The sequence below is a fragment of the Furipterus horrens genome, unplaced genomic scaffold (assembly GCF_987537825.1).
Source record: "Furipterus horrens unplaced genomic scaffold, mFurHor1.1.pri manual_scaffold_4, whole genome shotgun sequence".
NCBI lineage: Eukaryota > Metazoa > Chordata > Mammalia > Chiroptera > Furipteridae > Furipterus > Furipterus horrens.
In genome coordinates, this window is record NW_028327174.1 from 65,681,328 (window position 1) to 65,753,416 (window position 72,089).

Below are 72,089 nucleotides of genomic sequence, written 5' to 3' on the forward strand. Positions count from 1 at the left end.
GGACCCCCACCCCCGCAGAAAATGCCTGGTTGTGATGAATGCACAGGGCTCTGCCCCCTATAGTGTAGGAGGTGTGACAGCCCTGCCCAGGAAACAAAGGTAAACACAAAACTGTTCAGAATGGCACAGATCATGTAGAGATCCCAGTGATGCAGCTGACCAGACAGCAAATTTCTAATCTAACAAAGCAGCAGATAGGAAATCTTTCTGAGGCACAGTTCAGAGCTTTGCTTAGAAAAGTGCTTACACACATAACAGCAGATCTTAAACAAGACAGGGAAGGAATGAAGTCTAGTCCTGCTGAAATGAACAAAATCACATATGAAACTAGTGGTGAGGGCAAGGAAACCAGGAATTAAATCAACAAATTGGAACATAGGGAAGGAACAAACAATCAACCAGTGCAGAAAGAGGAAATGAGAAATGAGCAAAATGAGGAGAGGCTCAGAAATGTATCGGACAGCTATAAGTGGGCCAACATCTGAATCATAGGGTTGCCAGAAGGTGAAGAAGAAGAACTAGAAATTGAAAATTTATGTGAAAAAATAATGAAGAAGAACTTCCCTAACTTGGAGAAGGAAACAAAGTTACAGGTGCAGGAAGCAGAGAGTTCCAAAAAAACTGGACCCAGGGAGAACCACACCGAGCCACATTATAATCAAAATGTCAAAACTGAAGGATAAAGAGAGAATCTTAAAAGCAGCAAGAGAGAAGAAGAGAATTACATACAAAGGAGTACCAATAAGACTGTCAGCTAATTTCTCAAAACAAACCCTGCAGGCAAGAAGGGAGTGGCAAGAAATATTCAAAGTAATGAAAAGCAAAAACCTACAACCACAATTACTCTATCCAGCGAAGCTGTCATTCAGAATAGAAGGGCAGAGAAAATGCTTTCAGGACAAAGAAAATCTGAAGGAGTACATCAGATCAAAACCATTGTTCTATGAAATGTTAAAGGGGCTTGTTTAGGAGGAAGGGGATCAAAACTATCAACATTAAAATGGAAACTGTATTACAACAACCAATAACAGAAGCTAGGGAACCGAAACAAAGGCATACTAAGTGGGAAAAGAATTATAGGTATGGGGAACATTTTGCGGGGAGGTCAGCAGGGAGAGGAAAGGGGGGAAAGAGAGGGCGATAGTATAGGAATTAAGAAGTATAGTTGGAGGGAGTGGAGTACATAGGAAGATGTTGAGAAGACTGTATGCACAACCAATGGGCATGGACTAAGGAGGGGGACAACTGGAGGAAGAGATGTCACTGGGTGGAGAGGAACAAAGGGAAAAGAAATTGGGACAACTGTAACAGCATAATCAATAAAGCATATTTTAAAAAATGAAAACTGTATCACCACAGCCAACGACAGAAGCTAGGGAATCGAAACAAAGGCAAACTAAGTAGGCAACGAGAGTAGGAAAAGAATTATAGGTATGGAGAACATTATGGAGGGGGGATCATCAGGGAGGGGGAAGGAGGAAGGGAGGGAGATGATATAGGAATTAAGAAGCATAGTAGGCCCTGGCTGCTGTGGCTCAGTGGATTGAGCGACGGCCTGCGAGCCAAATGTCGCTGGTTCAATTCCCAGTCAGGGCACATGACTAGGTTGCACGTCAGGTCCCCAGTTGGGGGCGCGAGTGAGAGGCAACCACACAGTGATGTTTCTCTCCCTCTCTTTCTCCTTTCCCCTCTCTCTAAAAATGAAATAAATAAACAAAGAAATAAATAAATTATTTTTTTTTAAAAGAAGAAGCATAGTACAAGGGAGTCGAGTAGACAGAAAGATGTTGAGAAGAACTATATGCACAACCAATAGGCATGGACTAAGGGGGAGGACAACTGGAGGGAGGGGGCACTGGGTGGAGGGGAACAAAAAGATAAGAAATTGGGACAACTGTAACAACATTATCAATAAAGTATATTTAAAAAAAGAGAGAATGAGAAAAAATAAAAGATATGCAAACAAACAAAAAGAGAGTGCTTATTTCTTAGATAATACTAGGGTATTTATGGATAAAATTACTAGACCCCAAATTTTCTTTAAAATAATCTGGGGTGGAAGAAAGGTACAAGTGAACCAAAATTGTCAGATGTTTGGAATATTTTAAGCTGAATGCCAAGTGTATTAGGCTTTGTCTGTTTCTTTTTTTGAATAATAGTTTCTCTACTTTTTTGTAAGTTTCAAGATTTTATAATAAAGAGATGAGAATATTAATAGAAAGAAAATCCTTGATAATTTCCTTTTACTCTCAGAAAAAAATTCAAACTCCCCACTCTGTCCTCCTAGTCCAGTGGTTCTCAGCCTTCCTAATGCCACGACCCTTTAATACAGTTCCTCATGTTGTGGTGACCCCCCAAACATAAAATTATTTTTGTTGCTACTTCATAACTGTAATTTTGCTACTGTTATGAATTGTAATGTAAATATCTGATATGCAGGATGTATTTTCATTATTATAAATTGAACATAATTAAAGCATAGTGATTAATCACAAAAACAATATGTAATTATATATGTGTTTTCCGATGGTCTTAGGCGACCCCTGTGAAAGGGTCGGTCAACCCCCAAAGGGGGCATGACCTACAGGTTGAGAACCGTTGTCCTAGTCCTACATGATCTAGTTTCTACATGCTTCCCTAACCTCATCTTGTACCATTCTCACTGTTTATTATGCTCCAGCCGCACTGACCCCTTGGCCATTTCTTGAGTACTCCAAAGTCTTCCCCATTTCAAGGTCTTTGCAGTCACTGTTTCCTTGACCTCAAAAGCTCTTTCTCCAGAAACTCACATGGCTGTCTCAACTTTGATCTTTCAAGTCTCAGCTTAAATATCAATGTCATTTCATCTCAGAAATCTTCCCTGAGCATCCCATCTAAAATAATCCACTCACCTCATTCAGCTATTTTTTATTATATTTCTCTGGTAATCTCCTTCATAGCATTTATTACATTCTGAAATTATCTATTTTGTTGTTTTTGTTGTTGTTGTGATTGTTTTTTGCTTATTTTATGACTCCTCATTAGATTATAAGCATCTTGATGGTTGGGGTATTGTCTCTTTTCGTGGCTATTTTCCCAAATTAGAACAGTATTTAGCATGCGATGATAACTCAATAAATGTATGTTGAATAAACAAATGATATATTGAAAATGTTCAAGTAGTGAAGAAAAATCAGTATTAGTTTTTTCTGTCTCATTTATTTTGCTTAGCAGGGTATCCTCAAGATAAATCCATGTTGTTGCAAATTACAATACAATATTTCATCTTTTCTTATGGCTGAGTAGCATTCCTTTGTATATATGTACCACATCTTTTTTATCCAATCATCTATCAAAGGACACTTCAGTTTTTTCATGTCTTAACCAACATGAATAATGCTGCAATGAACATAGAGGTAAATATATCTTTCTGAATAAATGTTTTCAAAAATTTTAGGTAGATACTCAAAAAAGAGGTTGCCATAACATATGTTAACTCTTCTCAATTTTTGAAATTGAGAAGAAATTTTATGAAAACAGTTCCATACTGTTTTCCTTAGTGGCTGTACTAGTTCACACTCCACCAGCAGTGAATGAGGGTTCCTTTTTCTCCACAACCTCTCCAACTCTTATTGTCACTTGTTGTGTTGATGATAGCCATTCTTACAAGTGTCTTTTTGATTTGCATTTCACTAATAGTTAGTGAAGTTGAGCATCTTTTCATATATCTGTTGAACATTTGTATGTCTTCTAGGGAGAAGTGTCTGTTCAGGCCCTCTACCCATTTTTTAATTGGATTGTTTGTTTCTGATGTTGAGTTGTATGAGTTCTTTATGTATTTTAAATATTAACCCCTTATTGAAGGTGCTTTTTGCAAATATCTCCTCCCATTTGCTTGGTTGAATTTTTGTTTTGTTAACAGTCACACAACATGAATAGACCTTGAGACTATCATGCTAAGCAAAATAACTCATAATGAAAAAGTCAACAACCATATGATTTCACTCATATGGAATATAAAACTGAAAACAACAAACAAGAAAACAAGACAAGCAAATAGAAATCATAAACACAGATAAGAGTATGATGGTTACCAGAGGAGAAGAGGGGTAGAGGGAGGTAGTAAAGGGTGAAGGGGGTCAATTATATGGTGATTGAAGGATATTTGACTTTGAGTAGTAAACACACAATGCACTATATAGATGTTGTATTATAAAATTATACACTTGAAACCTATATAATTTTATTAACCAATGTGTTCTTGTGTGCCTCATAAACTCTCCACAGTTTAGCTTCTTCATCTGTAAAGAGAGTATAATAATGGTATTATTATGTGAATTATATTGGTTAATAGCTGTTGTGTTTAAACAGTTCCAGTCCCACAGTATGCCATGGAAGGATTTTTGCATAATAGTAGTAATAATAATAATAATAAAAGGAGAAAGAAATTTAGTCCACAAAAAGGGAACAGAATGCAGGCTCCCAGAGTTGATGCTTTGACACACCAGAAGAGCCATGATATTTGTTTTTAAGCCTCCATCTATTCTGATTTGTTTGATATTCATTCTGATTGACCAAAGCCCATGCTCTAAGTTTCAACTCTGATCCTTGCAAATGTTTCTGACAAGAGGGAATTGAAAGACAATAAGTCTAAAGTTTAAAGAGCAAGTCCAGTTAGGGAAAGAGTATTACAAGATGAGGTCAAATGAAAATACACAATACCCAGAAAGCCAGTACCAGAATGAGGGTGAGGGCAGTGAGGTGAATAGGGTCAAATGGAAGGAGACACACTCTCAGGATCAGGCGAGTACCACTTGCACAATGCTGAAAGTGACTTTCTCCTTAAAATTTGCGTAGCAGTCACCCCACCAACTTCATCCAACTGCCAGCCCTGCTGGAGGCCATTTTATGAGCTTGCTTATTACGATAAGGGCAGTAACAAGCTATTGAAGGATTTTGAAGGGTGAGGGAGGTAGTTGCTATGATAGTATTTGCATGTTGACAGGTTTCCCCTGGCTATCTAAATGGAAGAAGCTAGCCAAGAAGATCCAGGGTGGGCAGCTAATAGTGCTTATAAGAAGCAGTGCCTGGCTGGGAATCCAGAACATTCACTCCTCCCAGAGGATTCTGGAGTGCTACAATGGTGATATGTGGTCTTTGGAACAAATTGCCCAAATGTGCTTCAGTGGCCCCACAGCTAGTCCTCACAGTTCATTCAGACTTTAAAAGTTGTCTCCTAGGACTTAGGTAACTTGGGTTCAAGGCTACCTGGGACCCCAGCACCCAAGCCAAGAATAGTCCTTGGCAGCCAGAGGGCCTTAGAAACTTGGTCCTAGCATGATGGGACATCATTAGTATCAAAAGAGAGCACAATAATGTGGAAATAAGGACAATAAAGAACCCCTCAGAATAATTCGGAATCCGAAAAATTGTACCTAGGTTCACAGATCCCTTGTCTGTGAGGTTTGAAATCTAAACTGTACAGTTAGAATTTTGGTTGCAATCAACAAAAACTTCTATTCAAATTGGCCTAAAACAATAAAGAAAATTAATTATAATACCTGACTACAACATAAAGCAGGTTGGGGCATAGTTTAATTTAGAATCTAGCTTCAATTCTTCATGATTTTCTAAACTTTGGCCACCTTGTATTGGCTCCATTCTTAGGCTAAATTTCTTCATGGTAATGAGATACCAACAACAGTAATTTATGTTACAATCTTTTCCACTCACATTAGGAAGAGATAGTATTCCTTCCTTCAATTATAGATCAAAATTTATGAGCTAAAAATTATTATACTTTCTCAGGCTGAATCTTCATGGCCAGATTAATTGCATCAGTCCTGTGTTGACCAAACCATTCATTGTGGCGAGGACATTAATGAAACTCTATCCTTATCTTTCCCCACTTCCTAATCTCTTTATCTTGTTTTATTTTTACTCTATAGTTCAGATTATTCAAGTTATTATATAGTTGTATTTGTTTATTTGTTGCCTATTTCCCATTAAAAAATGTAAGCTTCATCATATTAGAGACTTTGTTTTATTCCCTGTGCCCAGAACTGTGTATGGTACAAATAAATATTGGATGGAAGGACAGATGGATGGATGATTTGGAGTAGTATGAGTAGCAAATGGTTATTAAAGAAGCAGAGGACAGGCATGGACTGCTCTTGCAGGAAAGTTAGCTATAAATGGAAGAACAATGAGCTTGTGGCAAGAGGTTGCAGGTAAAATTACAAGCAAGATTTTTTGGTTTTGTTTGTTTGTTTGTTTTTGTTTTTGTTTTTGTAAAGAGAGATCTCTATATATTTACATGCTTAGAGAAGATCCAGGGAGAGAGAAACTTTAAACTGCACACTTTTTTTGGATGTAATGTAACTGGAGAAACAAATTGGCTTCCATCTCTTATTTCAAGAAGCAAAGCAAATCAGTCTTAACACTTATCTTGTTCTCCTTGAGTGACTTCTAGAGTTAGATAAAAAGTACCAAATCTTTTCTTGCTCTGCTTCATCTCAAGATTATCATTTGTGTGGATTGGTGTTTCCCAAACTATTTTCTGTGAAACAAAGACACAAGATGTTACTAAGTGATAAACCTAACATAGTCTTAGATCAAACAACTTCTGGAAACTCAAGGTATACAAAGTTAATGTGTTGTTTTAATGCAGAACTTCTCCAAATCTTTGATATCCCAATGTGTACTATACTTCTCCAGGTAGAAAATATACTTTGCATGATTTTTTCACACTTGTTAAAAAATAAAACACTTTTGTAAGTTTTTAAAAAACTATTAACATGTTGGGCAAACACTAATAGTCTATGGAAAAGAGTGACAAATGCTAGTTTCAGTCTTGTTTGCGTCTTTTCTTCGGAAGGAGGTACCCCTTAGTTTGTGTTTAATGCTTGCTGTCAGGTCCAAGGGATCTGTATTATTATGATGACCACATATTCTTGATTTGATATCAACTTCAATTTCTTGGTCCCATCATCCATCTAAGCACCTTAGAACTAGGGAGAGCATAGCAAATGGGCCAACTGTACATATTAAATCATGAAAGCAGAATAAGCTTGTCTTATATGGTGAAATTTTTTTAATAGAGTGGTCTCAAGGGAAGTATACCCGTGAAGGGCTAGTGAGAGATGGATTTGTAAACTCATTCAGTCTCTTATTCAACAAATACCTGTTGAGTACTTCCTGCATGTGGAACTTTGTGTCAGGAGACTGGTGAGAGTAGAGGATCTGATGGTGGCCTCTTGAATGTCAGGCTAACAATTTGGAAAATATTTATGATACTCCATGGAGTTATTTTCAGGATTAACAAAATAGTGTACTCAGAGTGCTGTGTAAGCCATTACACACTATGATATTGAAACCAGAAAAGCTGCTGTTTATGCTGCCTGTCATCTATCAGACCCAATAAGCGGTGATAGGGATTGAATCTTTATGGGCGCTTTATTCAGATGGCCAGTGATCTGAGAAGATGGCAGGTTTGTACCCTAACAAACCATCTTAAATTCCATTACAAATGGACCTTTTTCATAAAGAGAAGAAAAGTGTAATTAAGGTGTTTTGAATTCAGGGAAAAAGTTAATCAGCTAAAAGCTGCAGCATTCCTCCATCTGTGTCCTGGGAGGTGGCCTTGTGCCCTGGGTGGTGGTCTTTGTACCCTGGTCGGTGGTCCTTGTGTCCTGGGTGGTGGTCCTTGTGTCCTGGGTGGTGGTCCTTGTGTCCTGGGCGGTGGTCTTTGTGTCCTGGGCGGTGGTCTTTGTGTCCTGGGCAGTGGTCGTCTCACCCTGGAGTACAATGGCTCAGATACCGTCTTGATTGCTTGCAGTCCTCCTGGGACACAAAGATGTAATTACTTAAGGTCTCCTGGAGTCAAGGTGGGTCATACCTCCAGTTCCTGAAACAATAGCTTTTTACATACATTGATTACTAAGCTTATATTAGCTATTACCTGAAACTAAATATTTTCCAACATTTGATTCCCCCATCAATATTATACACCTGTATCATTACTCTGCTGGATATTGACCTGGTGAAAACCTCATGTGAGAACACGCATTTAACCAGGTGGCTCCAGACAATGTAGTTCTGAATATCACACAGTGCATGTGTCAGAATTTAGAAAGCATGGTTCTGGAGATGGTAGACAAGCCATAAAAGAGGCTTTAAAAATAGAAACTGCAAAAAATAAGTGACAAACTCAATCTCTTCCAAATTAAACCAAACTCTAAAAATAAAATCTGTTCTGAAACTAATAAAATATCCTTCACTTACCTCATTTAGAAGCTACTGAGTGGAATATTACAAGTGACTAAAAGAAACTGATAGCTGTCTATAAGATCCAAAATCTACTAGAAATTTATAGAGAAAGCAAACTTACATCATGTTTCTCAGTGTACTCTTCTGCCACAAAGTAACCAGTTTAATAGCAAAAATTACTTTTCTCAAAACATCTCTTATTTTGAGAATTATTGCTGTTATCCTCAAAAAACTGATTATGCCTCTTTTCATTCTGACAAATGTGCCACAACCTTTACTACAGGTAATACACAATGCCTCATTAATTCATTCCTATGAGCTTTTTGAGCCCCTACTATGTTCTAGATTCTCACTAAATGTTGGCAGTATAAAGATCAATGAGGCATAATCTCTATTCTTAATGAGCTCTTGATTCGGTGAGAAAATTAGACAAGGGAGTCAAAGCTTGCAATATGGTATGATAAGTGGCATATCATAAGAATTTTGCAGGTATCATGGCAACCAGAGAAGTCATCTAAGTAAGCCAGGGGCAGGAGTAAGAATAAGAGTGTCCCACCAATGAATACATACGTAGAATCATAAACTATTTAAACAAGACTTCTATTTTCATAAAGATGATCAGGAACATCATCTGGAAGGAAGGGACACATGGGCTGAGGCTTGAATGAAAGGAGCCAGCTATGCAAAAAAACTGGAGGAGGCTGTTTCATGGAGAGGAAGTAGCAAGTATAATGCCCTCAGACAGTGAATTTGAATGTCTCAAGAACAGAAAGGTGAGCAAAGAGATGCGATCAGTGAGAGAAGTCAGGCAGGCCATATAGGGCCTTCCAGGCCAGATAATAAAAGTTTTTCTCAGTGTAAGAGAAGCGACTGAAAGGAAGGGACATGCTTTGGCCTGCACTTTTTAAGTTCTCTCTGGAAGCTGTGAAGAGGTCGGGTTCAAGGGCAGGAAGTGAATCAGACAGGAGTGGGGGTTTCTTTTGCAGAGATACCAGTGACATGAGCCAGGGTTTACTGAACAAGATAGAAGAATGAGGAGGATTTGGGAAATAGAACTGAAGGACACACTGATAAATTTGGTCTGTGACATGAGGGAAGAGAAGAAATCAAGGATTACTGTAAATTATTGGCTTTAGCAGTTGAGTAGGTAGTAATTTATCATAAATAATAACCCATAATTTATAGTTTTTATTATGTGCTATCATGACTCTAACCACTTTGCACATATTACCTCATTTCATCATCATAAACTGCTGTAAGATAGTCGTCGGCAGCCGTCCGTCTCGAGAGACGATGGTGTAGCTTCTTAAGAGTCTATCTGCACCGCCAAGAATGGCTGTGCAGTCCGACTCGGGAGTGACATGGTATCTGTCTCCTCCCGTGTTGAATCGACATCATGCGATGACGCTGAAGCTACAGAGCCTGGGCAGGGTGATATGGAGGGTCTGCTGTTGCCCATGCAGCAGACCCCCCCTCTCTTCACAGCTGAAGGGTCCAAGGGAAAGACGGAGTCGATACAGCTTGGCTTCAGGTGCGCCGCAGGAGTTGCCGGTGTTGACTACAACGTCAAACCGCCTTAGGGACTCCGGCTCCGGATTTTCTGTCGGGGTTTACTCCCTTAGCCTTTCCCCTGAAGAGGTATGCCGCAAGGCAGCGGAGGTTTTTTGGAGTCAGAGTTTTCCTTCTCTGATGTACCCTGACTGGAAGATCGAACCAGCGACACTTAGCTCGCAGGCCGACGCTCAATCCACTGAGCTAAACCAGCCAGGGCCACGTAAGATAGTACAAAATAGGTAACCCATCACCCATATTGCATAGTGAAGATTAGAGAAATTAAGCTCACTCAGCTTTTACATTACAGCCTATATTTGAATTCAGGCTCTATTGGTTCCAGGGTCTGTGTGCTTAACCATGGTGTCATTCTGTCTTGTACTTCCAGGTTGCTGAAGGTTACAGGATGAACTGATTTTAGAAAGAGAAGTAAAACTTCTGGTTTTGATATAATATGTTTGAGATGCCTTATATGGAAATGTCAAGGACTCAGTTGGATGTGTGAGTATAGAATTTAAGGGATAGGTCAGCCTGGAGACATTAATGGAGTAATCAGCACATGATAGTACTTAAAGCTGTGGGATTGAATAGGGTATGCCTAAAAGCAATCTCTAATTGAGATTAGCAGAGGCCCAAAACCAAGCCCTGAGGTAATCCAATTTTTGGTTTTCAGGTATAAACTCACTTGAAAAACTGAAAAGCAGCATCCAAGTGAGATAGAGAGAACCCCAGAGTAACATGGGTTTCCAAACACAGTGATTAAAGTGTTGGCTTGATTCTTAGTCAGGCTTGTCCGCACAGCGGGGACATGGCTGCAGGAGCTCAGCCTAGATCCTTTCAAACTCAAGGTTTACGGAACAGAGAGACTCTCTTCCCAGGAAGCAAATCTGGGAGTTAACTCTGATTGGACCTTCTTGGGTCATGGGCCCATGCCTGAATTCTGCACCAATCATTGTGACTAGGGAGCCCTAGGATAGGGTCCTACCCATAATACATGGGTGAAAAGCTGGGACTCCGCCATCTACTATAGCTTGTACTTTGCATGAAGTTATTACTGGAATTTTGAAAATGACCATGGCTAAAAGGTATTAGAGGGACCTGATTTCTATGAAGACAATGCTTTCTCCCCAGTTCCACAGAGTCTCAAAAGGTCATCTTATGGTGCAAAAGGGAGGACAGAGTGGCTGTCCCTACCTAAGCCCCAGACACACTTCCACAGGCTGAGGCACCTGAAGCCTGATCTAGACAAGGCAGGACTCAGTCATAAATAAGATGGGCAAATGGAAAATAGAAAATCACCAGAGCATCATTTCGAATCAACAGCTTTGAAACAGTTCTTTTCAAAGGAAATGTAACCATGTGGTTTGGAAGTTATTTCAGCAACTCCCTGGCAAGAGCTTCTATCCTGTCATAGAAGGTCAGGTTAGGAACCAGCCATGGTTAAGATTTTCAGCATTCCTGGATCCTTCCCCTTATCTCTGAACACACCACCACTCATTTATTTATTCAACAGCAGTTTACTGAGCACCTACTTGGATAAGGTACTGTTTAGGTACTGGAGACACAACAGTAAAGAAATCATACAAAAATCTCTCTCACATGAAACTTGCATTCTAGTACAGAGAGGTAGGTGACACTAAATAAAAATAATATGTAGGTAACTTATAGAGTATGTTAGAAGGCAACACATGCTATGAAGAGAGGGCAAAGGGACTGTGGAGTGTCACAACAAGAGATGCACGATTTTAAAGAGGATGACCACTTCTCAGATACTTTTGTGTGTGTGTACCAACTACCTTTGTTTAGGAAGATTTCCCCCCTAATTAGTTAAAAACATAAAACCAATGGTGCATAAATACATTAAATGAAGGATGAAGGGCCCCAGAGGACACCAAGCTACCATCCCCAGTCTTCAAAGGCTGCTAGAAGTGCATGGATCAGAGTTTATTCTTGGGAAAGTGGAGCAAGCATGACTCATCCCAAATAAACTGAAATTACAGCTGTCTTGTTTTGGGGGTTCTGGAGCAGAAGCATTTGAGGGAAGCTTTGGACAGGAGTTGAATAGGCAAGTGGGGGCGCTTTAGCCTGGAGGATTCCCAGCCCCTGTCTTTACCTCCACAGCAGAAGCAAACAGCTACATTTATGGCTGGGCTTCTCCCTCTCCCTCAAACACCCAGAGCGGCAGAGAGTTGGAGTAAAGCAATCCCCAATCTCAGATGAGGGACACAGGGAGAATCTACCCACATAGCAATCTCTTACTGGGCAACATGGAATATGGCTTGTAGGACATTTGGTAGTATATATCACAAAAAAAGAAAATGTAAATGAAGTATGCATGTGAAAAGATGGTCAACTTGTCAGGGAAATGCAAACTATAACAATGCGATGCCATTTTTAACCATCAAGCTGGCAAAAAGGGAAATACATTGATAATATCCAGTGCTAGCAAGAATGTGGGGGAAATTAGCAACACAAGAGTTACCATGAAAAGCGATGTGCCAGTATTGGGCATATCTTTGACCCTTCAAACTTTCTTCTGGAAAGCACTCATTAAAATAAAAGCAGGGAATAGGATATGTATACAAGGATGCTCATTACAGTCTGTTTTGTGTGGACTAAAACCCAAAACAACAAACTGGAATGATTAAATAATTATGCTCTACTTATTACAAGAAATACATTGCAGCTATTTAAATTATATATTTTTTCCATATGTACATTTGAAAAGATGTCCCTGATGTGCTAAGTGAAAAGAGCTGGTTGAAGGGTAGAACAAATAGTGTTATACCATTTGTTTCTAAAAAAGAAAAGATATATGTATGTATGTATATGTATGTTTGTTGGTGATAAAAAGAGAAATTATGGGAAGAGCCCTAGCAAAGCATCCTCATGGGCTCACGTGGGCAAGTGAAAGTAGAGAGGCAGAGAGATATGGGCTTTTTTATATATGCCTTGATATTATTTCCATTTTACAACAATCATATATATTATTTTAATAACTATTTAAAACCCTAATAAAATATAAAAGAAAAGCAAGGGAATTACCATGAAAAAAAAAAAAACATGGCTGCAAGAACCCAGCAGGAATTCATTTGCAAGTGAATAAACTCCAGTTATTGAAAACACCCAAATCTCTGCCATTTGAGAACAGGTGGGAAATTGAAACCATTTAGCTCGGAGAAGAGAGTACGTGGGAGCAGATGGGGAAGCTGAGATGAAAGCAGGAGGCAATGATGGCTGTTTGCAAATATTAATATGTGGTTGTGTCATCTAACGTCCATTAGAACCCTCGGCTTCTAACTGGATGCACTGCTACCTCAGATAAAGATTACATTTCCCATCCTTGCAGCTGAGCATGACTAAATTCTGGTCCTGGTCTGTGAACACACAGGGTGTATATGACTTACAGCTTGAAGATTTAAAAGGAAGGGGCAGAGCCTCCTCTTCCCCAATTTACCTCTTGACTAATCCACTCATCCTGTGGTAGATGGAGCAGAATTATTCTACACCCCACATTTTGGAACTAGGAAAAATATATGATACGTTTCAAGAGGTTAGATTTCAGACCAGTAGAAACAATTTCCTAAAACACAGGGTTATGGAAAAATAGAGAGGGCTCTTCCAGGAGGTATTTAGTCTTTCTTAGTTGTAAGTGGTCAAGTATATGCCAGATGGGAGCAGTGTTATTAAGAAGGTTCTGGTATAAGATACAAAGTTCAACAATATGGCCTAACTAGTTCTTTCAAATTATGAGATTCTATGCTCCTATAAAGTCCAAACGTTAAAACATTTGTGTGTTTGGCCAAAAGGAAATGCTAGAATCACATTACAATGCATTTTTTTCTGAGTGCTCACTTACTACAAATCATTGGAAAATGTAAAACCCTAGAGTCATGCTAGACTACATCCTCAGCACCAATCCCCCTCAACCAGTTGCTCACGGAGTTCTATAAATTTTACCTCCTAAACATCTCCCAAACCCATTTTCCTTTTTGTAGCTTCACTGCCATCATTTTCTTCCCATGTTTCATTCCAAAGATACTTACTGAATTCCTGATATATGTTAAGTACGGAGGAAACAACCCTGAATAAAATGCAGTCTTATTTAAGGGAGCAAACAAAAAGTCACAACACATGATAAATTCTATCCTAAAAATATGCTTTGTAAGAGGCATCAGGCCCAGCCTGGGAGTGGGGTCTGGGAGAGGGAATCAAGGAAGGCTTTCTGGAAGAAGCAACACCTGGGTTGAGTCTTAAGGGCTAAATTACCTCAAAATTCACCTTCTCAGTGCAGTGTATCCTGACCCACAAACACCACTTTTTATAGATCCCCATTATTGCTTGCATTTCATGGTGTGATTATCTTCCTATCTCCCTTCTGGGTCCTAAATTGCTAGAGAGAAACTATGAGTTTTATTTAACATTATTATCTCAACCATGGCCATGTGACTAGCAGATAGAAAGCATGCAATAACTGTTTATAGAATTAATTGGGGGGGGGGGGGGTTATTGTTTGTTTTTGCTCCAGATTTTGAGAATTTTATTGTAAAATATAAAACAAAAACCTCACCGACAAATACATAGCTTAATAATATAAAATGAACAGAACTGTAACCATTATTCAGGTCAAGAAACATTGGACACCTACCCTGGAAGCCTCCATGAGTCCCTTTCTATTCCCAAGTCTTTTCCCTTCCCCAAAAGTAACCACTATTCTGACTTTTATAAAAACTACCAATGAGGGCACTGACTAGTGTGGCCCATTTGGTTGGGCATCGTCCTGCAAAGCCAAAGGTTGCAGGTTTGATTCTCGGTAAGGGCACATGCCTGGGTTGCAGACACGTTTCTCTCCTCTTTCTCCATTCTTTCCCCTCTCTTTAAAAATAAATAAATAAAATGTTCTTTTTAATCACCAAGGAGGAACTTTTTATTTTGGTTTGAGATGAAGAGAGAAGAAGCAATAATAGAATTGACTAGTTTTTGTTTTGTTATTAAACTCACAGCCCTGGTGAAGGACCCCACTTTTACAATAAATTTCATGATGTGTAGTAATCCGCAGCACAGCGGCCTCTGCTTTCTGCTACTCCTGCTCAGCCTGACTAAGCTTTCGCTTTTTGTTCCTGCCGCCATGTGTACATCTAACCACTCCAGAAGCCTGGCTAACAAGAAAGATAGCGACTCCCATAGCTTCCCTCTCTGGGAAGCTGAACTGACAATGCTGCGTGGGCAGAGTTGCTCTCCCAGAGGGCTGATGGGGGAAGGCCAAGGGCTGTCTGCCGTCCGGCATCATCTGTCAAGAGCCACAGTCATCACACCATGGAATGACTGACTGGGTGAGCGTGCTTTCGTACCTCAGTCTCTGGAAACAATGACAGGGGCTCTGAAACTAGTTTGAAACCCAAACATCGTGGCTTGACTTTTTCTAAACTGGTATCTGTGGGTAGATTAAAATGATCAAATTTTAATTTTCAACTATTTCTAAGTTGGACCCGAATGAGGCAGTGGAAACTCATTATAATGCAGTGTTTCCCAATGTATGAGACACATTCCACCTGGGGTTGCAAGATGATTCTACATGGTACACAAATGAACATGGTTTAGTTAAGAACATATTTGTTTAAGGTTAATAACGTATATAAAGAATTATATATTTATTTACAGTTACCTTTTATTCAGGACAAGTAAAAAAGATGTTGATTTGAACTCACTGTTATGTAAATAATGATACAGATGCTCTTAGAAGACTCACACTGGGAAGCACTATTATATTACATTCCTTAAGGTTCACACCAACCAGTGAAATTGTGGCAGAAGAGAATGCCAAAGCTGGAAGAAACCTTGGAGGCTATCCAATTCAATGTACTATTTTATTTACTTATTCATTCAATAAATATTTATTAGGCACTTACTATTTATAATATAAGGGTCTTGGCAGAACTTCAGTGAATCAGAGAGGGACTGTCTAATAAGAGAGACAGACATTAAATGTATACCCAGTAATTATAATTATGATAGGTACTATGGAGAAATAAAGCATATATAAAACTATTAATAGTAGGATGTTTGAATGAAATCTTAAAGGATTAGGAAGAATTAACCAGGCAAAGCAAGGCTTGAGGATGGAGTTGGAGCGGGTAGTGGGAAGAGGGAAGAGTGTGTGAGAAGTTGAGAGGGCAGTGTAGCTGAAATACAGAAGACCACAGTCCCTCATTGTGCAGATGTCTGTGTAGATCACCTGTGGTAGCTAATTCAGTCACAACCAACCCAGAAATAGAGGCCCAGGAGGCGAAGTGACTTGACACTGGCCACACATCCTAAGAACTGCAGGGCCAAGGTCTCGATCCATTCTTTTACGGGTTCATACACTGACCACATACTTAGGTAGTGCCTTGGGTTCAGGCTTTGCTCCCTACAGTCCTGCCACAGAGCCTGTATTCTGATATGGTGGAGACGGTCAATAAACAAACAAGTCAATAGAAGCATGTCAGTGGAGAGAAGTGGTATAGAGAAAAGTGATGAGGGATGAGGGGTTGGCTTGGGAGGGAATCCATATTTCATATGAATGATCCTCTGCAGGCAAAGACCTCAAGGAAGTTGGGACTAGCCAGAACTCTTGACCTTACTGAGGGTTTGTTCTACCACTCCAGGCTACTCACTGGCACTCGTGTTCCTTCTGCTCTACCCTGTGATAAGAACAGATTCAATTTCTCTAGTTCTGATTATATGCTGACAGACAAAATATTTTAATAGGAAATTTATCTCTTAGGTATGATCCAGGAGGGATCTACCAGAAGGAATTTTTCCTAAAGATTTGAATGGCATTGGGATTCATAGAGCATCTCATGAGCATTTAGGGTATGCGCCCATGTCCCAAAATGTAATCACCTCTGGTTCTCCTAAAATCCAGAGTGGGACCTGTAAATCAGAAGGAAGACTTTACCTCAAGCCCATAGTGACCCCACTAAGCACACTTTTCTCACTATGCACAAGAATATCAGCTTCTGTCTTCTTAGCTATCTTTTCAATATACCAGTCTTTACTCAAACACACTAAAACCATGCTGTTTTCTCGTGACATTTGAAAAATTGTTTGTTTGTGAATAGGTACCAGCACATGGATACTGGTTTTTACTTGGTGATGATTCTTAAATCTCTACAGTGCTTCTAACTGAGTTTAGCAGCCTATTGATTGTTCTGGACAAACCAAAGTATTTGGGAAACAATCAAACAAATAAAAACATTTAATTCAATCACCCAAATATATTTGGGGACAAAAATGAAATTTTATCCCTAAAGACCTGAAATTTGCTGACCAGTAAACAAATATTTCTCAGCCCCTCTGATGTCTAGAGTTTCAAAGTAATGGGGGAGTTTAAGAATGGTTTGTAGCCAAGACAGAAGACTCCAGGCTAAGAGAATGTACCTGTTTCTAGAAACACCGAGAGCCCTAAAAGTGAGACAATGAGAGACTTTGAATGTACTGCCTCCTCTCAGGTCCATGGCAGAGCCAGGGGGTAGATTTCTGATCCCTTCTACCAAACGTTCCTCAGGAAACAAGGCTGCCCATTACTGATGGCCCAGGATCCTGTACTGGGAACCCAGAGATCAGCAATATAAGATAGAGTCCTTGCCAATCCCTTATGCTCACTACACCTTTTCCTTCCTGTGGATTTGTCTAAGAATTAGGGCCCAGATAGAGATAAGACATGAGACCACAGAGTGTTGACAGGAAGGAGGAGGGGTGGGGACAAAGAGGTAATTCTAGAATATGAGATCAACCACAAGAGAGTAGTCCCTAGTGAATAGAATAATGACCATAGTATTGAAAAGAAGAACTGGATGGTGGGAGAGCAAAGAAGAGAAGAGGTACTGAGAACAAAATCCACAAAGGCCTTGGGGAAGCCTAGCCTATTCCTATCACAAAACACCAAATCACAGTGTTGTCTATGCACAGCAGGAGCACAATGAATGCTTTGTGGAGGCCACCTAGCTTTCATACAAATTGCTGTCTAAAGCTGCCCATGCCTAGTACACCAATAGACATGAAGCAGAGTCTGTTTAATGCAAAACAATGGTCAGTCCACATTATTCATTTAACTGAAGGCCTAGATGTGCAAGTAAGGTTTTTAGACAGTATGAGAAGTTTGCTGCTGTGGCATCTGAGCTGCATTTACTTTCACTTGGCCTCTATCAACTTTCCTAATTGTACAGCACCCAGAAGAAGCATTGTCAAACTCAGGCATCACCTGTGGTCTTTGTGGCTTAAGTTGTCTCTCAAAAGCATTCCTAGTAAACCATTCTAAGAAGTTAGTTGACTTGGGTGTCCTACTTGATCTGATCTGGTTGTTACCCATTGTATTTAATTAAATCCTAGCATTCTGTCATAGAAATGATACTCAGGAGAAAGAAACAGTTTATTTAATTAAACTTAAAATCTTTTAGGAGCTAAGTTCTCACTGGCATAATTAGTAATCATCAAATATTCAAATCATTATAAATATATAGTCTACTACATATATGTGGCATTTTTTTCAGTCCCAATAACATTATATTATATCCCATAAGTCTGTCTTTTCTCTTAACAACTATTACATAAGTTAATTATGGTTATATACCTTTAAACTAAATTTATTCACAGACTTACAGCCAAGATGGAGGCCTAGACGGACACACTACATCTCCCTCCATGACTAAGAAGGAATACAACTACCTCAAAACTAGGGAAAACAAGAAATTCCAGAAAATTGAGCTGCATGGAAGTCCAACAAACAAAGATTTAAGAAAAAATACTCATCCAGACAGGTAGGAGAGGTGGAACCTGGATGGAGAGGAAGTTGTGTGGTGCCAGCAGCAGTGGCAGTGGCAGGCTGACAGAAAGCACAAACATTTAAAAAGGTAGAGAGGGACACCTGGGGAACACTCCCAGCACCAGACCAGATCAAACAGCTCACGATTCCAGCACTGGGGACAATAAAGCCTCATTGCTTCTGACTGTGCAAACTAGTGGGGGTTGGGTTGGAGGCAGAAACTGCTGGTCTCTCAGCAGAATCTGCTTGTTTAAAGGGCCCCCACAGTCCTAGAATGTCCGCAGAACCACCACTCTGGGAATGATGGCCAGGGCAACAGCTAGAGAGGCTCCAGTCCCATACAGAAGTGGGAGAAGTGCCTGGAAAAGGGGTGAGTGCTGAGTAAGTGGCATTGTTCCTTCTCAGACTCATCCCCTATACACAGTGCCACAATGTGATGAAACAAATCACCCTGTACTAATGAATACCTAAGGCTCCACCTCTTACAACATAACAGGAGTGACAGCTCTACCTAAGACACAGAGGCAAACAAACACAGGAGCCTGTCAAGTTCAGGAGACAGAGAAGTATAGCCCAAAAGAAGAAGCAGATTCAGGTTCCAGTGGGAAAACTTAGCGATGAGGATATAGCCAACCAAACAAATGAGGAGATAGCCAACCTGACAGATGAAGAGGTCAAAACACTGGTGATAGAGATGCTCACGGACTTGATAGATATGCTTAAGTGTGGCAAATGCATAAGGGAAGAAGTAAAGGATATGCTAAATGAAACGAAGGAAAATCCACACAAAACCAATGATGAAGAGAAATAAATCTAGGTTCAAATCAATAATTTGGAATATAAGGAAGAAAAAAACAATCGCCCAGTGCAAAATGAGGAAACAAGAATTGAAAAACATGAGGAGAGGCTTAGGAACCTCTGGGACAACTTTAAACGTGCCAACATCTGAATCATAGGGGTACCAGAAGGGGAAAAGGAAGAGCAAGAAATTGAAAGCTTATGTGAAAAAATAATGAAGGAAAAATCCCCAAATTTAGTGAAGAAAATAGACATACAAGTCTAGGAAACACAGAGGGTCCCCAACAAGCTAGACCCAAAGAGGACCACACCAAGACACATAATTAAAATGCCAAAGGTTAATAATAAAGAGAGAATCTTAAAAGCAGCAAGAGAAAAGCAGAGAGTTACCTTCAAATGGGGTGCCTATAAGACTATCAGCTGATTTCTCAAAGAAAACTTTTCAGGCAAGAAGGGACTGACAAGAATTACTCAATGTAATGAAAAGCAAGAACCTACAACCAAGACTACTCTATCCAGCAAAGCTATCTTTGGGAATGGAAGGACAAGGTAAAGCTAAAGGAGTTCATCATCACCAAGCCATTATTATATGAAATGTCAAAGGGACTTATTTAAGAAAAAGATCAACACTATGAACATTAAAATGACATCAAACTCACAACTGTCAACAACTGAATCTAAAAACTAAAAATAAAACAAACTAAGGAAACAACCAGGATAGGAACAGAATCATAGGTGTGGGGATTATTTGCAGGGTTATCAGTTGGGAGGGGGAAGGAGGAAAAATGAGGAAATGGTGCAGGGACTAAGAAGCATAATCAGTTGGTACAAAATAGACAGGGGAGAGTTAAGAATAATATAGAAAAGGGTGAAGCCAAAGAACTTATATGCATGACCCATGGACATGAACTAAAGGGGGTGGGATTGCTGGAGGGAAGGGATGTACTAGGAAGAGGGAGCAAAGGGAAAAACATTGGGACTAGTGTACAGCATAATCAATAAAAAATACTTTAAAAAATAAAATAAATTTATTCAATGTGCTTGAGGATAACAAAACATGTTCAGAATGAAAGCACTCAAACTTTATTTTGTCAAATTTCTCTATTCTGAATCTAAATTGATGTCAGTACTACACACAAAATTTTAAAAAGAAATATACTTATAAATTTATTGATAGTTGTTCTCATTATATTTCAAAGTAAAAATCAAATGAATGCACTTGATTTCTTGCATTTACTTAATACTTTCCAGGAATTGTTTAATCCAGGAAAGAAGAATATCCAGTTCAGCGATGGCTTTATAGATTCCTCTGTTTCCAATCTGCAGATAAAGTAGAGATATAAAAGCAGAAATCTTTCAGATTTAAAACAAAACAAAACAAATTATTCAAAAACAAGGATTTGGAATACTTACCCCATAAAATGTTCTTTTTATCTTGGTAATGGATTTCACCTCTCTAGCTGACAAAGCACAGGATATCTAAGAAATCAACAGCAAATACCAATAAAATGTTAAAGAGGTACTAAAAACACTCTTTCATTGATTCACTAAGCATTTATTGAGTAGGCATAAATTTATGGGTATGGATATGAACTAGAAATAAATAATGCATGGCCTCTGTCCTCACAGAGTTTACAGTTTTGTGGTGGATGCAGATAAATAAGAAAAGAAACAAAAATTAAAGTTTATAAAATACAGTTAAAGCTGTGTCTGTAATGCACAAGACTCTATGATAGAGATTTACAGGAATGACCTACTTTCAATGGCTCAGAGAGGGCTCTCTTGAAGAACAATATTTAAATTAAGATCTGAAAAATGAAAATGAGCCAGCTATACAAGGAGCTAAAGAAAGATGGAGGCAGATGAGGAGGATGCACAGGAAAGCATAATTCAGGATGAGGGAAAAGTGTCAAAGGCCCTGAGGCAGGAAAGGCTAAGTAGGTTCTTTCTAGAAAGAGAGAGAGAGAGAAAGAGAAGAGAAGGAAGGAAGGAAGGAAGGGAGGGAGGGAGGGAGGGAGGGAGGGAGGAAGGAAGGAAGGAAGAAAGAAAGAAAGAAAGAAAGAAAGAAAGAAAGAAAGAAAGAAAGAAAGAAAGAAAGAAAGAAAGAAAGAAAGAAAGAAAGAAGAAAGAAAGAAGAAAGAGAGAGAGAGAGAGAGAGAGAGAGAGAGAGAGAGAGAGAGAGAGAAAGAAAGAAAGAAAGAAAGAAAGAAAGAAAGAAAGAAAGAAAGAAAGAAAGAAAGAAAGAAAGAAAAAGAAAGAAAGAAAAAGAAAGAAAGAAAGAAGAAAGAAAGAAAGAAAGAAAGAAAGAAAGAAAGAAAGAAAGAAAGAAAGAAAGAAAGAAAGAAAGAAAGAAAGAAAGAAAGAAAGAAAGAAAGAAAGAAAGAAAGAAAGAAAGAAAGAAAGAGAAAGAAAGAAAGAAAGAAAGAAAGAAAGAAAGAAAGAAAGAAAGAAAGAAAGAAAGAAAGAAAGTAAGAAAGGCTGGAGCAACTGAACAACGGAGATGTGGGTAGCATGGGGGATGTAAGAAGGACAAAAACATTTTTACACTTTGAAAAATCACCCTGACTGTTATGTACATTACACAGTACAATATTCAGGTGTCAACTGTCAGGAGAAATTGACCAATAAATTAATATGAATTTCTAAATTAAGAAAAGGAGAAGGCTAATTTCCTGTAGTCTGGCCAGAGGAAACTACCAGTCTCCTTTGAAAAGGTGAATTTTCAAATCCTATCTGAGCATAAAATTGCCTAGGAGATATGTAGGAAGAAATTAACATCACCTTCTATTCTCCCACAAATTTCCTTCGAGTTAACTAGAGAATAGGAAAGGAAGGAAAAAAGTGAATATATCTAAATTATCTATTTAGTTTTTACTCATAAAACCTTAGCTCTGGAATAAACCAAGGAGATTGTATAGGGCAATTCTTCTCAATTTATAGGAAAGGAAACCAAAGTCCAAATAGGTTATCAATCACACAAGGTGTCACAGAAGGTCCTAACCTAGTGGTAAAATAGTGTTGGGCATATCAATAAAGATAACAATTAAAACTCATGAAATGGAAGCAGCTAAATGACAACATCTATTACAACAAATGAAACATGGCCAATGTCAACTAACAGGTCCCTTTAGGTGAGAATGCAAAGAGGAGAAGTGGGTACAGGGACAGCATTCAGGCTCTTTTTCTTATCAAGAGAGTATAACTGAAATGACTTGACAGCTATATCCTGAATGCTGTTTTTCGGCCTAAAAGTGGTGATGGTGTCATCACATTGCCTTCAGGTCAGACCCTGAATAAAGAGAGATCCCCATTGTGAAAGGGGCTTTGATGATCCAGTACAAAAGAGCTGCAGACCAAGAGTACTCAGATTAAGGTTCAGTCTGTGGGATTCACAAGCACAGGGCTGGACCTCCCTGTGATAAGAGCCCTGAATTAAGAACAGGACATTTCAACCCAGGCCAGTCTTGTGAGGCCAAAGCTATGCATGACAGACCCAGGACATTGGTGGTCAATATCAGAGAATACAGTCAGAAAGAATTCAGTCATTCCTTTAAAGAAACATTCCCCAAAGTTCTACTATGTGTCAGGCCATCTGTTAGGCACTAAAGACATAATGATGAGCAAGGAAGTTAGTGAAGAACAGTGTGGTACTTGTGGGTGGGAGGGGAGCGTAAGGAGGATGAATGGTAAGGGGAAAGAATACAATAAAAAACATATTTTAAAATAGTTGTAGATAGAAAAATTAACAAAACACAGGATCAATGTAAGAAGGTTAAAGTTCAGCATTTCAGGAGCTCTCTTCTTTATCCAATTCCCCTTGAAGTGAAGGCAGAAATATGGAGAAGATGGTTAGGTAAAACTAGTAACGGTCAACGTGTAATATGTTAGTTCTATGTCAGGCACTAATCTGAAGGCTTTAGTTGTATTAATTCATTCAGTTCTCACAACAACCCTCTGAGGTAGGTACTGTTATTACCCTCATTTTGCAGATTGGGGAACTGAACCATGGAAGTTAATATTCTGCCTATGTTCACACACTAAGTGAAAGAGCTGAGGCCAAACCCAAGTATTCTAACTCTAGAGTCTGTATTTAAAAGCACTATATTATGCTAAAAAATAAAACAGCATAACTTGAAAAAGATATTCCAACTAAGCCAATTGTTGAAAACCTTCAAAATCCAATTTTAAAGTGAGATTAGCTCAAAGATCTCTGCTCTACATTATACAAGAGGAAATGTCAGGAATGGCTTTTAAAGACGGAGCTGATCAGCAGAGAGAGAGAGATTTCAACCTGAAAATGGACAATGTGATAATAAACAAAAGAAGAAACCCCACATGTGGTATGCGAGGAATGCATATGTGTGTTTTGTTCTCTTTGTTCATTTGTTTTTCAGATTGGAACTACAAAAGAAAATTCTAGAAATATCAAACCTAGTGTCAGCTAAGATAGTGAGTATGGAGAGAATTTACAGAAGTCTGCCCATTATTTTATAAATCAGGAGCTTGGTTAAAATTCTAGCCTAAAATTATCTAACATAAAAGTAATTGGCCCAAATCTTGCAAATGGAAAAAAGGGAGACTCAGTAAAAAAGAGAATCAACATTTGTCTAATTCTGAGACACCATATCAAAGTTCGCAGATGCGAGGGTCAACTATAAGGCACAGAAGACTCAAGTCACATGGCACAAAATTAAATAGGCAAGTGTTAGGATTTAAAGATTTAGCACTGAAAGTGGGAAACCAAAGAAGCCAACCAAATCCTGGGCATTACAAAAGTGAAGTATCATTCAGGCTATACCCTCTGCCCAGGACACTTCATCAGCGGTGCATCCCACAGCAGAGTGGGAAGTGCATAAAGCCTTCTGCCCTCACTCCATCGAGGGCAATGCTACCCAAAGTAGAGCAAGGAGAGTAGAAAAGGAGATAAACAAGATTTGGGAATAAACAAACAAACATTTACTAGTAGTAGTGATGCCACTAGAGCTCTGCTGGTTTATAGGAGGCTTTCTGGTGCCTTGAGCTTCATTTACTATAAATGACCCCTGGTAAAGCTCTGACCCAGAAGGTTCTCATTTTCCTGACTGTGGTCTGTCAACATGTCTACAGACCTGATTTTACTACCATGATTCCAACCACATTGTTTGAAAGGAGAGTTTTATAAAAGAACGGTTCCTTTTACTTTATATTTCAGTGTATAGGTGCATTTGCTGAAAACAGAATACACAACAAAGGTTGGGCAGTTGTATTGTAAGAAGTTCTGAATTATTTGACAAACTCAAGCAAAGAAGATATGATATAGACTAAAGGCAGTTTCTTAGTAAGGCTGGAATAACTAGGGACCAGCTCAAAGGCAGGTGTGAGACAGTCACACAATAACAAACACAAGGCTTAATCATTCATCATTAGGTCAATACATTTTGATCTGTATTTCTCATATGCTAGGCATACAATGGCATTGCTGCCCATGAGGCACTGATTTATAAAAGTATCCTAACATGATGAAAAGTGCCTTAGGGCGCAAAAGATAGCTCATCTACTGAGACAGGCAGTGATGCAAAATTACAATACTATGTGATAAATACTGTGATTAAAAAACAACACAGCTTCTCTGGGAGACAGGAAAAAAGCAATCCAACTGTGGAATCCCAGAAGGAGAAAACAAGTGAATTGCATCCTGCAGGAAAAGATGGAGTGGAAGGAGCAGGGACAAGGGACAAGTAGGCAGAGGACGCATGATGCTCCAAGGCTGGAGAGAGTAGAGGTGATTTAAACATCCTCAGGGGTCAGCTAAAATCCCAACTCAATTACCTGTGGCTCAGCCCTCAACCTCCATCTGGGCTGCAGCACATCCTCCTGTGCGCCCCCTTCCCAGCACCTGCCACGACCTGAGACTAGCTGAAATCGGCCGAGAGCATTTTCAAGGAGTTCTATGAGGACAGAGATACCTGTCCGTCTTTGTTGAATCCCCAGCACCTTGAATCGTGTTCAGCAAATACTAAATACTCAACAAATGTGTGTTTACTAATAGAATTTCATTCTATGAATGAAATGCAAGCATCAGCTTACAGTTTCAGGACACTGGTTTAATAATAGTTTGAAGCATGTCCTAGGCATTAATGAGCATCAGAACTCTGTTTAAAACAATTGGATAAACAAATAACACAATCCTTAATTTGTGTCCCCAATGTCCTCATGTAGTTGAAAACTCATTCAAATTTCTAATGTGTATGATAGTTAAAGTGAAAATTAAAAATCCTTTTCCACTGAAAATTCTGGGAAAATGAAATACACGGGTCGGCTCTCCATATATCATCTCTCAGAGAATTAATTACTCATACTGTGTTCTTACACAAAACAACCTTAATCCTTTCTGCAAAAGAGTTTTATTATATTATCTCCTATTATAAATATATGCCATATTCTTACAACCATTAAAGGAGTATAAAATCAAATGTAATATCTTATATATTTTATTTACCTCCACAAACAACTGATTATAAACATCCCTTTTTGTTTTGTTTTGTTTTGTTTTGTTTAAGGTTTTTGGTTTGTTTTTTGCTGTTATTTTATTTTATTTTATTTAGTTAAGCTTCATGGTTAAGACAGTTTCAACTTTGGCCATGACCTTAGTTTCCTAAAACTTTTTACCCCAAAAATGTAAGTGATAGAGAAGGCATTAAAGATTAAACTAATTTTATTTTATTGTATGGCAGCAGATGTAGGTTTTGTAGCAACTCTTATTAACTTTTTGGAGTTTTTCATGTAAAGTCTTACAAATATTTTCTAGGTGCATTTAAAAATACAATTGAGAAAAGTATATCAGTTTAGCTTATTTTGAAAACAGATTTTTAAAAATTTTATGCTAGCTTAGCAAAAATGTGGGCACTAGGACATTAACACAAAACTACTGAGACCAGACAGGTTTATAAGAAACTTAGAAAGAAAAAATTTAAATTAGCATTATTAGAAGAAAATATAACTATGTTGCAACCAATTAGGCTGCATGAAGGAGGAAAGAATGAATAAACTATTAGCCAGTGTCTCTCTTCAAAAGCATGTTCATAACCAGACATTTAATTTTAAAAAAGCAAAAGACAGATATCCAATACCTAAGAAAATATATATCACAAAAGTATTATTCTATTTTTGTATTCTTTATAATTAACAGAATCATTTGCTATACATAAGTATATATAACCTCACTTACCTCCAGTTATCTTAGACCCTCATAAAAGATTTCCCCATGTTCCAACCATGGAAAAAACTAGAAAGAGTTTCTAAATACCTTAAATAAAGAGAGATACCAGGGGTAGGATAACTTTATTGAATTTTTTTTTTTATTCTCAGCATAATTATCATTCATCAGAATGAGTCCATGCATGGATGTTACTAGACTTATTATGGTGATCATTTCACAATTGAAACAAATATCAAATATTATGTTGTACATCTGAAACTAATATAATGTTATACATCAACTATATTTCAATAAAAAGAATAAGTGCATGCAATTTTGCACATGAAGTGATAGAGCTGTGCCCCATAACTTTGACAGAGATGTTACATATCACTAATGAAGAAATAAATTTGTCAGCAAAGAGATTCTACAATATAATTAAAAAATATCTTTACCAAGATTAAAACCAATTACTCATACATGATCTCTTTTTCTTTAAATTAAAATGCCACTATAAATTATACCCATAATGCAAGTTAACATTAACAATAGATACTAAAAGGGTATTTGATTGTTTGGAGAATCACTCTTCTGGAAATGGTTGAGAAAATGTAATTAGAAAAAACTAGTGTTCTGTTTATGAAATGTAATAAGAAAAGATAATAACAGTTTTGCAGAACTATAACACGCTAAGCACTTTGATGTATTATATCATTTAATTCTTCCACCAACCATGAGATGAGATTACTGGTATTGTTGAAGACAAGATTTGGACTTTGCAATTGATAAAAGAATAAAACAGGGTTGGTCTCACATCCCACTTCTAGTTTAATCAGTTCAACAAATTGCAATTTTAAAATATTTGAAATTACAAAGATAAATAATTAATAATGCTTTACAAGTTGATAAGTTAGTTGCAATTACTTATGAAACACACTCCAGGAAACGGAGACACAAATATTCTATTTGCTAAGACTTATCAGACTTGAAGTTAATTACACACAATATAAAGAAATGCATCTCTTTAATTACCAATTACTATTCAGGCTCTCAAAATGTTAATTAAAGTCTATGATAAAATCTTGAAAACTGATGTACTTTTTTTTCAGTTTCAACTTTGATTATTAGCAATTAGGCAAATTATTATATAAATTCAATTTAGCAACTATTAGTTCCCTGTAAAGTCTGAGAGTATTTTAGTTCTATAAGAAGCATTAAAATGATCATTTGCTGCTCTTGTTATGTTTATGCAAACGAACAGGATAAATTAAAAATGGACTTAATGTAGTCCCTTTAAAGACAAGGAGGGTAACCTTAGGGAGAAAAATTATTATTCAAGGAAAATCACAATGATCAGTAGTAGAGTATAAAACAGGGCAACTAACCGTCTTAAAAGTTTCTTCTCCAGATTTAGAGACTTGTTTGCGGGTTATGTTACATAAATTAACACGTGTTTTTTGTTTTCAAAGGACATAAGCCTATGATCGCATTACCTGAGTGATTATCTGTACGCATAAACCTCACTTAATCCTCTCTGCAGCGCTGCCTCCTGAGACTCAACGGTTTGGCTGAACTAAATGGCTGGGTTGGGGAAGAATGGGGTGGTCTGTGGGCTTCACTTTAAAACGGGTTTCTCTTTTCTATCCTAATGGCTTGGACAGAAAAGGCCCAGAGGTCTGAGAGGGGGAAAAACCTAAACTATTTACCTCAGCCCAAACTAAGTATAATGGGCAAAAGTGTTTTGGACAGGCGAGATGTGCCTAGCACACCTTCTTACAAAGAAGCCTTTTTTTTTTGTTTTGTTTTCCCTAATATGGAACATTGAAAAATTAATCCCTGCCTTTTGTCATCTAGTAGTTATGGATTGAATGATGTCTTTTAACCCTTTTCGCCAAATCTGTTGCCCCCAGAACACAACAAGGACACCAGCCTGTTAAACCAAGCACGCCGTTGACCGGAGACAGCCAACTGACCTGGAGTCTGCACGATCCTTCCCCATGTGGGAAGGCCACCCTCCCCTCCACACCCCCACTCTTATTAGGGTTTTCTGGACCCAAGGGTAGGTAGGACGACGACCATGTCCAGCTTGAAGCAGCTAGAGGAGCTTGAGACCTTCGCCCATTGTCCTTTACAAGATTACAAAGGGTCCTAATATTTGAGAGGGGGGGGATAGTCAATTTTTATGAACCAGGGGTATGGACTTGGGGGGGATTGCTGGGGGAGGGGGGTGCTGGGTGGAGGGGAACAAAGGGGAGAAAATTGGAACTGTTGTAACAATATAATCAATAAAAAACATTAAAAAAAAAAAGAAGCATTAAAATGTATTCCTACATATAAATAGGTAAACTTCCAAAATACCATTTAGGCAAATACCATGGCTAGCAGATAATAAAAATAAAGGAATTTTATATTACTCATAACTAATTTTTTTGAATAATTATACTATCTAAATTACCCTAGACTATTTAAAAATATAATATTTTATTAGGTGGTGCAAAATGCTGAGAATGTTACCAGAAATAATGAGATGACATTCAAATACAGTGGAGACTTCAGACCTTAGGTCTCTCATGGTAATTATCATGGTGCTGTTTCTTAAGAGTGATAAAGAAGATTTCAGTCTTAGTGGATTCACAAAGAAACCCAAAAGGCAGATTTCTTACAGAAATAAGGTTTCTCAAAAATAAAAAATAATTTAAGTTCATGAGTTAATAATGAAACAAAGAGAAAATAACAACTCATTGAAAACCTTGTAAGAATATAAGAAAATTAATAACATTGACATTTGGTAAATAAAAAAAAATTAAATATGTTTTCTGCCTTTCTTACACGACAAATTCTTTGGACAGACAAATAGATTAGTAATAGATAAGTTCTGTTTTAGATTACCTCCACTTACAAATAAAGTATAATAGACTTTTTAATATATCATTTTGCAATGCCTTATAAATAAATCTAGACAATAATTATCACTGACTGTGAAAATCATAAAAATGCATGCCATATATTATGTGTCTCTTAATGAAAGTACACAGCACTCACTACCTCTGGAGTAATCTAGACAAAACATAAGCCTGAACCTGCTCAAGTCTCTATAAGTAATTACTAATGTGTGGGAAATAAAGAAAAGAATATATTAAATGAGTCCATGAAAATACAATCAGCAAAATAAAGACTATGAAAACTCTTTAAAAGAGTGACCCAATTTCTTTAACAAACAAATTGCAGAAAGGGGGTGGAAAAGAAAAAGGAGAAGAAAATGAAAATTCACAGGAAATTGGGTAAAGTTAACCAAAATATTTTGACTCAGTAAGAGGGAAAATTAGCACTAAACAATGTTTTGGTCCTAACAAAACTTAAAATCTGAAAAAAATTAAACTTTTTTCAAGCAATTTAACTGTCTCCCCAAATAAAGTTCAAGAATATTTATAGGAATACAAAAATATGTAGGACCTAATAAGATAATTTGTAATGTCTGACATCCAATTAAAAATTACCAGGCACACAACAAAGCAGGAAAATACAACGCATAATGAGGAGAGAAATCAAGTAATTGAACTAAAACAAATTTTAGAATTACAGAGAAGAATGTTAAAAGAGAAGCTATAAGTTATTCTATATTTTCTAGAAGCTTCAGGAAACATTGATCATGTTAAGAAAAGAAATGGAAAAATATTTTAAAAATCAATTTGAACTTCTAGAGGTAAAACTTACAATGTCTAAGATGAAAAATATACCAAATGAGATTAACAGCAAATTAAACTGCAGAGAAAAAAGATTAGTGAACTTGAAGATGTAACAATAAAAACTATCCACAATGAAACACAGAAAAAGACTTAAAAAACACGGACTGAACTATGGGACAATTACAAATGACTTAATGTATACGCAGTTGGAATTCCAAGAAGATAATAGACAGAAGATATGGAAGAAAAATTCCAAATAAATGATGGCCAAAAAATTTCCAAAGTTTATAAAAACTAAAACTTACAGATGCAAGAATCTCAATTAAGTCTAAGCACAAGAAACATAAACTACACCAATCCACACCATAATTGAAAGCTAGGGGGAAAAAATGTGACAGAGGAACAAAGGAAGAATGGGAACAGATCTCTTGTCAGAAACAATGCAGGCCTGAAGATAGTGGAGCAACATCTTTAAATTATTGGGGGGAAGGAGGAACACTATCAACCCAGAATTCTACAATCAGAAAAAATATATAATTTCAAAAATGAAGGGAGCTTAAAGGCTTTTTTCTGACATAAAAAATCTGAACAAATTCATCATCATAGAACTGTGCTACAAAACATGCTAAGTGAAATCTTTCAAAGAGAAAGAAGATGATACCAAATAGAAACCTGGTTCTACACACAAGAGAAAAAGAAGAGTCTCAAAAATGGCAAAACCTGAAAGAGTTATAACTGATGAGTCAATAACAAAGATAAAATGGAATCATTTAAAAAAATCAATCAAGAAAAAAAAAGAAAAAGAGGATAATGGAACAAAGACTGGATAAATAGAAGACAAACTGCACAGGGGTAGATTTAACCCCAAATATATTGATAATTACGTTAAGTGTAAATGGTCTAAACATGTCAAAACAAAGAATGTGTCAGAGTGGATTCAAAAAAAAAAAAACACACATAAATATATGCTGCTTACAATAAATTCACTTTAAACAAAAGGCACAAATAAGAGTAAAAGAATAGGAAAAGATATATTGTGCTAACACTAATTGGAAGAATGCTGGAGTGATTCTATTAGCAGCAGAAAAAGGTTTCAGAATAAAGGGTAATTATATAACAATGAAAGGATCAATTCATCAAGATTACACTACCATCATAAACATTAATGTACCTAATAACAGAATTTCAAAATAAATAAACTTCTATGATGAATACACATAGGACTTCAAGGAGAAATCACGGAATCCACTATTAATGTCAGAGATGTCAATAACTGATAGGATAAGTAGAAAGAAGAAAAGGGAAACAGTAACAACTAGATCTAATTGATATTATAAAACACTCTACTCAAAACATGTCTATTCCCTTTAAATCGTCGGCAGACGTCCGTCTCGAGAGACAATGGTGTAGCTTCTTAAGAGTCTATCTGCACCGCCGAGAATAGTTGTGCAGTCCGGCTCGTGAGTGACACGATATCTGTCTCCTCCCGTGTTGAATCGACATCTTTTGATGACGCTGGAATGTCCTCTCCAGTGAAGCTGAAGCTACAGAGCCTGGGCAGGGTGATATGGAGGGTCTGCTGTTGCCCATGCAGCAGACCCCCCCCTCTCTTCGCAGCTGAAGGGCCAAAGGGAAAGACAGAGTCAATACAGCTTGGCTTCAGGTGCGCCGCAGGAGTTGCCGGTGTTGACTACTACGTCAAACCACCTTAGGGACTCCGGCTCCGGATTTTCTGTCGGGGTTTACTCCCTTAGCCTTTCCCCTGAAGAGGTATGCCGCAAGGCAGCGGAGGTTTTTTGGAGTCAGAGTTTTCCTTCTCTGATGTGCCCTGACTGGAAGATCAAACCAGCGACACTTAGCTCGCAGGCCGACGCTCAATCCACTGAGCCAAACCAGCCAGGGTTTCCCTTTAAATGTCGTCGGCAGCCGTCCGTCTCGAGAGACGATGGCGTAGCTTCTTGAGAGTCTATCTGCACCGCCGAGAATGACTGTGCAGTCCGATTCGGGAGTGACAATCCCTGCCACACATGTTACAGGTGAAGGCAGATGGCTGTTGTTGCTGCTGCTGACGCTGCTTCCGCCTCGATCTTTTCTGGACCGCCTCCTCGTTGCGCGCAGCCTCCGCGCGTGACGTACCTTGCCTGACCGCGAGCCTCCAGGCTAGGCGGTCGTCTGCTTGTACTTCCCATGTGTTGAGATTGATGGAGCATTGTGTCATGTCCTTTTTGCAGATGTCTTTGAACCGCAGTTTTGGGCGCCCTGTCATCCTCTTGCCTTCTGCTAGCTCGCCGTAGAGGAGGTCTTTGGGGATACGGCCTGCATCCATTCTTTTGACATGGCCGAGCCACCTGAGGCGTCTCTCGCTAAGAACTGCATGCAAACTGCACATATTGGCTCGCTTCAGCACCTCGGTGTTGGGGACCTTATCCTGCCAGGCGACATGCAGGACGCGTCGCAGGCACCTCATGTGGAAGCTGTTGAGTTTCCTTTCGTGCCTTGCGTAGGTGGTCCACGTCTCGCTGCCATAGAGGAGAGTGCTGAGTACGCAGGCTTGGTAGATGCGCAGTCTGGTTTTCTCAGTGAGGCTGGAATTGTTCCACGCTCGCCGGTTCAGTCTGGCCATAACTGTGGCTGCCCTGGCGATTCTCCGGTTGACCTCCAAGTCGACTGACAGAGAGCTCGAGATGGTGGACCCGAGGTAAGTGAAGTCGTTGACAACCTCCAGGGTGTATCCGTCGATGGTGATGCATGGGGGAGTCCCCGTGCCTTGAGCCATAACATTCGTCTTCGTCAGGCTGATGGCTAGTCCGAACTCCTTGCATGCATGGGAAAGGCAAGTGACTAGCTGTTGGAGTCCCTCTTCGGAGTGTGATGTCAAAGCTGCGTCGTCGGCGAAGAGCATCTCACGGATGAGCACCTCTTTGACTTTGGTCTTGGCTCGTAGACGGGCCAGGTTGTAGAGCTTGCCATCGGATCTGGTGTGAATGAAGACACCCTCGCTGCAGTCCTTAAAGGCGTATTGGAGGAGCATGGAGAAGAAGATTCCGAACAGCGTAGGCGCGAGGACGCAGCCCTGCTTTACTCCGCTGCTGACTGGGAAGGCCTCAGAGGTTGCGCCGTTGTAGGACACCGTGCTGTGCATGTTGTCGTGAAAGGACATGACCACAGCAAGCAGATGTGGTGGACAGCCAATCTTCCGTAGCAAGCTGAAGAGTCCGCTTCGACTGACCAGATCAAACGCCTTCGTGAGGTCAATAAAGGCGAGGTAGAGTGGTTTATGCTGCTCGTGACACTTCTCCTGCAGCTGGCGTAGGGAGAAGATCATGTCCACTGTTGAGCGGCCAGCTCTGAAGCCACACTGGGACTCTGGGTAGACGCGGGAAGCAAGGGTCTGCAGGCGGGCAAGAGCGACCCGGGCGAATACTTTGCCGACGACGCTGAGGAGAGAGATGCCCCGGTAGTTGTTGCAGTCGCTGCGGTCTCCTTTGTTCTTGTACATGGTGATAATGTTGGCGTCTCTCATATCCTGGGGGATGTAACCCTCCTTCCAGCAGAGACAGAGTAGATGGTGGAGCGGCTGTAGCAGGACTGGTTTCCCGCTCTTTAGGATTTCTGGAGGGATTCCGTCGCTTCCTGGTGCTTTCCCGCAAGCGAGGCGGTCGATGGCTTTGCCGAGCTCTGCCGCAGTAGGTGGGGTGTCTAGCTCCTCCATGACTGGTAGGTCTGGGATGGCGTTAAGAGCAGTGTCTGTTACGGTGTTCCTCGTTGCGTACAGCTCGAGGTAGTGCTCGGTCCACCGCCGCATTTGCTGTTCCTGGTCAGTGATGACCTCACCTGTCTTGGACTTAAGGGGGGCGATCTTGGAGGGGATTGGGCCTGTTGCCTTCTTGATACCCTCATACATTCCTCGTGCATTGCCTATATCGGCGGCTTCCTGAATGCTTCTGCACAGGTTTAGCCAATAGGTGTTGGCACAGTGGCGGGCGGTCTTCTGGACTTTGTTCCTGGCAGCCCGTAGAGCTTGAAGTGTACTGGGAGTGGGCGTGACCTTGTAAGCCAGTAGGGCCTTCCTCTTAGCCTTGATCACGGGTTCCATTTCTTCCCAGTGAGCCTCGTACCAGTCAGCGTTCTTCCGCTCTTTCTTCCCGTAAGCAATAATGGCGGAGTTGTATATGGCATCGCGGAGACGTGGCCAATTGGATTCGATAATGTCATCTGCCGCCACTCCCTCGCCGAGTGCATCTTCCATCTTGTTGATGAATTGCTGGGTCTTAACTGGGTTGCTGGCACAACTGGTGTTGATGCGTGGGCGACCCTTCATCTTGGAGTGGTGCAACCTCTTCGGCATTATGCGCACCTTGCTTACCACGAGGGCATGGTCCGTGTCGCAGTCTGCACTGTGGTAGCTGCGGGTGAGGAGGGTGCTGCCAATATCCGTTCTTCTGGTGATGACGAGGTCAAGCTGGTGCCAATGACGGGAGCGGGGGTGCCTCCATGACACCTGGTGGATCTCTTTGCACTTGAAGAATGTGTTTGTCACGCACAGGCCGTGGTGACACAAAAGCTCAAGCAGTCGCTGACCATTCTCATTGATCTTCCCTTTAAATATACATAGAATATTTACCAAAATACACCAAGTTTGGAGCCATAAAAGATGGCTCAGAAAATGTAGAAGGATTCAAGTCATATAAATTTTGTTCTCTGACCCAGTTATAAACAAATTAGCAATCAATATCAGAGAATTATCTGGACAAGTCCCCAAGTATACAGAAACCTCATAACACTCTTCTAAATAACCCATGGATAAAATAATAAATCAAAAGGAAAGGTAGAAAGCATTTTAAAGTGAATGAAAACATGAAAGACTGTGGGAGGTAGCTAAACAATATTTAAAGGGAAATTTATAACACTAAATCCTTATATGAAAAGATGGACCCAGAGAAACAAGATGGTGGAAGAGTAAGTGGAAGCTACACTAACCTCCTCCCAGAACTAGTCTGAATTTACAACTTAATTTTGGAGAAATCATCTGGAATAACCAACCGAACACTAGCTGGAGAGAAGTCTTATAACCACGGAGAGACAGAAAAGGCCGCTACATCACAATGTGACCAGAAGGGAGTGCGGAGACACGGAAGGACTGGCTGGGCTCACATGGGTGGCAGCTGAAGGGACTGAGAAACAACTCAGCAGCCGGGGGTTCCCCCTGAGAAGGACAGGATCTAAACCCCCAACTGAGCTTCCCAGCCTACAGCAACAGAGTGGAAAGTAAAATAGTATCCAGCTGTGAAAAGTGGAAAAACCACAGGGTTTCTTGCTAGCTGGGGAGAAACAGCAGGAGGAAAAGAGCTCTTAAGTGGATCACATACAAAAATACTTTGGCCCCCACTTACCTGGGCTCGAGCGGAGGGAAGGCAGGGAGGACTAGAGATACTTGGGGAGAGTTTGGTGTCATGGCTTTGAGGGGAGAACTGGGGAGGCAGCCAACCAGGTCCCAGTGCAGACTCATCCCCATACTGAAGACAGATCATTCCCACCTCCCCCACCTCCAAGTGGCATCAGCCTGAGGGGAAGCAAAAGCTCTTCCTGTGGGAATTAAGCTGCCACACCCATGGTCCTTAAGCCTGACGGCTAATCACAGATTGAATAGATTAACAACTAAAGAAGACAGACAAAGGCAGCAGATCCCTGGAAGTCTCCAACAGGCTGCCTAGGCCCAAACTGGTACACAATCTGACGTCACCAGAGGCAGATCCAGGAAGTGCAGATCATTCTAAGAAGCACCAACAAACAATAGGAGTCACAAAAATGGGGAGACAGAGAAACAACCCCCCATTGAAAGGAAAGGTAGAATTCCCAGAAAGAGTGCTAAATGAAATAGAGGGGAGCCAACTATCAGATACGGAATTCAAAACATGGATTATGGAGAAGCTCAATGAGCTCAGCAGAAACTACAAGGAACTCCAGAAAAACTACAAGGAACTTACTGAGAATTTCACCAGGATAAAAAAGGACATAAAAACTATCAGTAAGAGCCAGGAGGGAATGAAGAATACGATCTCTGAATTGAAGAACACAATAGAAGGAATTAAAAGCAAGCTAGAGGAAGCAGAAGATTGGATCAGCGATGTAGACAAAAACTCCCAGACAGTGCAACAAAATGAAAAAAGACTGAACAAGACTGAAGAGGCTCTAAGACAGCTGCAGGACAACATGAAACGTAATAATATCTTTATCATAGGAATTCCAGAAGGAGAAGAAGAGCAAGGGATAGAAAACCTCTTTGAAAAACTAATGACAGAAAACTTCCCTAACATGAAGAGAAAGAGTTACGCAAGTCCAGGAAGCACAGAGGGTCCCAACGAAGACGAACCCCAACAGGCCCACTTCAAGACACATCATAATTAAAATGCCAACCTTCAAAGACAAAGAGAGACTCCTAAAAGCAGCAAGAGAGAAACAACTAATAACATACCAGGGAGCTCCAATAAGGCTATCATCAGATTTCTCAGCAGAAACACTACAAGCCAGAAGAGAATGGCAAAAAATATTCCAAGCAATGAAAAACAAAGGCCTACAACCAAGAATACTCTACCCAGCAAGACTTTCATTTAAATGGAAGGTGAAATAAGGAGTTTCCAAGACAAAAGAGGCTAAAAGAATACATCTCCACCAAACCAGCATTGCAAGAAATGCTAAAGGGTCTGCTTTAAGAAGATGAAGAAACAGAGAGAGACAGAGAGGAACACGAGTACAAAGGGGGAAAATGACAATGAATAAGTACTGAAAAAAAGAAGGAACTTCTACCATTTGCAACAACATGGATGGAACTAGAGAGAATTATGCTTAGCGAAATAAGCCAGGCAACAAAAGAAAAATACCTTAAGCTATCACCTATTACAGGAAACTAATGAACAACACAAACAAATGAGCAAAATTGAACCAGAGGTATGTAAACAAGGAATAAACTAACAGTAACAAAGGGGGAGATGGGAGGGAGAGAAGGGGGTTAGAAGGGGAAGGGTCTAGTCAAAGAACATGTATAAATGACTCAAGGACATGGACAACTGGGTGGGGACTGAATGTGGGAGAAGGGGGGGCAGGGTGCAGGGAAGCAAGAGGGGGAAAAAGTGGGACAACTGTAATGAAAAAAAATTTTTAGTGGGGGAAAAAAATAAAAATATAAAGAATGGAAATGCCAGTTCAGTGAATATTAGAAGGACAAGGATTTTCCTTCACACTGTATATTTTTCTCCCTATCTGATCCCTCCAGAGTTTGGCATTCTAAAGAAGTAAGTAATGACATAAGTTTATTTGCATTAAACTAACAAGACCAGTTGTTAATAGAGGTTTTTTTGACTAACACTTTGACTGGAATGTCATGCCTAAAGGAGACATGCTTGGGCTCTGGTTGTTACCAAAAAGCCCTGAGGAAATAGGATTGACTTTCAAAGGTAATAAAAGCCCACGAGATAAAAGGCCTGATACCTTGGTTGGATTTGTGGTCCATGGCAATCTTTCCAGGGAAGGAATAAAAGTTGTTTTCCTGAAAGATGGCTAGAAACGACCTTAAGGCACATTGGAAAACCAGAAGGACTTGGAAAAGACAGGTGTTTACAGGCAAGGCTGAATGCCAGGTATGTGGTTCTGCTTCTGTGCCCTGAAGGGCAGACTGAAGGTCACCCTAAATGTTCCTTGCGTAAGTTCCAGCAAAGCAGAACTAAAGATCATAAGTGATCATTTGCTGCTCTTGTTGTGTTTATGTAAATGAACAGGATAAATTAAAAATTGACTTAATGCAGTCCCTTTAATGACAAGGAGGATAATCTTAGGGAGAAAAATTGTGATTCAAGGAAAATCACAATGCTCAGTGGTAGACTATAATGTAGTGCAGCTAACCATCTTTAAAGTTTTTCATTTAAAATTTGTTTTCATTTGAAAGTTAAACTATGTCTGTGGCATTATCAAAGATGTTTAATTTACAGGCGAGAAGAATGTCAAATGCCTTGCAACTGGATGTCTTTCCGATAAGACAGTCCTACAGATTTAGAGACTTGTATGTGGGTTATGTTACATAAATTAACATGTGTTTTCTGTTTTCAAAGGGCATAAGCCTATGATCTCATTACCTGAGTGATTATCTGTATGTGTAGGCCTCAGTTAATCCTGCCTGCATTGCTGCCTCCTGAGACTCAATGGTTTGGCTGAACTAACTGGCTGGGTTGGTGAAGTATGGGGTGGTCTGTGGGCTTCACTTTAGAACTGGTTTCTCTTTTCTGTCCTAATGGCTTGGACTGAAAGGGCCCAGAGGTCTGAGAGGGGGGAAACCTAAAATATTTCCCTCAGCCCAAACTAAATATAATGGGCAAAAGGGTTTTGGACAGGTGAAATGTACCTGACACACCTTCCTCCAAAGAAGCCCTTCTTTTCCCTAATGTGGGACATTGAAAAATTAATACTTGTCTTTTGTCATCTAGTGGTTATGGATTGAATGATGTTTTTTAACCCTGTTGCCAAATCTGTTGCCTCCAGAATACAACAAGGATGCCAGCCTGTTAAATCAAGCATGCTGTTGTCTGGGGATAGCCAACCGACCTGGAGTCTGCACGATCCTTCCCAGTGTGGGAAGGCCACCCTCCCCTCCACACCCCCACTCTTATAGGGATTTCTGGACCCAAGGGTAGGTAGGACGATGACCATGTCCAGCTTGAAGCAGCTATAAGAGCTCAAGACCTTCGCCCATTGTCCTTCATAAGATTATCAAGGGTCTTAAGTCTGAGGGAGGGATTGTTCTATTTTATTGTTTAATTAATTAATTAATTAATTAATTAATTAAAAAAAGAAGAAGAAGAATATATGAAAGGGTGAGGCATGAGAGCTTTATGTACCAGTCATGGGCATGGACTTGGAGGGGAGGAATTGTTGGGGGAGGGAGGGTACCAGGCGGAGGGGAGCAAAGGGGAAAAAATTGGAACTATTGTAACAATATAATCAATAAAATATACTTTAAAAAAAAAGATGGAAAATCTCAGCTAATAACTTCAGCTTCAACCTTAAAAAAAAAAAAAAAAACTGAAAGGGTAATAAATAAACCCCAGAATGAAAATCAGTGAAATAAAAACAGAAAAGCAATAGAGAAAATTTATTAAACTAAAAACGGGTTCTTCGATAAATCAATAAAATTAATTGTACCATGAGTACTCATAGCAGCTTTACTTGTGATAGCCAAAAACTGGGGGAAGAACATATATTTATCAATATGTGAATAAATTGTGTTATATCATTACAATGGAATCTTGGCAATAAAAAAGAAGAATTAATTATTGATACACTCAATAACATGAATAAATCTCAAAATAATTATTCTGGATGGAAGAAGCCAGACATATATAATACCATTTACATTAAATTCTAAGAAATACAAACAAATCTATAATAACAGAAAACAGATTAATGGTTTCCTGGGGACAGAAGGACAGGACAGAGGGACAAAGGGCACAAAAACTTTGAGGAGTAATGGGTATGTTCATTATCTTAATTGTAGTGGTGGTTTCACAAGTATATGCTTATGTTAAAACTACCACATTATATACTTTAAAAATGTTCAGTTTAATGTATGTCAATTATATCTCAATAACTTTGTTAATAAATACATCAAAAATAATTAAACATACATGAAATATATATGTATATATATACATGGAAAGCATACATACTACTCTGATGACTATACTTATGCGTGGGACTCCTCAAACTTTGAGCAGGTCAAAAGGAACTTCCTAGCCTTCCTCCAAGCTTTCTCCTTCTGTACTCTGAATGAATGGCACCACCGCCCAGCCAGCCCCCAAGCAGAAACCTTAGTCCTCTCAGACTCTGTTGCCTCCCTCAGACCCTCCTCACTCTTCACTGTGACACTAGCATCAGTCCAAGCACATTACTGCAAAGATCCTGTCATTGTTTCCTCTACCTCAAGCCTCACCCACTCTGTGGGCCCCTCTATGTTCACCAAAGAAGTCTTTGTATAACAGAGTGTTTGATTAGGACATAGTTTCGATGGCTTTCCACTTTGTTCCTGAAGCAATCTAACCTCCTCAGCCAGCCTTACCATGCCTTTCTTAACCTGGCCCCTATCAGCTCTCCTCACTAAAATCTGAATAATCAGCCTCCTCGTCACATTCCCCAAGTCACATTACATTCATTCTGTGTCACCTGCAGTTTCCTGAATGTGGTATGTTGTTTTATACCATCAAGCCTTAATTCAAGCTTCCTCCCCACCGTTTCCACCCCTTATTCCCCCCAAATTAAACTCAGTCATCACCTCACCTAATAACACTCTTCTAAATCTCTCCCAACATAAACCCCAAGCCCCAGAGCAGGTGGAATTAACTACTTCTTCAGTGACTTCATCAGACAGCAAATCAGTATTCATACATGTTGTACTACGTGATTCACTGAACTTCTTCATTTATATTCCTCTCCCCATAAGAGTTAACCTCTGGAGAGCAGGGACCTAATAATATGGTCTTTTTTACCCCAACACCTAGCACAGGACCTGGAAAATATAGGAGTAGGCCAAACGGCTGTAAGCTGATTTGTAAAAATCAGTTTATTTTAACCATTTAGTTTCAGATGATTGGGATTTCATTTTGTCCTTATTACACCATTTTAAGGAAAATTCAATATTTGTCTCAGCTCCCTTCTTATTCATGGGAAGAATATATTTATAAGAAGAAATCATTCATTGATTACAGTCATGAGCAGAACCAACCTGCACCATTGTGCAGATTAGGCCCTGCAGGCGAGTGCCCAGTTTAAGAAAGTATCCCATTCACTGCAAGGCTACATTCTCTGTCTAATTGGCACAAAGGTACCCTAGAAACTGAGGCTATCCCTGGTCATTAATAATACACTAATGAAAAACTCTTGAATAATTATATCAGACACTGCTAACTATTGACTAAGATTTATTTCCTCTTCTTCTTGGACATAAACTAGAATACATTTCCCAGCTTACTTGCAGTTATTGTAACCATGTGAGTATATCTTGCCAATGGAATACGAGCAGAATGCTATGTGTCATTTTGGGAGCAACGCTTATAAGAAGCAGATATGTCTTCTTCTTGCTCTCCTCCCCCTTCACCTGACTGAATGCAAAAGGCGCAGGGAGCACCAGAGCTGCAGTATAGAAGGCGCCTGCATCCCTGATTCATAACGTGAAGGAAAGCAACCTCATCCTGAAAAAAGTGCAACTGGAATTTTACATGAATAAGAAATACAGTTCTAAAATGTGAAGCCATTAAAATTTGCGGGAATATTTGTTATAGCAGCTAGTGTTTCTCTGATATTGAAATTTGTACATATGCTTGAATGTATTCTTGACTTTGGAGAATTCTTACAAATGCATTTTTCTCATGTATGAGATTAGATTAATGTTAACTATAGTCAAAAGAATTCTGCATGTTCAAAAAGATTCAGTTCTTTATTCCCCAGTCTCCCTTCTCTTTGTTACTCTGTCTCCAATTGCTGAGAATTGGAACTGAGACAAATTAGAATATTTCTTAAAACAAAGAAATTATTTCATACAAAGATAAAATAAAAGCCAGCCAACTAAAATTAGATAGGTAAAAAACAATTGATTCAAAAAGTTGGTCATTTCATGAATAAGCTATTCAGTAAATTGGCTCAGAAGAGGCACATGGAATATTCTGAAAATATGTTTGGGGAAAGGAGAGATAGAGGAAAGAAAGGAAGAAAACCCTTGATTTCAGCCACTCGATGGCTACGCATCAAGTATAAATCCAAAAACCCTCAAAACATGAATAATTATTTGTTTCCTTGCCTTTATCACATGGTAATAAGTAGTACAATGTTCAATGTTACCTGGGAAAAAACAAATAAGGGGAACAAACGCAGAATTTTTTTTAAAGTATATTCTATTGATTATGTTGTTACAGTAGTTCCAATTTTTTTCCCCTTTGCTCCCCTCTGCCCAGTACCCTGCTTCCCTCCAGCAATCTCACCCCCCCTAGTTCATGTCCATGGTTCATGTATATACGGTCTTTGGCTTCACTCTTTCCTATATTATTCTTAACTTCTCCCTGTCTATTTTGTACCAACCGATTATGCTTCTTAGTCCCTGCACCATTTCCCCATTTCTCCCAGTCCCATTCCCAGCTGATAACCCTCCAAATGATCCCCTTACCTATGATTCTATTCCTATCTGGTTTGCTTAGTTGGATTTTGTTTTTATTTTTAGATTCAGTTGTTGATAGTTGTGTTTGTTGTCATTTTAATGTTCATAGTTTTGATATTTTTCTTAAATAAGTCCCTTTGACATTTCATGTAATAATGGCTTGGTGGTGATGAACTCCTTTAGCTTCACCTTGTCTGGAAAGCACTTCATCTGCCCTTCCATTCCAAATGATAGCCTTGCTGAATAGAGTAATCCTGGTTGCAGGTTGCCTTTCATCACATTGAATACTGCTTGTTAGTCCCTTCCTGCCTGCAAAGTGTCCTCTGAGAAATCAGCTGATAGTGCTATAGGCACCCCCTGTAGGCAACTCTCTGTCTCTCTCTTGCTGCCCCCAGGACTCTGTCTTTATCTTTCACCTTTGGCATCTCAATCATGATGCATCCTGGTGTGGTCCCCTCTGGGTTCAGCTCACCTGGGACCCTCTGTGCTTCCCGGACTTGTATGTCTATCTCTTTCTCAAAATTTGGGAAGTGTTCCTCATTTTTTTAATGCTTGATTCCTCATTCTGCACTGACTGACTGTTTTTTTCTTCCTTATTTTCCAAATCATTGATTTGAACCCTGGTTTCCTACCCTTCACCATCTGTGTTGTGTGGATTTCCCTTCATTTCACTTAGCATAGCCTTCACTTCTTCTTATGTGTTTGCAGTACTCAAGCATATCTGTCTAGCATGTGAGCATCTTTATCACCAGTGTTTGGAATTCTGTATCTATTAGGTTGTCTATCTCCCTATCTGTTAGGTTGGCTACCTCCCCCTCATCACTTAGTTCTCCCACTGGAACCTTGATCCATTTCCCCTTTTGGGCCATACTTCTCTGTCTCCTCATTCTGACAGGCTACTGTGTTTGTTTGCCTGCATGTCCCCAGTAGAGCTGTCGCTCTTGTTACATTGTAAGGGACTGAGCCTTAGGGATTCGTCAGTACAGGGAGACCTGTTTCACCATAATGTGGTGCTATACGTATGTGGAGGGCATCTGAGAGGGAACAATGCTGCCTTCCCAGCACTCACCCCTATTCCAGGCACCTCTCCCACTTCTGCACCAGACTGGAGCCCCCCTAGTTGCTGCCCTGGTCATTGTTCCCAGAGTGGGTGGGTCTGTGGACATTCCTAGACCATGGGGACCCTTTAAACAAATGGACTCTGCTGAGATTGGCAGTTTCTTCCTCCACCCCAACCCTCACTGGTCTGCACAGTCAAAAGCAATCAGGCTTGATTTTCCCCGGTGCTGGGACCATGAGCTGCTAGGTCCAGTAAGGAACTGGGAACCCTCCCCAGGTGTCCCTCCTGTCTTTTTAAAATGTGTGACTGCACTTTCTGCCAGCATGCGGCTGCCGCCGCTGTTGCTGCCACCACTACACCACATCCTCTCTGCCCTGGCTCTGCCCCGGTTCTGCCCCTCCTACCTGTCTGGATGAGTATTTCTTCTTTATATCTTTGTTTGCTGGACTTCTATGCAGTTTGATTTTCTGGAACTTCTGGTTGTTTCTAATTTTGAGGTAGTTGTATTTTTTCTTAGTTGTGGCGGGAGACAGTGTGTCTGTCTACACCTCCATCTTAGCCAGAAGTCTTAGGATTATTTTCTTTCCATGAACATTTTAATTTTGTATCTGAATTGTGAACTAAGAAATCTAAAGCCTAGAAATGTTTGATGGTTGGTTGGTGGTAATGTTTTAAAAAGTTGTACCATTAGCTATATACAGCCAGTAATCTTAAAGCTCCATTAAACTGCAGATAGAAAGAGATATTGATCATCTTCAGCTGACAACATGGGATCCACTATCTAATTCCTGATTGTACTAGACTCAGTTTTTTCTCTGTTGACACAAAACAACACTCACCAAGGATAACTCAGATATAACTCAAGATAGTGATATTTGATCATCTAATACAGCAGCTTTCTATCACAGAAATTGTAGTATTTCCCCAACACAAATGCTCCTAAAAACACCAAGGAAGTTTACTGTCAGTTTTAAAGGAGTAATTTAGTACTTTGCTCTTGATAAGTCAAAAGTTCCACATAGCTCAACATATACTCAACAAATTCATCCAGAGTCAAATTCTATTTGGCAAGATAGGGTAATTATGATACTTTAAAAATTTTATCATGACTAAAATACCTTCACATCTTTAGAGGAGTTATTGTTTTTTAACAATTCCAGATGTTTATTAAAAAGTTTCAAGAGAAACAAAACATCCACATAGAACTAGCACATTTAAAAACCACCATTATTAGGTAACAATTTATAAAGAGTTGTAGTAATCCTTACTATTATTTCAATGTATTAAGATACAAAATAAATAATAGTTGGATTCTCTAAATTATATAAAGCAATCAATATCATATTTTTCTTTTTGCTATTTCCATGTTTTGAGGGGAGAAAAAACATTTTCAGGAAAGCACAGATCAATGATTTATTACTGGCATAAATTCAGACACCACGTACTCATATTAAACAAATGGAACATATGCCAAAGTTCTGTATGTAAGTTTCAAATCCAGACATCATTTAACTCTGGAAACAATGTCATAAATGCAGTGTTGGTTTGCTTTTTTTTTTTTTTTTTTAAATCAAACCCTCAAATTCTATTTACACTATAGCATTACACTAACCTAAGCATTAGCCTAGAATTCTGGGTTCTGGAAACAAGGGTTGGGCCATTTCCTTCTGTTTCTGAATCATGAAAAAAAGCCTGAGTCCATTTTTGGAATATGTTGAGGTTCTGCAGAAATAGAATCCTCAGAACTCAGGGTCCCTTTCAAAGTCTTTCCTTCTTGACACTTTTCCTGCTTCATTTATACAAGCGAATTTCTGCTCTGAATCCCAAGTTTTTCTAGTCCTCTTATTGCATTTCTTCTTTCTTCCTCTTGTTATAATTATTTGTATAATGACCTTGCCCTCCCCTTCCCTTCCCACTAGAATCCTCCTATTAACACAAACACACACACCACAAAACTCCTGGACTGCAAGCTCTGTGTTTTAACTCATTTTCCCCATAATAGCCCCAATAGGAAGGACAACAGCGCGAGTAGAGCAGGTGTAATTATCTTCTATGTTGGCTATATTTAGTCCTGGCTGGTTTGGCTCAGTGGATTGAGCGTCGGCCTGCGAGCTAAGTGTCGCTGGTTCCATCTTCCAGTCAGGGCACATCAGAGAAGGAAAACTCTGACTCCAAAAAACCTCCGCTGCCTTGCGGCATACCTCTTCAGGGGAAAGGCTAAGGGAGTAAACCCCGACAGAAAATCCGGAGCCGGAGTCCCTAAGGCGGTTTGACGTAGTAGTCAACACCGGCAACTCCTGCGGCGCACCTGAAGCCAAGCTGTATTGACTCTGTCTTTCCCTTGGACCCTTCAGCTGCGAAGAGAGGGGGGGTCTGCTGCATGGGCAACAGCAGACCCTCCATATCACCCTGCCCAGGCTCTGTAGCTTCAGCTTCACTGGAGAGGACACTCCAGCGTCATCGCAAGATGTCGATTCAACACGGGAGGAGACAGATACCGTGTCACTCCCGAGTCGGACTGCACAATCATTCTCGGCGGTGCAGATAGACTCTTAAGAAGCTACACCATCGTCTCTCGAGACGGACGGCTGCCGATACGATACGATACGATGGCTATATTTAGTGTCCATTTTTATTAATATCACATTTAAGTTAACGTCTCCCCTGCTTAAACCCTGCCCCAATCAGTAATTTAGAAGTCCACCAAGAACAGATGATGAGTAAATTTATATAAAATCAATACCAGCTTCTGTTGGCCAAAAAATAAAAATCAAATTATGATTGGTCAAAAGATTAAACACAAGGCAAGCGCCTATTTCCCTAAAGCATAAGTCTGAGAAGCCTTTCCAAAGCTCAGGCTAATCCTCTGACTCTCTTTCTATGCCCCGGGGCATAGACTCCACAGCTCTGGAGATAAATTAACTGAAGTGAAGAGTGGCTGGCTCCTGGTGGGAGAATTTAAGAAGTGCAGCCCTGAGTTAAGTGGTTTTGTGGAGGTTGACTGGGTGTTGTACTCACATTTAGCCATAAGGGGGAGCCAGCCACTTTGGTAAGCGGCCACAATCAGCCAGAAGTGCCACGCTGCTCTGATGCTTCTGTGATCCAAGTCCCTGAAAGAAGTCTTTATTGATAGGTTGATGTTCCTTTAGGAACGAAGACAAATCAAGGAAAACTAGAGTTCCTAAACAGTTCTGTGTTTTCTAAGTTTTTCACCTATAACATTGCTTGGTTTGGATTATAACTGTCAGTGCCAAGAAAAATAATCAATGGCAAAAACAGACAGACATGCTTCGGAGGGGTGGGGGATGTTCCAGGTGTCCAGATAACACTGTATTGTATCAGATAGTGATTTCTCCTAGTACCTCACCATCATTAACAAACTTCGTTCAGAATAACATTAAATCAGATGGCTAATGCAGAGGAATCAAGGCCTCTAGCAAAAAAGAGAGATAGAAGATACTTTTAAAAGCTGGAGAGTATTTCTGTTTCTAGATACTGAAATGGGAACAGCTCGCTTGTTCCTTCAGATGACTCCACTCTAGCCTACAGTCACTGCCATAGGTCTCTGTTTCCCCTGCTGTCAAGTGCTTCAGTGAATTATTCGCCTCCCCTTCAAGTCTTTTAGTGTTGAAAACTCTTACTTGGGATAATAATCACCTAATCAGGGAGACCAAATGAAATATAAATATATATAATAATTCAACTTAAATTTAAGAGACTATACTCTTCACTGACTAAGTGGACTTCATAGTAACTATAGGACAAAGCACAGATAAGTGATGCCCTTTCTGTTATTTCAGTCAAAGGAACTGGCCCAGAGCATTCTCTGTGTTCTACAAAGAGGTTCCAGTATGTCATTTTTAACCAGTGTCATTATTTTAATGGAATGGAGAGTTTATGAAAAGCTATGCCACCCAAGTCCTAAAGAAGGACATAAACACAAACTAACCTTAAAAAAGTGAACATAGATTCATTGAATTTTTCTTTTACCTGACCGGCTCACCCTCATAAATACCTCTATAACAGGGGCTGCAATTTAAGTTCTTGAGCCTTTTCATAAACCACAAGAAAAAGACACCCTAATTCTTAAAGAAAAGCCACCTCCAACTGCCCAGCATTTAAGCCTCAATAACCATCATGCCCAAGAGAGAGCGCTCTTTTCCAACTGCCACCCAAGGACTGTCATCATCATCATCACTCCCCCCCACCACCACCCCTGCACCAGCTGCAAGGCACAACCGCAGGAGGCTGCAGAAAGCCTGCTTGGAACCCCTAGTCACAGAAAATATTCAGCATTCCCCACAGAGGTAAGTCAACGAATATCGCACAGATCCCGACTTGATATTTTATTTTGTTTTGTTTTTTCTCTGCACTGGTCTTTGTTACTGTGGATATTTTTATAGAAATGTGGTCATTTTTATCTTCTTAGTTAATTCCCCATTGCATACAGTGGCAATGACTATAAGCAACATTAAATAATTTAGGTTTCATAGAAGACATACCCCCCCTTTTTTTGTTTCATTTTGACTGAGACCATGCCTTTAAAAGGATGCAGCTGTTAAAAATTAAATAAATAAGAAAAAGGCAATCTATACAGTTTTCATCAATATGGGAAAGAGAAGAAAGAAAGAAAGAAAGAAAGAAAGAAAGAAAGAAAGAAAGAAAGAAAGAAAAGAAAGAAAGAAAGAAACTTAGTTGGTACTTAAATATTTATTAAATGAATGAATGAATTATTTGGGAATCATAAAGAGAGAATGATAAAAATTAAATGAATATTTGAGTAGCATTCCATCTTATTTTTACTTTGTCTCTCTTCAGTATGTTTTACATGCCATTCCTTACAAAATAATAAATAGTGGCATTCTGAGTTACGCGTGGTTATTTGATGCTGATTCCCTGGTGAGGAGGTTTCTCCATCTGGACTACAAGCCAACAATTAGAAAGCCCTTTTACTCACCCTTTGGTGTGCAGACAGCTTCATACATTTTGTTTTCTAGGTAGATTTCTAGGATCAAACTCACCATATTTGCTGTACATACTTACGCAGTGGCTCAATTTCTGCTTGAGGCTATGGAATTCTTCCACAAAGTGTATTTCCTTGCAAACTTGTAATTGAAGTTGGCCAAAAACATCTTCCATGAAGAAAGAGAGAAGCTGTTCTTGGAATCTGCAGTTTTTCTATAAATAAGGAATAAGAAAATGCATAAAGTAAACCACAAATACCTTTGTAAAATGCCACTGAAAAAACATCCCCCTGATTATTACTTAATGGCCATCTGGAAAATTTTTAATGCAAGGGAAAAGCAACAAACAATTAGAAATGGGGAAGCGCGGCTCTGACTTACCATGAATAGCTTTTTTGATTTCTTTTTTAATAATCGTATATTTTTTATGTGGTCTTCCTACAATAAAACGAAGAGAAATAAGTTTTATCCAGGATTGCAAATATCCTTTAGATCATCATTCCAACAGAGCTTAATACTTACTGGAATTGTTGCTTTGAGACATGCTGCCTTGACATAGAGCATGTCAACTGCCTGGGACAGTGTTCCCCTTGGGTAACAGCTCTGGGAGAAGGAAAATTGTTTGTGCTTGGCAATAGCAAGAGACAGAGTGGCAAACAGCAGCCCAGACTTCAAAATGCAATTCCCCCACATGTCCCTGCACCTCACCCTGGGTCTGTGTCACTCACAGCAGGCAGAGTTACTTGAGTTAGTTAGAGGGGAGGATAACCTACTTTAACCCTCAAGGCTGCCGTTTTAATGAGATGCTGTGAAAGATAGCTTACAGTCTATAGGGAGGAAGATCACTTTGGCTGATCTTTTTTTTTTTTTTTTTTTTTTAGAGAGAGAGTGAGCTTGCTTCATAATCAAAAAACATTGACCACACCATCTGTGATGTTAAGCAAAAGGTCAAATTTACTGGTAAGGATGGGGCCTCATTTCAAAAAAAAAGAAAAGTTAAAACTTCAGTTGCATATCACAACAGGTTACAATTCACATATGCAACAAAAAATATCTCCTTTTCTAGCAAATATTTTTTTTAAAAAATTGAACCAAAGAGTAGATTAGACAGACCTAGGAAATCCACTCAGGATGACATATAAATTTTTCTATTTATCCCTTGCCAAACCCTTCACCTGGCCCCTTCTCTTACCTCAGAAGCCAACTCTCTGCAGCCAGCATCAAAACCCAGGAGACAGGTTTTCCAAATTTTCTCAAGAGTTTGTCCAGCTCAGAAATTATGACTCCCCTAATATATTCATTATTTATTTGGATCTGGACCTGGGATTAACACCCACAAATTAAAAGCTTCTTTATTATCTCTAGCCAAGTTGATCACATGGAATTTTCCTCTAACTCTGGACCAGTAGAGTGGGAATTCCTTGAGAAAAGAGACCCTGCCTTTCTCTATTCAAATCCTCAGTACCTTCCATGGTACTTCATCTAAAAAAGCACATCTAATATAAGCCTAACAGAGACTTCCTTTTTGCATCATAAGATACCACTATGACTGCTTTTTTGTAAAATTTATTCCATTAATAAGTTTTTATCACGGATTTTCTAATACAAAAGACAATGCTAGGTGCTAGGGGGCCCTGAAGGCAGATGCTCCATGGACTCTCACCCTCAGTTCTGTCCCAGTACTTTCTATGGTGATCAGTAAGGTTCATTCTGAGTAGCAGCCCCAAGATAAGAAATAGACATAGCCCAGGATTATATACTGAGAAGCAGAGCTAAGTCACCAAAGCCTCACACAAACGGAGGTAACATAGTCCCGGGCAAGTCAATACTAAGAATCTGGTTGTGAGTAAGATGTTCACCAAAACTGAGCAGAGTCCATAACAAGCACCAGAACCTAAGATTGGGTTCTAAATCAAAGCAGCCAGGACTGGCAAAAGAGGAAGGAGGAAGTATAGCATAAAAGGTCCAAACACTTGGGAGTATTTTCTGATGTTTCAAAAAGTAAGTGGATGTCTTTGAAGAACCCAAGCCTCATTTCTACAAGAGCAGCTCTGCTGATAACAGCCACACCCTCTGAAATGAGGTGAGAATGCTTCACAAGAAGACAGTTGACTGGGAGAGAAAGGATGTACAATGCAAAAATCCAGGCATCCTTCAAAGTTTTATCAAAAAGCACATATGACCTTAAAAAGCAGCCGTTCTACGTAATTTTCTAAGTGCATAAAAAAGAAGGTGCATAGTAATAACAACAAGAATGGAAACAGAATTTAGAAATCAAAATAGTGAGAGTCCCAGAAATCAATGTATTTTTCTGTCAAAGTGTATTAGTGTATTACACATTGGACCATTTTTTCAGCCTGTGGTCTTGAGGAAATCAGCATAAGCTGCTAATAGACTTTACTCAGGCGAGGCAATCAATGTATTTGAACCTGAATGTTCAGGCCATTAACAACATAATTTTTCCCTTGAGGACTTTCCCTCACACTCAGAGTAAAAAGCCAAAATTCTCTCAGTGGCCTAAGGCCCTGATTTTTCCCATTCTCCGTACCTTCCTGGCCTCTCCTCCTACTGCTCTCCCCTTTGTTCGCCTACTCTAGGTACAGTAACTCCTTGTTACTCTTCAAAATCACAAGCACACCTGTGCCTTTGCACTTGCTGTTTCCTCTCCCTGAAATGCTTTCCCCCCAGATATTTGCATGGCCAGCTCTTTCAGGTTTTTGCTCAAATACCATCTTCTCAGCAAGGCTTTCCCAAGATACTTGTTATGGGCTGAATATGGTCCCCCACGAAGTTCATATGTTGAAGTCCTAACCCCCAGGGCCACAAAATGTGACTATATTTGGAAAGAGGGTCTGAATTCAATATTATTGGATTAAGGAAAGGAGATTTGGACGCAGACACACACAGAGGGGAGACCACATGTATAGAGGGAAGATGGCCATCCACAAGCCAAGGAGGGAGGCCTCAGAAGAAACCAACCCTGCTGACACCTGATGTCAGATGTCCAGCCTCTAAAACTGAGAGAAGATTAATTTCTGTTCTTTAAATCATCTAATCTGTGGCATTTTGTTATGGCAGCTCTAGTAAACTAATACAGTATCCTTATTAGAATCAACCCCATTCCCAGCTCCTCTGTCTTATTTTTCTGGTTTATTTTTCCAAACCCCTTATTGTTATTTAACACGTGATATATTTTGTTTATGCATTTTATTCACTATCCTTCTTTCCTGAAATCTCAGCTCTGTGGAGCAGAGATTTTTGTCTGCTTGGTCATTGCTGTTACCCCAGTTCTAAACAGTGACTAGCATATAGTACGTGCTCAGGAAATAATGTTGGCTTACTGAATATACCCCATGATCACTGCAGAATGCTTTGTAAGGTGAGAAAAGACCAAAGGCAGTCAGAGCTCTAAGGAGAAAGAAGAAAGAAATTTGGGTGCTGATATAAAAATAATACACTTTGCTTTGGGAGAGCCTTTCTGGATGTTCCTTCTCAATTCACTTCTGAGCCATGTTGGGCAGCCACAAGAGCTCTGTATCTTCTAATTTTGTTTATGAGTGGTATAGAGCCCGCAGCGGGCATCCGCTCCCCTGCCTTCAATATTGTTTCCTGCCTCTCCTTTGCATTTCAGACCAGACCAGAAGTGTAGGAGATCAAATCAGTTGTGCATCAGGCTTGATGGGAAGCTCTCATGTGGCTTGGTGCTGAATGATGCTGGCCACTTCTTTTCATTCTGTATCTTTCTCTCATATCTTCCTACATACTGGCTGTTCACTTCACCGCAGTTAAATACTGGCTTTTTTTGCTCTCAGTGGGAGGAATAAGCTAATAAGAGGTCTCTTATCTATCCCACAAATTTGTTTTGATGCTTGTCTCTTCCAGGGGTTCTTCCCTGAATCAACGCCTTCATTAATTCTTTCAAAATGGTATGCAATTCTTCTTCGGATGCATATAGCGGATGTCATATATAAGATATATACATATGTGTGTGTGCATATGCACACACAGATCTTATATACCTTGAGCACCTACTATGTACCAGGCAATATTCTAAGCAGTGAGCAAAATAAACCAAAATCTTTACGCTCGTGGAGCTTAGATTCTAGTAAGGAATTGCCTTAGCCCAGGTTCCTCCGAAAAAGGAGCCTGAGGCAAAGCTGAAGGGCTGATGCTTTATTACAGGTCAGTGAGAGTAAAAGAAAAGAGAAGTAAGGCCAACAAAGATGGCCAGCACACTCGTGCTAGTGTATCAGTAATATGGCCAGTGTTTGATGAAAGAGACAGCCAGTCTTTTGGCCACTGTCTCTAGACAGGCCGTACATAAACACCATGCCTTGGGTCAGACCAAGAGAAGGAAGGAAGGGGATAGAAATTACACACCAGCTTCCTCCATTGAAGATTTGCCCATGGGGAGTTAAGTTTTCACACCCATGAATATTACCTGGCCCCTTCAGCAGTCCAGGGGGAGACATATTCCACAATCTGCCCCGTGGTCCTTTTTCTGAGTCCAGAGTGTCGGCAGAGATGGAAGTGATCATTGCAGAAGCAACCGAAAACAAGAGAATCCGAGATGGCCTGTAAGATGTGACACAGACATTTAATTTTTATTGTAATAAAAATTTATTGTCATCAAAATAGGTAAAACCAGTGTAGATTCGTCAGTTGTAACAGATGTACCAGTCTGCTGGGGAGTATTGATAATAACAGAGGTAATACATGTTTGGGAGCAGGGCATAAATAGGAAATCTCTTACCTGCCTCTCAATTTTGCTGTGAATCTAAAATTCTGAGAAAATAAATTCTTTTTTTAAACAGTTAAAAAAATGAAACAATAGGACAGCCATGATTGTATTTCATGGTTCTGCTATAATAACTTGTTGTTGCTAGGGAAATTTTATGCAATGTTTGTTAAGTCTGGCTCATACTCAATGCTAAATGCATTTGTCATCTGCTACCTATAGCAGATCTCATTAATTTTTCACAAAGTCATTTTCTTTTAATCCTGCTCACCGAAATTTGGGGGGTATCAATGTACCTAGTGCCGAAAAGTGAACTGTGAATAATCTAATCTAAACCAAGGATTGGCAAATTATAGCCCAAATCTGGCTCATGGCCTGTTTTTGTAAAGCCCATGAGCTAAGAAGGGTTTTTACATTTAATTAACAGTGTTGAGAGGAGAAGGAAAAGAATTTTTAAAAATGCAATACAGACCACAAGTGGCCTACAAAGCCTAAAATATTTACTCTTTTGCTCCTTATAGACGAAGTTTTTCCATCCCTAATCTAGGCCAATGATAGTCATGAGCACATGTGCTGTTCTGACCAAAATGATGGGAGAGGAAGTATGCCTGGGAATGGGGTGAGTCTGTTTTTGGACAGGGCAAAAAGACACCTCCCTGGGCTCCACGCTTGAAACGGGGGCAGCTTGGGGGGTGCTGCACCTTATTTCTCTTTTCTGAACATCATTCAAATTCAATTTGGAAAATTTCACTTTCAGTCAAGATGGAGTGATTTTATTCTTCAATGAGGGTAGGTGTCAGTCTTCTCATTTTAAGGACAAGGAGTCTGCATCTCAAAGTTCGGAAGCAGTGAAAAGCAGATCTCACATGCTCTGGGGACAAACCCCAGGACATACATTGGAACTGCCTTCTAAAGGCAAAAAGCATGGAGACCCTGACAAACCATGGACAGAGGACTCAGATGCTGCTAGTACCACCACAGCTTTAGACCAGGGGGCTCCCCGCAGCCTTCACACATCAGTTGTTACCAAGAAAAGTGGGCCAAGTAAGCTCTGGATGGGCCTCCTACCGTTTGAATGTCTTCCTGCAGGTAACATTTCTTGTCTGCCTGTGTCAGAGACTATGTGATTGTTTTGTATTTAGCTTTTTGAAAGAATTCATTCCATACCACCAGCAACATCCACAGTTTTTTCCCATAGTTTTTGTGAGGCATTTGTTGGTGGGAAGTATTAGTGGGTGTCAGCTGCCCAAACTCAAGAAGAAAAAAGTTAAAATACAGAGTTCTGATGCTGTTGCCTTATTAGTCCACATCAGGTTAAGGGCTAAGGCACGGTGTGAGCCAAGTCCTACTAGTTCACTGAGTCTCTTCACATAAGTCCCATCAATAACTGAGTTCCCAAAGACTAAAAATAGGAAGTTGTATAGAATTAATGTTACCAACTGCTGGTCAACTCCCAGTGCATCAGTTCACACAACCTGTGCTCCAGCCGCTCTGGACTTCTGGCCTTCCCCTGAGCACCCCGTCACCAACCTTATGGTAATCCAGATCCCTGGGCCCAGGATGCTGTTCAATCCTGCGTGTATCTACCCACCAAACATTTACCAAGCATCTGTGAAGTGCTTGGCATTCTGATGTCCTGGAACGCAACAGTGAACAACAGTTTATGTCCTTGAAAAGCTCTCGAGATAGACACATGACAAATAATCAAACTGCAGTGTGATAAACACTGAGAGACATAAATAGTGCTTTGAGAGTCCTAAAGATGAAGCAATGAACTATGCCCAGGTTGCAAAGGGGAAGAAAAAGGGGCAATTGCATAGAATGAGAAAACATTTGACCTTGTTGAAATACTTCTTAGCCTGCAAAAGGTCAGCTCAAATGCAACTTTGGTGTCGTCTGCAGTGACAATTGTCATCTTGGTGCCCCTCCCACAGTGCATTTCAGTTCACTTGTCCCCTAAGTAGGTGTTTTTCTGTCTTGCTCACCAGAGAGCACACAAATTATATCTAACCTTATGTTTTCATAGCCCCTAGCACAGGATCTTGCACACCCTAATATCTAAACAGCTGCTTACTGAACTCAACTGGATTGAAATCTCTAAGGGTGTCATTGAGTCAAGCTGCAATGTAAAGTTCCTAAGATCCCTGGGCAGTCATTGTACCTAAAAATAGCATCTGCAACGATGGCAAAATGAAAATGCCACGGATGAAAAAACAGTTCACAAAAGCACCTCACAGCATGCAGTTTTCAAAAAGAAACAGCACCAGCTAGGAAGGACACAACGGGTCGATTTCTAGGTTTTTGAGGCTAACCCCCACACACTTATGGAATGCTTAGAACCGCCCAGAGGGTTAAACCCCATAGAAATAAGGAAGAGACTGTGACTAAAAGAAGCATGGAGTGTCACCCTGACTATCCTTTGTAGCTGTAACAAGAAAAAAGGAGAAAGAAGGGTCACACACAAGAGAAGCAACCTCAGTTTTAGAGGAGTTAGAATTCTTCAGGTGTAATAATTCTTCCCTCCTCCAGCCACACGGTAGCCCTGCCGAAACAGATTCCCACATGTGCCCAGTGTGGCCGCAAGGAGAAGACAGAGTCACAGACAAAAACAAAAGATTCTGGATCAAAGAGAAGGGGCTCCTTAATTCCTTCAGGTGATACTGCGTATTGACCTCTATTTCCCTGTGGAGAAATCTGTTGGAAAATAGGACTTTTTAAAATTAAAGAATGGTTTTAATTTTAGAAATCACATAACATTGTTTCTGATTTTGCTTTATTGTAGGGTCAAAAGTTTACGCACAATGCCGATATGCCAGAAACTGTTTCTATTTATGGTCCATAAATGATCTCATCTGAATTAGCTAACTCCATTCTGCTGCTGGGCAGGGGTTGGTAGGAGAACAGGAGTGAGAAAGGGCGTGCATGGCTCGGAATCCCAGCAGAAAACATCCATTACACTCAAACTGGGTCATGGAGAAGAGTTTATGGGATTGACATTTTTTTAAGGTGCAGAAAGAGTTTTTAAAACCCTGCAAGAAATAGTGCAGTGTCTTGAAGCTAACAATAGCTGTAAGCCTGTTAGGGAACAAGATTGAGAGATATTTTCAGAACCAGGAAAGAGAACTATATGGAAGAAAGTGGTCTGCAAGGAGATTTTGGTAGAAGTATACAACTGATCTGCATGGCAATCTGGCAAGAGGGTTCCAGAGGAATAAATACTCTGACCTTATTTTCACTCTTCAAACTACTGCTAACTTTCCCACTTGTCAAATGTGATCAAAAGCAGAGAGCAAGCACATATATTGGGCAACTCATATACATCAGCCTCTCTAGGTACAAAGTGGGATAGGAAAGAACAGTGGATGGATCTAGAGGGCCAGACTGGGACAATCCATCATTTTTGTCTTCAGCTTCCACTGTTGTCTTTGTTCAGGTAAAAAATGTGTGTCTCCTACACAGCAAATACTTAGAATCTCATCAACCACTATATCATTATAGGATGATATCAATATGGTCATATACCCACCAAAAAGATAAAATGTTAGCCCCCAAAAGAGAAGAGAAGAGGAGGAAACAGTACAAATAAGTTATTATATCTGCTATAGTTCCTATTTTTATAGCTGTTTACAGAATCTAATTTAATAATCACAGATTCCTTCTTTCACTATTCATTCCATTTTTCCTTTACCCTATGCCTGCCCCTCCATTGGATAGAATTCATCACCTGGTAAATTGATTTAAACCCTCACTCCTATGAAAATGGAGTTCTTGATCATCCTGTCTTTTGGGGGTTGATGCAATTTTCTGTTAATGAGTATATCGAGCAAATTGACAAGACAATCCAGCAAATCCCCCTAGTCCAGTTACAGTTTATTTAGCCTCACTGTGTAGCAGTAATGCCATTTCCTCTTGGAGATCAGGGCCAGTTATTTCAGCCTTCGATTATTTCCCAAAAGTAAACATTCCTTGAAAGATGATTATAAAGGTAAAGTTGCTACAGCTGTGGCTACCTCTGAGCCAAGAGGACCTCAGCTTTCAACCCTTGGCATCCCTGCATTCTCCTCTTCTGATAGAAGTGTCTTCACTCAGATCTTAAAATCTTAACCTCTTTTCAGAACAAAATCACCTCTCTGCTTTTAAGTCCCACATGAAGCACTGCATGCTAGTAAGTAATAGAGTGTAAATGAAGGACCAGAAGGAAAATGGAATGATCACTTTTCCTGCTAGTGCATATATTCCATACACACCTCTTATTTCCAGTGTCACAGTAAGTCACACACCAGGTTTCTCTGACTCAACTGCCATCTCTCCAGTGCAATCATCCTCCCTCCCTGGACAACTGCTCTGGCCTTGCTGCTACCCTTGCCCCCTCCCACCCACACACAGAAACACACACAGTAGACCTACTCTCTATGCAACAGCCACAGTGATCTTTATAGAACATGAGTCATATCAAGTCTTCCCCATGCTCAAAACCCTCCAGTAGCTTCTCATCAGTCCTGCATTATGGTTAGTATCTCAGGGTGCTGTGCCTTACACAGTCCCACAGTTTAGTCTTCTTGAATACATGGGTGCTGCCATGGGCTTCTGGGAGAGGAGACACCCAAGTCCCCTGCCAATGGCAAGAACATAAGCAATGTTGACAGCACCTGCCAAATGTTAGCCACTGCCACTGATGAAAAATAAAATGCTACCACAGGTGTCAATGACTATGTCAAGACTCCCTATGAGGAATTGGGACTGCCTCATAGAGCTGACAAATTGTCAGCACTGCCCTCCAGAACTGAAGAAGATCTTGGCACCTTATGCCTTGTGTTCATTTGCATTCAGGATGTTTAAATCTCTGTATTTCAGATTCCTTGCTCTAGGATGGAAATATTCATAAATCCAATTTTAAGGGTACTCCTCCATTAATGGTTTCATTTCTAGAAGACTGATCAAAAACAAGTAGAATACCAAATTTTGCTCAAGGCATTACACTGAGACTCATTTGGAAGAAGAGAGGAAAGAGTCCTAAACCCCAACTTGCCCAGAAGTAATTTTAATTCTATCATCCCTGAAGCTTAGCTCTGGTACCTCTCAGCATTCAGACCCCATACGCAAAGTATTAGTTCTGCTTTAACCACAAGTGAACTTACAAGTTATATACATGCTCACCTATTGCCACCAGGTTTAGCTTAATCCCACAGGAACTTGGCAAACAATTGGTGAACGACCTGAAGGATAAGCCCAGGGTTCCTCATTTTATTTTTAAAAGTAAATACTTTTAAAAGTCAGTTGACAACTGACTTTCACCTTCTATGGAAAGACCTATACATTCTTCAATGCTGGTACCATTTGTTCATTATTCTAGATAGAACAAGTCCAACTTGTATCTCTATCTCTTCGCTCTCTTCTATGTACCACTGTACAAAGTTTGAAGATATACAGCTTTCACTCTCTCTCTTCAGTGTGCTTCATAATATCTTGCTCATCTTGCACACAGAAGACTTCTCTATGAGTGCTAACCTCCACTGGTAGATAGACTCCCTCAACTTAGTAAGCTTCCCCTTTACTTTATTTCCTGATTTACAGGAAAACTGGTAAATGCCCTCCCTAATAAGCTTGAACTAAATCTAAAACAGTTCACCTATAGCAACTGAGGCTCCATATATTTCTTCCAGCATCACTCCTTCTTTTTATCCACAAATTGCTAATGATTCAGATGGATTCTTTTTAATTTCTTACCTTTTTATCTCAGAATTACACACTAAATCAACAGAATAAGTCTATATAGGCAATATAGCAGAGAACCCAGAAATCAGATAGACCAAGCTCAATAAGAATCAACTACTTATAGTTACACAATGTTTTTAACATGACTTTGATTCAGTTTGCTTATCTGTAAGATGGGTTAATACTAATAGCCATCTCATTTGCTAAGACTGAAGAATAAAGTCAATTATATGAATTTCTTGGCTCATTTAGCAATTGGAAATGATTAGATGATGATGATGATGATGATGGAGATGATGATGATCTGATGACAACAATAATATGAGAGGAAAAATGACAAAACTACAGATTTAAAATATCAAAGTATTTATTAAGTTTAAATAGACATGTTATAGAGCCATAATTATTTGCCAAAAATATTAATATTAGCCTTATACTTAAGTAGAATATATCATGATTCTATAAATAAATCTATATTAGTGAAATGATATAAATAAAATGTGTACTTATAATAATAAATAAATTCATAAAGTACTAATTATAAAAAGAAAGTTGTTTACATCCTTTTTCCAAAAGGAATGGGAAGTGAATTTTGTAAGAATAAGCAATTGCTTAAAAATAAATTTCTGTGTATAAAATGCCTACTACAATAAAACATTAGCAATAAATATCATGCTTGCAAGGGCTACCTTCTAGACTTATGGACACAAGTGACATTGTTCTCTTTTTAAGCTAAATAGGTATTTACTTATTTGGAATCTACCCATGATTGTGGAGTTGGTCTTCACATTTTCCTTTTGGAAAAAAAAAATCTCTGGGGATCTTATTGTTATTTTCAACAGGCAAGAAGTGTTATTATCCATTTTCCAACTTTGCTGTGATCAAATGCAGGCATTTCTCAAGGACATAAACAGCAAATCTAGTTCTCCAATTGCTTTGATCTCACCACTCTCTCCAAGCTGTGAAAATAAGCAAACACAAGTATTTGAGTATTTACACCATGTTTTTAAAAGAGGGACAAATTAGAAAAAGATGGCATGGTTAGATTGCTTGAGACAGAAACCAAGTTTTAGCTTTTTGTAAAAGAGTAACAGTAATACTCTTTAGCAAGGATGTGATGATTTGTTAAAATCTTAAAATTATGGCTATCTGAAGTGAGAGGGCACCAAGAGGCACCAGCCTCTGTTGTGCCTCACGCTAATGAAGCTGTTTAGAACCACCACCGAACCAGAGCAAACAGGCAGAAGCTGTGCTGGGGGACCCACAGGGCCACCCATTATGCCTTCATGGCCTACCCCATGGCCCCACAGCCATCTATGACCAATTAACTATTCGTAACAACAGCCTTGAATCAAAACTACACATTTACCAACACATGGGTTTTTTCTGTTCTCATCTCCTTGATAAAGGAAAGGAAACAGGTTTTCACTTTTGTGAAAATACCAAATAAGACCTATTTAGTTGCTTCAATTAGTAGAAAGTCAAATACAGGTTCTACTTCTTCCAAGTAGTGTGTAAATGAATGAGGTTTTCCAACCCAATGGAAGAGAGAACCCCAATTCAAGTCCAAAGCATCCTCTTCTGAAATTCATCTGCTCTATTAAATTCACTCTAGATTATTTGAAGAAAAGCCACAAGCCATCATTGTCCTCTATACTTTGCTGTCCTTTCTCTTGCTGCTTTCTTCCGCCATTTCCCCTTTCCACTCTTCCTTTGGAACAATGCCAAAGGATATTTGTGTAACAATTTTTTAAGTTTATCTTGTCCAACTGTCTTGTCATTGACTTACTATAGTTTGCTCTTTGTTTTTTCCTCCAATAACAGGAAATTTATACCTCCCAAGATTTCCCTCTCATTCCAGACAGCGCTGACCAGTTTTCCTCACGTTGAACTTTCTCTGAGCAACATTTCCCTCTTCTGCCTGTGCCCTCTGGAGTGACAGGGTGGAAAGGCATGAGCTCTCTTTCACGTGGCAATCTAGTCCACATGAGAAAGTTGATTCTCCCAAAATGGAATAAAAGCTTTAAAATCTCTGTGTTCTCACACACATCAGATTTTTCTCTCTCTCACACTTCTTTTGTAAAGACCGCAAAGTCAGCTGACCTCAGGGATTTTCAAACCAGAAGGGCAAAGCATTCTTTAACTATGGCAGGCCAACATGCAGCCCTCCACATCTAAGTAATGGTTCTATGACAAGAGAATTGCTCTTCACAGTGAAAAACTACAAAGGAGGAAACCATTACATTCTTAAATCATGCTTAGAAAGAAATACATTTTGTAAAAAACATAAAGATAGAAAAAAAACGGAATTGTGATTACGCTAAATATTTTATCAGCTAGAGCCTTCATGCTTCTGAGGTTTAACTGTACCTGGCTGCAAGAGCATATGCCACTTTCGCTGCTACTAATCATTCCTCTGGTTTTTGGATGAGTCACAATTGCTAGTCTGAGCCTCCTACAGTTGTTCTTTTCCCCCACATAGGCCACATGACAGAAATATACACTGTAGAAATATACACTGGCTTACAGCAGTTAGATGCTCACTGTCTAAGAATTTGTTGCAGTGGAGAGACTAGAAAGGAAGGGAAAGGCACAGAGGAAGAAAGGATTTCCAGGTCAAACTTTCATTTTACTCTAACAAACCTATGATTAATATATTATTCTATTTGAAACTGTGTAAAAAAAAATTGAGGGTTGTTAACTCTTGCTTTTAAATTCAAATCAATAGCTGTTCAATATTAGATAATCATGATAATTAAATATAAGCATCAATCAACCCAGAAATTTAGCTTATAGTCAAGTCAAGCTCTTTTGTTACGGTTGTTCTGTGTTTATTTCTCCAAGTTTTAAATCATCAAATTAATGGCTTCAAAAATCACTTCAAATAAATTTGTCCCACATGCCCTTTTCTGTTTTTGAAAAAAGAAAAAAAAAGTGTTTTTCCCAATTACACAGACTGTAAGAATTTTAAATTTCCCTAAGAATTAATAATACTGAAACCAGTACATATTGCTGCTGAAAGAATGCCAGCCTGGATGAGATTCAGGAGAAGTGCGTTCTAGCCCAGGCCCTGCCACAGGCTATTCTTGGAACATGGGCTGATGAAATTAGATGTCCTAACTCCTCAGACAATTCTAGAATTCTATAACTTGCAAAATTTGGAAAGTGATTTATAAATATATAGGTGCATCCAAATACATATACACCTAAATGATCAACCTAATGATAGAAGAATCAAGTACAAAAAATTACAACTTGAGGGAATAAAAGAAAGAAAAGAAAAAAAAAAACATTTGTCTCTGCTACTTAATGATTCAGCATTAATAATTATGAGTAGTACCGTTTTCACTGTGTCCTTCAGCTGCTGCACATTTCTGTGGATATGCTGGTCATCACTCTCAATGTGCTACAAAATGAAAACCAGAGTAATTATTTTAACATTGTTGTATTGACACTTTATGAACCTCAATGTCTCTAGCTGAAGTATGTTACAACTCACCTGGAAGTAAAGTTCTCAGCATTTTTGCCCACAATGACCTAGATTTCACCAGTGACCTAAATTTTCTGAGCTCTTAAATTCCCTTGGACACCAAAATCCAGTAATTTCCCTTATATGGGACCTCTCTTCATTTTTGGGAACTCTTACTGAGGTTTAAGTTTGTGGAAAGAGTGGAGTGGTTTATGCAAATTGTCAAGATTAAAACTGTAACTGTACCTCATCCAAAATGCATACTCAGAACAAGAAAGGTAGATAGAACATCTCATGTGAACAGTAGGGCTTCCTCAATAAATACTAGGTCCCCTTTGCTTTGCTCACTTCACTCAAACTTTTTTCATAGTTTCAAAGGTCTAGAGGCATCGAATTCACATGCCTCTGATTCTATTACCTCCCATGACATCAATAGGACAGTTTTTGCCCACCCACCATGGAACATTAAATCTTCCCACTTCCCTCTTTCTCTCTTTCCCATCTTTTCCCTTCATCGGTTTATACTCAGTGGCTTCGTGTCCACATCTAGGCATTTTTCCTTATAGCTCCCAACACCTTTCTCATCACACATAACCTGGGTTGCTTTTTCCTAGGGACAAATGAGCCTTCTATGCACTGTCCTTCAGACCCCATCTATCACCGTAAACCCAAAATGTGACTCAATTAAAGCCAATACAAACACTCTGTGATTACAAATTACTCCTACATTAGTGTTGCTGAGACACTTCTTACTGCCAGCATTGGGAGGGGGGCAATGAGGATTGGGGGATGGGGCTCTAAATGGAAGAAAGAGGGAAGGCTGGTAATAAGGAGTGGGTGGACGTAGGCCGAGAGAAGAACTTACACACTGGCTTAGCTTGTTGCTGAGCCTAGCCAGGAAGGGCACCACCTCCTGCATATAGGGCTGGAATCTATCAGACTGGGGGAGCAGCACTTCCTCAAGGGTAAAGTTCAGCACCTGCTTCATCAGATAACAACGCTCATTCATCTGCAGGCAAAAGTGAAACAGCAGGGTCATATTAGGGCATACCCAGAAGACCCAAACCATCATCACCACCACTCCAAATCAGCATGGACGGCAAACGGCCCTGCTAATCTCTACTGTGGCTTACTTTGACTCCATGGAACAGTTTCTCTCCAATGAGACGCACGTCTGTGATGTTATCTGCCAAACTAGCCTGGAAGAGAAGAAAGAACTAAGTGCTTGGACATCGAGGAGACAGAAGAAAGATCTGTAAGTACAGATGTACTTTATCCTCTCTCCAAAAGGCAGCCCCATGAAGACTGAGGAAAGAATTGGAGGTGTGTATGAGTTTAAAATAATGCACAGTGGAGTACAGGAAAAATGAACAGTCAAGTGGGTACTACATGGCTCCTTTTGGAGTAAAACTCAATGTACAGATTTTAAAGGCCAAGATGGAAGATCTTCTGATAAAGCCTAATCCCCAAAGAGTCTATGAACAGACAGAACATGATCTCTGGCCTACCAGTAGAGATAAATGATGGGTTTTTAAAGATCTTAGATGTGTTCTGCAGAAAAACTTAAGAACTATTTGGGTTCCAAGTAGATAAGATATGAAAGAAAGAGGTTGAGCTGAGTACCTCCTTAGCCAGCATGAAGGTGCGGTTGGTGATATAGGGCTGCTGGAAGACGGACCCGTGCAGCCTGCAATGGGACCTGACGGGCACGGCCGCTCCTCCCTGCACCAATAGGGCAACGACAAGAAGGCAGCTGGCAGCGAGAGTCCCCATAAAGAAAACGTTCACAGATTTCTGCAGGGCGGCCATTCCAGACAACTCTAACTCGAGCAATTGGCAGCTAGGGAAGAAGAACCTGGTATCAGCAAAGCAAGAACATAGAGGGAAAAATTAAGTATCAAGAAGTATCACAACAAACAAACCAATCACACTAAGTTTGCTGAAATACTTACCTGTTTCAATGATTCTGCTTGTGATGAAAAGGTAGAAGCTGCTGCTTTTATAGCCCCGAGGACATCAATTTTTTTTTATTGTAAAAAAATATGACATCAGCAATTATCTAATTTCCAGTGTTGCCTTCTGAGAACTACCTAACCACCATGGGAGGCCACAAAACGCCACCTCCTATCCTTCCCACCTTGATATGCAAGAGTTTCCCTAAGACGTCACTATTAGGTCCCGAAGCGTGCTTTTACAGGTAAATCCTAGAAATTTTGTAAACCTGACATACTTTTCAAAGACAACAATTGCTTTGTCTTTATAGATTCCAGGTTTAGTATGATATTTTTTGATTTCTTATAGTAACTGAGTAAGAATTTTGGTCACCGACTCATAGATTCTTATCTCATTAGAAGTGATCAGAAATAAAGACCTATATCTTATATCCTCTGCTTTAAAATGAATAGTAATGACATCTTGGAGATAATTCAATTCTTTAAAATCGTCGTCGTCGTCGTCGTCGGCAGCCGTCCGTCTCGAGAGACGATGGCGTAGCTTCTTGAGAGTCTATCTGCACCGCCGAGAATGACTGTGCAGTCCGATTCGGGAGTGACAATCCCTGCCACACATGTTACAGGTGAAGGCAGATGGCTGTTGTTGCTGCTGCTGACGCTGCTTCCGCCTCGATCTTTTCTGGACCGCCTCCTCGTTGCGCGCAGCCTCCGCGCGTGACGTACCTTGCCTGACCGCGAGCCTCCAGGCTAGGCGGTCGTCTGCTTGTACTTCCCATGTGTTGAGATTGATGGAGCATTGTGTCATGTCCTTTTTGCAGATGTCTTTGAACCGCAGTTTTGGGCGCCCTGTCATCCTCTTGCCTTCTGCTAGCTCGCCGTAGAGGAGGTCTTTGGGGATACGGCCTGCATCCATTCTTTTGACATGGCCGAGCCACCTGAGGCGTCTCTCGCTAAGAACTGCATGCAAACTGCACATATTGGCTCGCTTCAGCACCTCGGTGTTGGGGACCTTATCCTGCCAGGCGACATGCAGGACGCGTCGCAGGCACCTCATGTGGAAGCTGTTGAGTTTCCTTTCGTGCCTTGCGTAGGTGGTCCACGTCTCGCTGCCATAGAGGAGAGTGCTGAATACGCAGGCTTGGTAGATGCGCAGTCTGGTTTTCTCAGTGAGGCTGGAATTGTTCCACGCTCGCCGGTTCAGTCTGGCCATAACTGTGGCTGCCCTGGCGATTCTCCGGTTGACCTCCAAGTCGACTGACAGAGAGCTCGAGATGGTGGACCCGAGGTAAGTGAAGTCGTTGACAACCTCCAGGGTGTATCCGTCGATGGTGATGCATGGGGGAGTCCCCGTGCCTTGAGCCATAACATTCGTCTTCGTCAGGCTGATGGCTAGTCCGAACTCCTTGCATGCATGGGAAAGGCAAGTGACTAGCTGTTGGAGTCCCTCTTCGGAGTGTGATGTCAAAGCTGCGTCGTCGGCGAAGAGCATCTCACGGATGAGCACCTCTTTGACTTTGGTCTTGGCTCGTAGACGGGCCAGGTTGTAGAGCTTGCCATCGGATCTGGTGTGAATGAAGACACCCTCGCTGCAGTCCTTAAAGGCGTATTGGAGGAGCATGGAGAAGAAGATTCCGAACAGCGCAGGCGCGAGGACGCAGCCCTGCTTTACTCCGCTGCTGACTGGGAAGGCCTCAGAGGTTGCGCCGTTGTAGGACACCGTGCTGTGCATGTTGTCGTGAAAGGACATGACCACAGCAAGCAGATGTGGTGGACAGCCAATCTTCCGTAGCAAGCTGAAGAGTCCGCTTCGACTGACCAGATCAAACGCCTTCGTGAGGTCAATAAAGGCGAGGTAGAGTGGTTTATGCTGCTCGTGACACTTCTCCTGCAGCTGGCGTAGGGAGAAGATCATGTCCACTGTTGAGCGGCCAGCTCTGAAGCCACACTGGGACTCTGGGTAGACGCGGGAAGCAAGGGTCTGCAGGCGGGCAAGAGCGACCCGGGCGAATACTTTGCCGACGACGCTGAGGAGAGAGATGCCCCGGTAGTTGTTGCAGTCGCTGCGGTCTCCTTTGTTCTTGTACATGGTGATAATGTTGGCGTCTCTCATATCCTGGGGGATGTAACCCTCCTTCCAGCAGAGACAGAGTAGATGGTGGAGCGGCTGTAGCAGGACTGGTTTCCCGCTCTTTAGGATTTCTGGAGGGATTCCGTCGCTTCCTGGTGCTTTCCCGCAAGCGAGGCGGTCGATGGCTTTGCCGAGCTCTGCCGCAGTAGGTGGGGTGTCTAGCTCCTCCATGACTGGTAGGTCTGGGATGGCGTTAAGAGCAGTGTCTGTTACGGTGTTCCTCGTTGCGTACAGCTCGAGGTAGTGCTCGGTCCACCGCCGCATTTGCTGTTCCTGGTCAGTGATGACCTCACCTGTCTTGGACTTAAGGGGGGCGATCTTGGAGGGGATTGGGCCTGTTGCCTTCTTGATACCCTCATACATTCCTCGTGCATTGCCTATATCGGCGGCTTCCTGAATGCTTCTGCACAGGTTTAGCCAATAGGTGTTGGCACAGTGGCGGGCGGTCTTCTGGACTTTGTTCCTGGCAGCCCGTAGAGCTTGAAGTGTACTGGGAGTGGGCGTGACCTTGTAAGCCAGCAGGGCCCTCCTCTTAGCCTCGATCACGGGTTCCATTTCTTCCCAGTGAGCCTCGTACCAGTCAGCGTTCTTCCGCTCTTTCTTCCCGTAAGCAATAATGGCGGAGTTGTATATGGCATCGCGGAGACGTGGCCAATTGGATTCGATAATGTCATCTGCCGCCACTCCCTCGCCGAGTGCATCTTCCATCTTGTTGATGAATTGCTGGGTCTTAACTGGGTTGCTGGCACAACTGGTGTTGATGCGTGGGCGACCCTTCATCTTGGAGTGGTGCAACCTCTTCGGCATTATGCGCACCTTGCTTACCACGAGGGCATGGTCCGTGTCGCAGTCTGCACTGTGGTAGCTGCGGGTGAGGAGGGTGCTGCCAATATCCGTTCTTCTGGTGATGACGAGGTCAAGCTGGTGCCAATGACGGGAGCGGGGGTGCCTCCATGACACCTGGTGGATCTCTTTGCACTTGAAGAATGTGTTTGTCACGCACAGGCCGTGGTGACACAAAAGCTCAAGCAGTCGCTGACCATTCTCATTGATCTTTCCTCTCCCAAAGTTTCCGAGGCAGGTGGGCCAGGCCATGTGGTCGGCTCCTACTCTTGCGTTGAAGTCTCCAAGGAGATAGAGAGCGTTACTTCTGGGAATCTTGGATAACGCTTCGTCCAGTGCATGGTAGAACTGTTCTTTCTCTTCGGTGGTGGCGCAGAGGGTTGGGGCATACGCGCTAAGAATGCTGACTGGGTCGAAAGTTGTTGACAATCGGAGGGTAAGTAATCTCTCTGTGCCTCCTGTGGGTGGCTCTATGGAGTTAACAAGCGTGTTCTTCACAGCGAACCCAACACCGTGCTGTCTTGGTTGGTCCGGAGACTTCCCTTGCCAGTAGAAGGTGTAGTTGGTTTCTCTGATAGTTCCGTTGTCGGCCAACCGGGTCTCCTGTAGAGCCGCAATGTCGATGTTTAGTCGTGCCAGTTCCCTATCGATGACAGCGGTTTTCCTGGCACCCTTGATCCACGGAAGGTCTGCAGTAAGTCCGGGGCACATGGTCCTGATGTTCCAGCTAGCGAGGCGAAGAGCCGGAGGCTTCTTTCTTGTTGTTTGCTTGGAATTAACTGGTGCGGGTGTTTTGTGGCCCACTTTTCGAGAGGCGCCTCTCTGATCCCCACGCACCCAGTGGGGCAGGCGAGCCATGGCGAGACGGTAGCTGTCCAGTGAGGTGCGATGACCTCTCCCACCGTCAGAGGAGACCCCTGGCGCTCGTTTCCTTCGCCAATCGGATGAGCTTATAACCGGTATCTGTCTCCTCCCGTGTTGAGTCGACATCTTGCGATGACGCTGGAGTGTCCTCTCAAGTGAAACTGAAGCTACAGAGCCTGGGCAGGGTGATATGGAGGGTCTGCTGTTGCCCATGCAGCAGACCCCCCCTCTCTTCGCAGCTGAAGGGTCCAAGGGAAAGACAAAGTCAATACAGCTTGGCTTCAGGTGCGCCGCAGGAGTTGCCGGTGTTGACTACAATGTCAAACCGCCTTAGGGACTCCGGCTCCGGATTTTCTGTCGGGGTTTACTCCCTTAGCCTTTCCCCTGAAGAGGTATGCCGCAAGGCAGCGGAGGTTTTTTGGGGTCAGAGTTTTCCTTCTTCTTCTTTAAAATAATTTTTCTTATTTTTAATATGCTAAATCCTGAAGAAGACTTACATTCTGAAAATAAAAGTGTTGGTTAATCTAAGCACTGTTTTCTTCCTGTTCTTTTTTTTTTTTTAAGTGATCATAACAATTCTGGCATAAATGCAAATATATCTTAAATTATTTTTACTCAATTAAAATCAACATCAATTTAAGTTTGGAGATATCGGTGTTGAACAATCTTATTGCTATTTCTCATAACATGCAAGTAAAGAATACAGGGATATAGTATTTTCTTGAAATTTTACACTTTCTAAACCACACACAAGTCTCAAGCTAATACTTCCAATAATCTTGTAACAATTTTTAGTATATATATGGATGTCTGAAGTAGAGACTTTGGCAATATAGTGACTACATGTTAACTTCAAATTATTAAAAATGCTCGACCTCTAAATAACACATGAAATCTAGACAGGAAGCCCTCCCAATGGGTGGGAGCAGGGGCCAAGTGCACCTGTCTATTGCTAGAAGGAATGTGAATTTCTGAAAATTTGTTCAATCAGATTTTTCTCCTCACAACTACCAAAGATGAGAAAAGTTGAAGAATGCAAGAAGGAAGTAATCATAGAACCTTGAGCATGTTGTGAGATGGCACGTACCTAAGTGAGGGGCCACGGTGGAGAGAGAGAACAGCCTGCGGACACAGCATTTGGGATGGTGGCCTTAAGAAAATGATACAAAAGGGAAGAGTAGATAAAAACCAGATTTGTTCCAAACATTTTCTTGGGGTTGTTCATGAGCCCAAGATGGGGAAACTCTTTTTCATCCAATTTCCTATTTATAGATGATATGGCCATTTTTGTTCAGAACTCTATATAATTATATTAACACTAGAGTTAAGCTAATCTATGTATTAAATAGGCTTTTGTTGGTTTATCAAGGAACCTGATAAGCATACATACTTTTGTTCCCATGGGAAAATAAGCTTTGACATCATTGAATTATATGCTTTTGAGGGAGAAGTCTCTGTCTCTTTCATCTTTTTATCTCCAACCTGAGAACAGTGCTACACACATAGGAAGGACCCAATAGGAACATTTGAATAATAGATAAACAGTTCTGTGAAATTGAATAATTTACTAAACATCTTTGGGAACAGGCATGAAAGGTAATTTTGGGACCACCTTTGTAGTAGTAACTTCTAAAGTTGGGATTTGACCCAGTACTACTTGCCAACCTCATTATTAAACCTGAATAGGGAATATAGCTGTGAAACAAAAGTAGAATGCCAGGAAACTGTAAACCAGCCTTTAATAGAAGCTACATGTCTATTATTCATTATATGGCTCTGATGGACAACCATTAATAAGACAGTATCAATGAAGTCAAGATTTAGGTTTTAGTGAGCTTGACCAAAACCCACTAAAGTGGATTTGTGAACAGTCATCCATGGAGTCTGAAAAATATTTAGTATTAAGAGAGATTATGAATCTAGAATAAAGGTACTCCTGTGGAAAAAACAAATGGAGGCATGTGTGCTAAATAACTTCAGGTCATAATTGGCCTTCTCTTCAGTTGTTTTCTTAAGAATTTCCAAGTGTCTCCCAGAAACCACCCCAAATAAAGGGCAACCCCAGAGTCATGCTCCCAGGCCCCACACATACTGTACCAAGGTTGATCTTAGATAAATGCACCAATTTACCTGGCCTAATGCCAGGAAGAAATAAGCAGAATCACCAACTAGAAGGTAGGCTATTCTATCCCATTCACTATACTAGTCCTAACACCCAGAACAGTGCCTGGCTCATAGCAGATAATGAATAAATATTCACTGACTGCATGATAAAAACTACTCAACTTGTTAGCCAATGCATGGAAATCCACAATACCTTCTTCTGAAGTATACATCTCTCTAGAAGAAGCAGGACTTGAAGTCTCTCAAATAAAATATTTTTTATCCTTTATACTCCTCAGTACAGCACATATGACCATTGTTCCACACAAAGTTTCTGTGTGTGTGTGTGTGTGTGTGTGTGTGTGATGTTACCCTCATTATTCCCATTCCTTCCTCACCAAACACCCATCGCCACCTCTATGCTTGTCATAGGTGGCTGCTCTAATGTACTTGATATACATTTCAGAATATGTATGCATCCCTGTAAGACATGAATTGTTGTTTAGTGCATGTAGGCATTTTTATTTTACAAGAAAGATTCTCTTTCTTAATCATTTATTTAGCAGTGTGGTCGTGCAATCTGCCCATGTTGCTATATGCAGCTCCTATTTCTAACATGGCATTTCATGGTGTGTATCTACATTTTATGTATCTGTTTCCCCTTGGATGAGCACCTAAACCACTTCCAATTGCCCATTCTGTAAGCACTGCAGCACTAAGCAACCTCATGCAAGTTATTTGATTCTATTTTTTTGGAATACCTTTGGAATGATAGGTCCCTGGGTCACAGCCATAGGTCGTTTACTTTTAGTAGATACTGCCAGATTGCTCTCCAGAGAGACAGCATGAGTATACACTCTCACACCAGCAAAGAAAGCTTCCTGTTTTCTTACATTTCAACCCACACTTGGTATTATCCAGCTTTAATTTTGACAGCTTTTGGAGATATAAAATGGTATCTTATTTTTGCTTTAATTTACATTTTTCTTCATACACTTGTAACCAGTTAGGCTTCCCCCTTTTATGAATCGATTGTTCACATCAGCTGCCCATTGTTCTAGGGGCTTTGGTTTGTTGTTGTTGTTACTGTTGTTTTTGTTGATTTGTAATAGTGCTCTATAAATTTTACAAATTACTCTCTTCTAGATTGTAAGCATAACAAATTTTAAATGTGTCTATTTGCCCTTTGTTGAACAGGAAACTTAATTTGGATGTAATTTAAGACATTATTTTTTGTTTTATGTTTCTACTTTCAAGGCTTTGTGTATAAATGAGCCATGGACACAGACAAGAGGGTGCGGGTTGACTGTGGGAGCAGGGGTGGGAGTGGGACAAAGGAGAGCAATGGGGAAAAACTTGGGACAACTGTAATAGAACAGCTATTTTTAAAAAAAGAAAATTTTTTAAATTAAAAAAAGAATCCTCTGTATCCCTAGGTCACAAAGGCGTTCTACTATCTTTTATTTACCCTGTGGTTTTGCCTTTCACAATCAGTTCTTGAATGCTTTTATATACGAGGGAAAGCAGGGAGTCAGTTTTATTTTCTTCACATAGTGAGACATTTTCAACACAGTTTACTAAACAGTGAGTCCTTTAACATATGTGATTTTCCCATGTATAAAAAGCTATCTCTGAGTTCTCTATTTTGTTGCATTGGTTCATTTATTTTTCTTCTTACTATTCTTGAGCCAATTCCATAATATTTTTATTACTGAGAAATGTCTTTATATCTGCACAGGAAAGTCTACCCTCTTTGCTCTACTTTTTCAGGGCTGACTTAACTATTCTTGGAGTT

General features: G+C 40.3%; 2 protein-coding genes across 2 annotated transcripts; both read right to left on the minus strand.

Moving 5' to 3' along the window:
* Positions 1-20,635: 20,635 nt before the first annotated feature.
* IL26 (interleukin 26) lies at positions 20,636-49,175 on the minus strand. Its single transcript, XM_090275641.1, has 5 exons — positions 49,005-49,175; positions 48,864-48,920; positions 48,562-48,696; positions 20,816-20,881; positions 20,636-20,722 (listed from the first exon to the last, which is right to left on the minus strand). Exons 1-5 carry the CDS (start codon positions 49,173-49,175, stop codon positions 20,636-20,638), a joined length of 516 nt encoding a protein of 171 aa, XP_090131767.1.
* Positions 49,176-59,568: 10,393 nt separating this feature from the next.
* IL22 (interleukin 22) lies at positions 59,569-64,213 on the minus strand. Its single transcript, XM_090275642.1, has 5 exons — positions 64,028-64,213; positions 63,538-63,603; positions 63,270-63,413; positions 62,276-62,341; positions 59,569-59,894 (listed from the first exon to the last, which is right to left on the minus strand). The coding sequence occupies exons 1-5, from the start codon at positions 64,211-64,213 to the stop codon at positions 59,817-59,819; spliced, it is 540 nt and encodes a 179-aa protein (XP_090131768.1). The 3' UTR covers positions 59,569-59,816.
* Positions 64,214-72,089: the final 7,876 nt, after the last annotated feature.

Excerpts from the sequence above, each read along its gene's own strand:
- IL26 (XM_090275641.1), bottom strand. The coding sequence starts at position 49,175 with ATGTGGGGGAATTGCATTTTGAAGTCTGGGCTGCTGTTTGCCACTCTG. Across the intron at positions 20,882-48,561 it reads AGCAGAAATTGAGCCACTGC|ATATCCTGTGCTTTGTCAGC; the intron begins GTAAGTATGTAC and ends TTGATTTCTTAG. Across the intron at positions 20,723-20,815 it reads TAAAAAGAACATTTTATGGG|ATTGGAAACAGAGGAATCTA; the intron begins GTAAGTATTCCA and ends CTTTATCTGCAG.
- IL22 (XM_090275642.1), bottom strand. The coding sequence starts at position 64,213 with ATGGCCGCCCTGCAGAAATCTGTGAACGTTTTCTTTATGGGGACTCTC. Across the intron at positions 62,342-63,269 it reads GCAACAAGCTAAGCCAGTGT|CACATTGAGAGTGATGACCA; the intron begins GTAAGTTCTTCT and ends TTCATTTTGTAG. Across the intron at positions 59,895-62,275 it reads TGAAGGACACAGTGAAAACG|CTTGGAGAGAGTGGTGAGAT; the intron begins GTACTACTCATA and ends TTATTTTCACAG.